Below are 72,089 nucleotides of genomic sequence, written 5' to 3' on the forward strand. Positions count from 1 at the left end.
GCTTCATGGAAGACATAGAAACCTGCATAGTGCTCATCCCCCCTCTCTGAATGGCAGTCAGGGCCTCCATGATCTGAGAATAGTTGACCTCCGGCTCAGATGGCGGGACGGTCTGAGAGGATGAAGCCATGTCCGGAAAACCAACAGGCATGGCAGCAGGTATGGGCACCTCATCATCGGAGTCATCCCTCCGCAGTTGTGCATCGGACTTCATCAAAGTTTGCTTGCTGATGGGCGGCAGAATCTTCATCTTATGTTCTCCAGTAACATTGATGCCTGACTAAAGGATGATCTAAGTGAGTAGGCAGCCAAAAGGGAGACCGGTGTTACCCTCATCACGGGCCTCTAGCATAACACCAAGAATATGCTTGTACAGGCAGAATGGCAAGCGAAGATGGATGGCATAAATGAATTGGGCCTTCTTCAGAATCAGGTCACTGCGCCTGACAGATATCTGGAGGATAGGAACTCCGATGAAGCGACTGATGATCTGGGGATCAATAGTGAAAAATGAAATTTACTTCTAAAAATAAAGTGTGTGCATAAGTGTCAACAAAAATTAAAGCACAGCGGAAAGTAAATGACACACAGATTTTTGTTGATGAAGTGGAAACTCAGTTAAGAGAAAAACCACTATGGGGCAGCCAAACCCAGGAATTTCACTATTCAGAAGACATAGCTAGATACAAGACAGTAACACTCACATGTACCGATGCAGTGGTCATACCTTGATCTCTGACGTGTAACCCAACACGAAAGCTTCCCAACCAGGTTCTCCTACCTGAAGGGGTCTTCAATGGAACTCCTTACCTTAGAGTTGACCTCTAAGATAGACTTCGGTTTATAGCACAGCACACTTGTAAAACGGCTTCAGAGGAATTGATGACTTCTCTGAGCTCTAATGGAATTCACACCGAATTCTTGCAGTTCTCAGTGCCCAGGGGCCTCTATTTATAGGCTGGGGGCTTAAATAACCGTCAGGCAAAATATACCTGGGCACCGTTCGGACGGTGGACATGGACCGTCCGGACGGACAACTGTGCGACAAGATTTTTTGAAAATTTCGCGGAGAAATCTTTCCTGGTTAAGGACATCGTCCGGACGGGATGGCACATCAGCCGGACGGTCGCACGTCCGCTGCAAGTAATTTCCTTATAAAGCTCTCTAGCGTCCGGACGGCTATTCTTCAACACGCAATTTCCATATCGGTAACGCGCACGTTCGGACCATGATAGGCAGTCGTCCGGACGGTTGAAGTCGAATCGGCGATTTCCTTCTTTGATGCACGTGCGTCCGGACCACAGCTGTCAGATGTCCGGACGGTCATATTTGAATTGCGATTCTTGCCTAAAGGAGATGCGCTTCTGGATGGGATACCACATCGTCCGAATGGTTGATTGATCTGCCTTTTCTTGGAACTTGGAAAGAAATCAGAAATTGATCGAGTACTTGGAGGCGTCCGGACATGCTGCTGAAACGTCCGGACGGATGCAAGCTGGCACAGAAACTTCTCAATACAGTATGGGATTCGGATGGAATGAACACTTCGTCCGTACAGATGATGTTGGTCTGTCTAGCGTCCGAACGGGATGACACGTCATCCGGACGGATGGAACAGTGGACAGATGGGCATCCAGACGGGATGGCTCGATCGTCCGGACGGCTGACAGGGAACTTGAATTCTTCTGACTTGTAGACTCTGAATAGTGGAATCCCCGTTTACAACATCTTTATACTTAAGTGATTTTGTCCAAACACAGAATGAGGCCAAAATACTAACAAACAGTGATGATATGGCTGTCAACGATGGACTGAAGCACCAACCCGTGGTCATCGTCCTGCACCACCTCTAGGCTGGCATAAAAGAGTTTGACTAGCCTGGTGTACACCATACAGGCGCAGGTGTGAAGATATCCCCAATGGTATGTCTGGATAATGTTGTGGATGCTATCCAGAGGTGGCACCATGATGTCAGAGTGGACCACATTCCGCTCGGCTATGACTGTACGGTCCATAGTTTTGGCTTGAAGTGCAGCCCGATCTTCCACAGTCCTCTGGCCGACCCTGCGCTGTGGACTGCCTGGAGACATGATTTTGCAAAAAGAAACTAACAAGATTTTGCCAAAAATAATCCAAAAATATTCTTGTTAGGTCACAACAAAAATTGGGCATAATAACAGTAGTAAAAAGGACTATTTTAAAAATATAGACAAAAATTATCACATTGTAGTCCCAAAAAGTATCACCACAAATAATCCCAATATGGCAAATATATGCATCTAAAAAACATTCATAAAGAAATCAACATTCTTATAGTTAAAACTAAACTGAAGAGAAAAGGGCTAAAAGGAATACCTGGAATGTGTGAAAATGCACAAAAAGACAAAAAGCAGCAAGTTAATTCCAAAAGCTTGCAGAGATTCACTCACAAGATGCCAAAAAGTGAGATTTTGGTGGGGTAGAGTGGATAGGCGGCGACCAGTGGTATATATAGCCTCTGTGGGGTCCCCGTCCTGACGGTTTATTAATGCCGTTCAGACACGCACTGCATTGGAAACAAGCGGACAGGTCGCGCGCGTCCTGACGAATATTCCTATCGTCCGGCCGTTGGTTGCCGCGCGCGTCTGGACGTAAACAAATCCCATCCAAACGACTAAGCTCCACCCGTCCGAACTCCAAAAGATATCGTTTGGACTACGAAGCTCCACCCATCCGGACGCCAAGAGAGACCGTCCGGACGCTTCACACTGAAAAACAGAATACTTAAGAAAATTTACAAAAATCAATTTTTTTCAAGTCAGTTTCAGAACACGCATGTATAATCCACTGGTAACACAATCAGAAAGCATCTCAAAACTAAACATAGATATAAAAGAGAGTCAAGATTTCAATCAGCACAAATGTTTTCTTGGACATAGAAAATTCAAATAGACAACTCAACTCATGCAGTGCGTGTGTGTGTGTGTGTGTGAAGACTTAACCCACAAGGTATGACTTTCAATGACATGACAAATAGCAACCAGATTTTCTAAACAAGAGAGAATCAGTGACAGATTAGTCAAAGGTCAAACCTTATAACTTACTAGGGCCTAGTCACCTTCATCTGATACACTCCCCCTAAGATGCAGCACCTAATTGTTTTACTTGTACCATGAAGGACAAAGTAAAATTTTTACTTGCACGTAGAGGGTAAGGCATATAACAAAATCAGCACATAAACAGTGAATATACAATTTAAAGCACATAATTCATATGATTGACTGCTTGATTCTTATGGTGCTGTAACCTAGAAAGAATGCCAGAGTTTTTAGGTTCTAGGTTCAACTAGCATGTGGTCATTTTGTCCATCTCATCAAAGACCTCTTCTCTTATCCAAAATTTCCAGAAACAAAATGTCAGAGAAGGAAAGATGTACCTTTAGGGGAGTCTTGGATAGTGCACATTTTCATCACATGAAGAAATAAGCTATCCTACTTTTGCATAAACAGGAAAAAACTTGGTAGATATAGTCATAAACTCTCAATTATATCTAAGCAGAGTAGATTAGTGCACACAGAATTGAGATATTAGGTGAAAACACATACAATATCTAATATGCCAAGAGAAAAAAATATATATATACATCCAGAAATTCTCCCCAATTTTTTTTTATATAAAAAAATGCAATATGGAAATGACATCATATGCAAGGCAAGATCAAACCTGTGAATGCTCGATGATGCCAGTACAGAAAAACAGTCGCTCGACCTTCTTTTTTTGTCTTCCCCAACAAGTACTTGCAAAATTCTCTTAAGAGAAATAGGGGGCAAAGCAAGTTAGATACGCAATCAAACCTGATGCCGTAGGATTCAAAACCAAATCCTAGGCATGAACACCTGAACCTGCTAGGTGCGTCTATTCCCCCTCAAGGGGTGATTGTCCTTATTGACCCAAGCCTGCCTTCCTGTGAGTGGTTGCTGGCAGGACCGCATCATCCATTCCATCATGCTCTACATCCAGATAGGTGGCTCACTATGGTCTTGCTCTTCTTTTACCTTCTGAGGCCGCCTAAATTGCTTGGATTTGTTCTTGGAGTTTCCACTGTGATTGGCAGGTACAAATCGTTGCTGAGGCCGCTGATGCTGAGATGCCTGGTATCGTGGTGCATGAGACCAAGGAGCTTGATATCTTGGTGCTTGATAAGGAGCCTGATACCATGGAGTCTAAAACTGGGCCAGAGGTCTAGTGCCATGATTAACCTGTCAGGGCACTTCGTTCTTGGCCTTGGCTTTCTTAGCCTTCAGGAGGGAGCACTGAGGACGAACATGCCCATTTAGACCGCAGTGATGGCATATGGGAGGTCTTCTGATGGAATGAGGCTTCTGAGTGCCTAAAACATCATCATTGACCTTGTCTTTCCCTTTATCTTTAACAGCGGAAGGAGGCTCTAGGACTGCAGGTTTCACAAATACAGTCTTTGAAGTAGAGGGAGCATCAGAAAAGGGAGCTACATACCCGAGACCGGTCTTGTCAGTTGGGCTCTTCTGGATAGACAGCAAATGAGTCAGCTTCTCATCAGTGACTCTTTCTAACTGGAGCTGCGTCTCTAGTAGCTTTTCCTCGAGCTCTTGTATTCTGAGCAGCAATGAACTCTTCTCAATTTGCAGACTGTTCAGATCATAGAGGTGCTGCTTACGACCTTCCCTCAGCTTCTCATACTCTATATAGAGTGTCTTGTAAGCCTCCTTGAGCTCTTCCCCATTATCACTATGCTTCGAATAATAAGAGTCTTCTTCCTCAACGTGTGGGGCTACAAAGGCTAGAATTTTTTCAAAGTCTGGAGCTTCTTCTTCTAACTCATCACTGAGAGTCACATTGTATGCCTTCCCCTTGCCCTTCTTAAGATTCCCGCAATCGGCTCAGATATGCCCAAAACCTAAGCATTCAAAACATTTGGGCCCTCTGGGATCCTTCTTTTCTTCTTCCTCAGGTTCAGCTTCTCTGGCAGCTTTCTTCACCTTTTCAGAAAACTTCATTTTAAAACGGTCATCCTTCATCAGTCTTCTGAAATTCTTGGCTAACATAGCCACAGCTTTTTCTTCCTCCTCATAGTCATCTTTAAATTAAGCTTCTACCTTTTTCTTGGAAGCTTTCAGGGCAATGGTCTTCAACTTCTTGACCGGGGGCAGAGATAGCTCATACATTTGAAGAGATCCCACCAACTCTTCAATCTTCATCTCTTCTAGATCTTTGCTTTCTTCAATGGTGGTTACCTTGATCCTGAAACGCTTAGGCAAAGATCTTAAAATCTTTCAGATGAGTTTTACATCCGAGATAGGTTTCCCAAGACTCACCATGGAGTTTCTCAGGTCACTCATCTTGGAGTAAAACTCTCCAAATGTCTCCTCTTCTAACATTTTAATTTCTTCAAATTTTGAAATCAACATTTGAAGTTTGGCAGATTTTACAAAATTCGTGCCTTCATATGTTGTTTCCAAAATTTGCCATGCTTCTTTGGCTGATTCACAATTTGAAATTTTTGTGAATTCTGATGGAGAAAGTGCTTGGCACAGAGCATGGAGGGCTTTATCACTTGAAAGACGAGCATTCTTTTGAGGGACTAGTTCGAGTGTTGCATCCTCTGGTTTAGTCCAACCAGTTCAACAATACTCCAATAGTCAATAGATTTCAGAAAGAACCGCATACGTGCCTTCCAATAGCCATAGTTCGTACCATCAAAGGCAAGAACAAAATTAAGAGTTTGAGACATTTTAAAAGAAAGAAGTCAAAATAATAACACTCAAGAAATAAATCTTCTCAGAGTGTACCAAGCTCTGATACCAATTGAAAAATGGAATTGACTTCTAAAATGAACAGCAAGTGTGTGCACAAAGTGTTAACAAAAATAAACAATGCGGAAAATAAACAATACAAGAATTTTTGTTAACGAAGTGGAAACTCAAGATGAGAAAAACCACTCCGGAGCAGCCAAACTCAGGATATCCACTATTCAAAATACAAGACTAGATACAAGATAGTAACACTCACATACCCCTGATGCAGTGGTCGTACCTTGCTCTCTAACGTGTAACCCAACACGAACAACTCCCAACCAGGTCTCCTACCTGAAGGGGTCTTCAATGGAATCCTTTATCTTAGGACCGACCCTTAAGATAGACTTCAGCTGTAGCGCAGCAACAGCACGCTTGCAATGGCTTGAGAGAGAACAAATCAGCTCCAATAGCTTCACAAAATAACTCTCTAAGCTCTGATGGAATTCAATACCGAATTCTTGCAGTTCTCAATGCCCAGGGGCCTCTATTTATAGGCTGAGGTTCAAATGGGCGACTGTAGTGAAATATACGGTGCCGTCCGGACGGTGGACAAGGGCCATCTGGACGGACAACTGTACGACCAGAATTTCTAAGATTTTCGCTGAAAATCTTTCCTGTTTGAGAGCCGTGTCCGGACGGTGAGGCACTGTCGTCCAGACAGTCGCACGTCCGCTGCAAGTAATTTTCATAAGACTTTGTGAGTCCGGACCAAAGGAGATGGTCGTCCAGACGGTTAATCTTCAACAAGCAATTTCCATATCAGATGAGCGCGCGTCCGGACCATGATAGGCAGGCGTCCGGATAGTTGAAGTTGTATACGCAATTTCCATATCTGTTGAATGCGCGTCTGGACCAAGCTGACTAACGTCCGGAAGGTTGTATTTGAATTACGATTCTTGCCTTATGTATGAGCACGTCCGGACGAGAATCCACGTCGTTCGAATGGTTGCATCAATCTTCCCTTATTTAAACTTGGAAAGAAAATCTGAAGCTGATCAATCACTGGACGTCATCTAGACGGGCTGCTGAGACGTCTAGACGGATGCAAGCTGGAACAGAAGCTTCTCCATATAGTGAAGGGTCCGTACGGAAATCCACGTCATCCGGACGAATGATGCTTGGTCTGTCAGGCGTCCGGACGATATTGCACGTCGTCCGGACGGCTGGAACTATGGACAGATGAGCGTCCGGACGGGATGACACGTCTTCCAGACAGCTGGCAGGGAACCGAATTTTCTAGCTTGCAGAATCTTCTGAAACTCTTCTGAATAGCGGAATCCCTGTTTAAGCAGCATCTCTACATACAAATGATTTTGTCCAATCAGAATGAGGCCAATCACAAACTAACATAGTGGATTTTTTGGGTTTGGCTGCCCCAGAGTGGTTTTTCTCTTAACTGAGTTTCCACTTTGTTAACAAAATATTTGTGTCATTTAAATTTTGCATTTACAATATTTTGTTACACATTGTGCACACACACACGGTAAATTAGAAGTCATATATATTTCAATTGGTATCAGAGCTTGGTACACTCTGGTTAGATTTATTTCTTGATTGTAATCCTTTGACTTTTATTTTTCAGATGTCTCAAAATTTTAATATTGTTCCTCCCTTTGATGGTATGAACAATAGCTATTGGAAAGCTCGCATGCGTTTCTTTTTAAAATCCATTGATTGTTGGCAAATTGTTGAATCTAGTTGGACTAAACCAGAGGATGCAACTCTTGATCTGATTCCTGCAAGAAATGCAAGACTTGCTAACGATAAAGCCCTCCATGCTCTTTGTCAACCTCTTTCACCGTCTGAATTTGCAAAACTTTCAAACTGCGAAATCACTCAAGAAGCATGGCAAATCTTAGAAATAACATATGAGGCACAAAACTTGTTAAATCTACCAAACTCCAAATGTTGATTTCTAGATTTGAAGAGACTAAGATGCTTGAAGATGAGACATTCGGAGAGTTTTACACAAAGATGAGCGACTTGAGAAACTCGATGGTGAATCTTAAGAAGACCGTCTCGCATGTAAAACTCATCTGAAAAATTCGAAGATCTTTGCCTAAGCGTTTCAAAATTAAGGTAACTACCATTGAAGAAAGCAAGGATCTAGAAGAGATGAACATTGAAGAGTTGGTGAGATCTCTTCAAACATATGAGCTTTCTTTGTCTCCAACCAAGAAGGTCAAGACTATTGCCCTCAAGGCATCCAAAAAAAAGGCTAGAGTCTCATCTGGAGAAGACTCTGATAATAAAGAAGATGTTGTAGCAATGTTGGCCAAAAATTTTGGGAGATTAACGAAGAATAATAAATTCAAGAAGAAGCTCTCCGAACGACTGAAGAAGGCTCCCAAAGAATTTGAACCTGAAGAAGCTGAGAATTAAGACCCAAGAGGCCCTAGATGTTTTGAATGCTCAGGCTTTGGGCATATACGGGCCGACTGTGGGAATCTCAAGTAGGGAAAAGGGAAGGCCTATAATGCGACTCTTAGTGATGAGTCCGAAGAAGAAGAAACTCCTGCCCCAGATCAATTTCTAGCCTTTGTGGCTCCACATGAAGACGAGGAGAATTCTTACTACTCTTATCACAGTGATGAAGACAAGGAAGAACTCAAAGAAGCTTATAAAATCCTCTATGTAGAGTTCGAGAAGTTGAGGGAGACTCGCAAGCAGCACATCTATGAGCTGAATAGTTTACAAACTGAGAAAAGTTTCTTGCTGCTCAAGATACAAGATCTAGGGGAGAAGCTACTGGAGACATAGCTACAATTGGAGAGGGTCACTGATGAGAAGCAAACCCATATGCTGTCAATCCAAAAAAGCTCAACAGACAAGACTGGACTAGGGTATTGTTTGGTAAATTTTATTAACTCACAAGCGCACAAATTGTTGGCAATATAGTGTGTGTGCATGTGCGAGGCTGAATCCAAAGGGAATTGTGTTGTAAAAATTAATCTCTATTTAAATTAATTATATTTTAACCTAGTTCCAAATTTAGCGTTTTTAAACAAAGTAAAACATAAACTTAACAAATCAAAAGATAGGGTTCTAAGGTTTTGGAATCCACACCCACGAAATCATAGCTATATATTCTTATGTTCATCAACACATATTCACATACAAATCTTATGTATGCTCTACTTTGCTTCAAAAATCGTTTAAGTCATCCAATGAATCCGTTCTTCACAAAAATCACAAAAGATACCCGGTGTTTTCCAAATCATTCATTGTACCCATTCAAAGAACAAATCACAATGGATACCCGATTTTTCACCAAATCATTAAATGTACCCGTTGAACGAAACACAATGAATACCCAATATTTTGATAAATAAAACCTAAGCAATCAATTAAATGAGACAACCTCAAAAATCACAAATATCCAGAAATCAAAAGAGATACCCAAAAATCATCTCAAAAATCAAATAGAAGTAGAATAATGAGAAATCAAAAGCCCATAAACTCAAATAGCATAAACAAGCAAGAAAACATAGTTTCTCTTCAATGGTGAGGCTTCATCCTCAACCCTAGATGAGAGTTTAGCTATACACTGAAAAATAAAATAATGACTTCTAACAACCAAGTGTATGTTTGAGTGCAACAAAATATCTTAAATGCAGAAAAATAAAAGAGACAAGATATTTATTGACGAAGTGGAAACTTTGTGAAGAGAAAAACTACTCCGGGGCAACCAAACCCAGGAACTCCACTATCCAAAAACAAAGCAAGTTACAAAGCACTCGTACTCTCAAAACCTATTGCAGTAGTCATACCTTTAACTATAACACGAAGCCCATCATGAACACTTCCCAACTAAGTCTCCTACTTGAAGGGGTCTTTGATGGATTCCTTTACCTTATGGCCAACACCTAAGATAGACTTCACACGAACTGTTGAGCACACACCAGCAACGGCTAGAGAGCTAGTGGATCTTCGATTCTCCCTAAACACCCTCTTTACGCACTGTGGAATTCGTTACGGAATTCTTACAATTTACAAGCCTAGAGCCCTCTATTTATAGGCTTACAGAAATCCTAAATCTGGACAAATTCGGGCTCTGACTATCGAGCATCCGGACGGCAGTTTAGCCTCGTCCGGACGGTCTTCTGCGACCGCCTTCTAGAATAGCGCAAATCTTTCCTTAACAGGTATATGTTCGGACGGCTTGGCCGAGCGTCCGGACGATCTTCATTATAACTCCTTTCCGTGTTCGAACTGAACACTGGAATATTCTGAAATGATGGACAACGTCCGGACATGTTGCCACGTCGTCCAGACATCTTGCAGAAACTTCCCAAACAGTGTCGACTTCTGAAATCCAACTTCGTATAGAAATTAGAAAAGCTTGACCTAGCGTCCGGACAGTGTTGCTCTGAAGTACGGACATCTTCAACTCAATCTGCTACACACTGCGAGGCGTCCGGACGCCTTCAAAGGCTCGTCTGGACAGTTGCACAAGAACCGGTTTTTCTGTCTTGGTATTTGCAAGGAATCTTCATGGACATCTTCTTAGAAACTTGTGACCATACACATGGCATGAAATGAGACACTGTCCATATTACTTAAAGACTCTAAATAGAACCGATAGTTCTATTAAAAAGCAATCATTACATAAAGTGTTTTTGTCAACTAGAATGTTGCCAATATAAAATACTAACATACATGACTAAGGAAAGCATAAATAAACAATAATAGTCCATTAAAAATCAAAGGAACTTACAAAATACGGAAGTTCTAGGTGAAAATCACCCAAGAACCCCAAAATATACTGAAAACGGCGCCTAAGGAGCTCTCCAAGCGGCCTCTTCCGAAAAAAAATGAGAAAAGAATGGTATTTATAGAGTTAGCTAGGGTTTTTACGAATTCAGGTTAGCATAAAATTGATCGATCGATTTTAGATGCGATCAATCGACATCGGGCAAAATACGCTCGATCGACGTCCCAGTAATTCCGAAATTCCCAACTTCCTATGTATTTTGACTTGAAATTTGCCATTTTTTCTCTTGATGTCCTGCAAAAATGTAAAAACACCAAACCTAGCCAAAACATCAGAAAACAACAAAGCCAAAGGTCTAACTAGTGTAAATTAAGGGGTTGAAATATACAACATTTGGCACTCATCAAATACCCCCAAACTTACATTTTGCTAGTCCCTTGGCAAAACAAAATGAAAAAAAAAGTCAAAACATGAAACATAAGTCCTCTTTCGTGGGAGAAACAACAAGCTTGTTAAACCCCTAGGACTCCCTAGTGGACGAGTGAAGTCTCGTGAGGGTTTGCCAGAAATGATACCCACAAATGTTGAAACATTATGTTGTCAATAAGAAAGAATTTTTACGCAAACCACGGTTCATATGTCATTAGCATGCTTAAAAGACAAACCCCATCATTAACATCAATAGGGGATCCAACATCAAATCACTCATAAATGGACAATTAAGATATCATATTTTCTCAAAAGTGTAGAGTAAAATTAACATCAAATCATGTGGTTTCACTTTAATCTCAAGATAAGTACCTCAAAAATCATTGGAATCCCTATCAAATCAAACAACCAAGGGAAGATATGCAAAATATTTTATTTTATTTATATATTTTCTTTTGTTGTGTGTCTAGGCTGTGTAATGCTCGGCTCCCTTAAGCTTTCTAATTGACCCATGTAACGAGTGTTGGGCCAATGACTCCCAAACCAGAAGGTCTTAGGGCACTAGATGTAGAATCATCCCTAAGAGCTTAATTACTCAAGTGAAAAAGGCTACGAAGCCAAACTAGCCATACAATCAACCAAATTGAAATTCTCACTTTTTGACGCAAACACTCAATACTTAGTCAGGCAAGAGGCTCGGTTACTCAGTGAAAAACTCAAAATGATCTTATTCTATATATATATATATATATATATATATATATATATATATATATATTTATTGCAAGCCAAGGATATTTATCAATAGGTCATCCAACAATTCTCAAAATACACAATTAAGCATAAATTCATACCCCATGGATTACATGCTAATGTGCTCGTGATAATTCAACTCAAAATAAGTGAAGTCTTACTAGCCCAAAAATAAGTCAATATATATATATATATATCTTGCAAGCCAAGGTTATTTATCAATAGGTCATCCAGCGATTCTCAAAATACACAACTAAGAACAAATTCATACCCCATGGATTACATGCTAATGTGCTTGTGATAATTCAACTCAAAATATGTGAAGTCTCACTAGTCCAAAAATAAGTCAAAAGACTCAGATTCCTAATAACATGATGTGTTCAAAACTTTCAGCAAGCCAATGAAATGCAAACCACAGCTACGACTTAACTCAAACTTGACAACAACAATATATATATATATATTCAAAAATTTCTAGACAAAAAGACAATTAAAAATAAACAAACAAACAAACAGAGTGTTTTTCCATACCCCCAAACTTGAATTATACATTGTCATCAATGTGTAGTATAGAAATACATTACCAGAAGTAAGGAAACATCAAGTTGTAAAAAAGGCTAGGGCGTCCCCCCAAACTTAAACACCAAACACCTGTCAACAAAACTAACTGCAATATTTCTCATTGAAACAAGCATCAAAAGGTTAATTGTTGTCAGAAATAGAAATAAAATGAAAAGTGAAAGAAATCAAATGTACAGAAAGTAAAAAGGAAAAAAAATTTTACAGCGCCTTCCCCGATCACGTGGATATCCAACCAATCCCTTCTACCATTTCTTCTTTAAAATTTGATATCACTCTAGTAGAATGGGTCGCCTTCTTAGGTAGCCAACTTGCTTGCTTCGAAAGATCTTCCTAGAACGATGGTTCCTAGATTTGTGACCTTGAGTGCATCGATCCTTGAGGCTTTTAGCAGAAGATGGCTTTTTGAGGCATTGAAGAACTGAAGCTTGGGGCTCAAGAAATGTAGCTTGGGGCTCAAGAAATGTCTCAAGAGGGATTGTGATAAAGGAATAAGCTTCAGTACTCACTTCCTTGTCATTGGAAATATTTGGATTTGACGGGGGCGCTGTGTGCTCAAGGTGCTCAATAGACTCCAAGTGCTCTCCTTTCTCTTCCTCCTCAGTTGCTAAAGAAGATGTGTTGGGGAATGATATCTCAGTGGTTTCCCCATTCTCAGGTCATATCTCAAGAGTGGAATCCAATAAGCCCTCATCTTGCTCAAGTATCAAGTCAAGGTAGAATTCTAATTGAGCACAGCTGTCTCCAAAAGGACCTTTCAAACTTGGCTCATTAACAATTTCCTCAAAGACTACCTCACTCCCAAGTGTAGTTGTGGCTTAGACATGCTCATGATGAAGATTGCTGAAATCATCCTCATCAATCATGTAGTGCCCTTCAGCCATCAATTGACCCTAAAGCTCTTCTTCCTCCATTCTGTTTAACTCAGCAAACAGATGATCGAACTGTCCTTTTAACCTTTCAATTGCTTAAGTGTTGGCCATAGTCACATCTTTTATCTCTTGAATGGTGGATTGGCCAGTTTTCTCCATTAATTCCTTCAGCACATCTTCCAATGATGACTCTGGTTGTAGAACTTGAAAGGTGATTTGGCCAGTTATCTCCATAAATTCCTTCAGCGTATCTTTCAATGATAATTTTTGAGGAAGGGGATCATATGATGAAGGATGGAGAACTTGGTTTTGGAACTGCGAATATTCAGGATGATGCAATTCCTGAAATTGGGGAGCACAATTTTCCATGGCTTGAGCTTGCCAAGAGAAATCAGAATGGTTACTCCAGTCCAGGTTGTAAAAATTGGAATTTGAATCAAATCCCGGGCTGGAGAAATTTGTGTTTATTTGCTAATATGAAAAATTATAGAATTGTCCCCAGGATGGACAATTACTAGCACTATGATAAGGATAGGAGCAATATGAACGTGGTTCATGTGGGTTGAAATTGAAAGGGTAGTTGGTTGGAGCAGGTGTCCTACCATTAGGTGAAGTATGTTGTGCAGAAAAATTACTATAATTATCAAAATAAAAATTCATGCTTCACTCGCACCCTATAGCATCCAAATATCCCACAAAAAAAATGAACCAAGTTTTTTTTTAAAAAAAAAAATTAAAATAAACTAAAAAGAAGAAAAACAAAAAATAAATTAAGGTAAAATAGAAACGAAATATTAACAACACAAACTTAAAACAAACTAATTGGTTTTTTTTTTTTTTTTTTTTTATAAACTTAGTTGCTTCTGGTTTGTAGCTAGTTGCAGACTTTTGCTCGATCGAATGTAGGTGCGATCGAGCAACTTTCACTCAATCGAATTTAGGTGCAATTGATCGATCTTACAGGGCTCAAAATCTGTAGCAGCTGCAGAAACCGAATCCCAAAAAAACACAAAATTTTTCTTTATTTATTTATTTTTGTTAGATCATAAAACAAAAACTAAATATCAATTATATGAAACAAAAATCTACCTAAACTAGTAGAAAAATAAAATCAATTCAAACAAAAATCAATCTTTCACAAACAAAAAAATTCCTCGGCAACTATGTCAAAAGCTTGTGCAAATTTTATTAACTCGCAAGCATACAAATCGTTTGCAATATAGTGTGTGTGTAAGTGTGAGGTCGAATCCACAGGAATTGTATTGTGAAAATTAATCTCTATTTAAACTAATTCTATTTTAACCTAGTTCCAAATTTAGCCTTTTTAAACAAAATAAAACATAAACTTAACAAACCAAAAGATAGGGTTCTAAGATTTTGGTATGCACACCCACCAAATCATAGCTTTATATTCTCATGCTCACCAACACATATTCACGTAATCTTAGGTATGCTCTACTTTGCTTCAAAAATCATTTAAGTCATCTAATGAATTCGTTTTTCACACAAATCACAAAAGATACCCGATGTTCCCCAAATTATTCATTGTACCAATTCAAAGAACAAATCACAATGGATACCCGGTTTTTCACCAAATCATCAAATGTACCTATTGAATGAAACACAATGAATACCCAATGATTTGATAAAGAAAACCCAATCAATTAAATGAGACAACCTCAAATCATCACTTGTATCCAGAACTCACAAGAGATACCCAAAAATCATCTCAAAAATCGAATAGAAGTAGAACAATGAGAACTCAATAGCCCTTAAACTCAAATAGCATAAACAAGCATGAAAACATAGTTTCTCTTCAATGGTGATGCTCCATCCTCAACCCTAGATGAGAGTTTAGCTATACATGACTAAGGAAAGCATAAATAAACAACAATAATCCATTAAAAATCAAAGGAACTTACAAAATATGGAAGTTCTAGGTGAAAATCACCCAAGAACCCTAAAATCTACTAAAAACGGAGCCTAAGGCGCTCTCCAAGCGGCCTCTCCGGAAAAAAATGACAAAAGAATGGTATTTATAGAGTTAGCTAGGGTCTCTGCAAATCCAGGTCAGTACATTGGGCAAAATGCACTAGATCAACTTGTAATGCGATCGATCAACGTCCCAACAATTCCGGATTTCCTAGATTCCTATGTATTTTCATTTGAAATTTGCCATTTTTTCTCTTAATGACCTGCAAAAACACAAAAACATCAAAACTAGCCAAAACATCAGAAAATAACAAAGCCAAAGGTCTAACTAGTGTAAATTAAGGGGTTCAAATATACAACATTTGGCACTCATCAGGTATGTAGCTCCTCCCTCTGATATCCCCTCTACTGCTAGGATTGTATTTTTCAAGCCCATAGTCCTCGAGCCTCCAACCATCGTAAGGGATAAACAAAAGGAAGTTATTGGTGGAGATATTCCAGCTACTGCAGAGGCCACTCAGAAACTCCCCACAATTAGATGCCCTCCTATATGCCACCACTGTGGGTTAAGTGAGCACATCCGACCTTAGTGCTCCCTTCTCAAAGCTCAGAGATCAAAGGTCAAGAAAGAGGTGCCAAAACAAGCTACATTTGACATTAGACCTCTGGCCCAGCATCAGGCTCCGCGGCATCAGGCTCCCTAATATCAAGCTCCATGGCATCAGGCCTCATGGCATCAGACTCACCGGCATCAAGCCCCATGGCATCAAGCTCGTCAGCATCAGAGGCATCAACAACGATTTGTTCCTGCCAATCAGAATGGCAAACCCAAGAAAAACAAATCAATGAACTGCATGAATAAGCCACAGAAGCTTGAGGATGATCAATTCCGTAGGAAGCTGTCTATATGGATGTACAATATGATATAGTGGATGGATCACTAGATGAAGTCCTGTCATCAACCACCACAGGGAAGAGAGTCATGGGTCAGAAAGGATGAATAAATTCACCCCTTGAGGGGGAATGGACTCACCTAGATGGTGAGGGTACACATGCCTAGGATTTGGTTCCTAATTCTAGAGCATCAGATTTGATTGCATTGTTTTATTTTCTCCATGACATATTTTATTTGCCTTGCAATCTAGGAACCATTTTTGTTGTATCCCCCTATTTCTCTTGTTTTTCTTGAGAAACTATTGCAGGTACTTTTTGGGGATGACAGAAAAAAACACGTCGGGTGGCTGTTTTTCTGTCTTGGTAATTCTAAACCTCTCTCCTTGAGAACATGTTTGATCTTGCCACACATGCTCAATTTAATTTCTGGTTCTTTTTCTTAGAGCATGTTTTTGTTTCTTGTTTTTCATAAAAAAAATAAATAATAATAATAATAATTAGGGAAGATGTAGAGAACTTTATTTTCTTTTGATAGTTTTTCAAATATTGCATGTATTTCTGCTTGATATCTCAGTTCATTGTGTATTAATTGAATATGCTTATATATGCTGGATAGTTACTTTTCTCATGCAATGATTTTGTGCACTATCCAAGGCTCCCCTAAGGTACATTTTTTTTTTCTCACTGACTTTTTGCTTTTAAAGATTCTTATGAAAGAGATTTTTTTGATAAAATTGTCAAATTGACCAATTCGCTAGTTGAACCTATAACCTAAAAAATCTGGCATTCTTTCAAGGTTGCAGTACAAAGTGATAAAAAGCATTCAAAAATCAATAAATATGGATAAATAAAAATGTTAGTTTGTAATTGGCTTCTTGTTGGACAAAATCACTTCTTTGTAATGATGCTTTTAAACAGGGATTCCGCTATTTAGAGTGCTTTCAAAAGATTCTGCACAATCTACAAGTCAGAAAAATTGGATCCTTTGCAGCCGTCCGAACTACGTGATATATCGTCCAGATGCCCAACTGTTCAAAGCATCATCCGTCCGGACGACGAAAACTTTCCTTCCGGACTTTCCTCTGTGTTAAGAAGCTTCAACTGTTCCCGCTTACATCCGTCTGGATGTTTCAACAGCACATCCGAATGACACTCAGTATTCGACCAGCTATGGGATTTCCTTCCAAAACACAGATATGGGAAGATTGCAACCGTCCGAACGATGTGGATTCCCATCTGGACGCGCTCATCCATAAGGCAAGTCACGCATTCAAAATTCAGTCGTTCGGACGTCAGCCTTCATGGTCCGGACGCACGAGCTATTTATATGGAAATTGCGTGCATCAAATCAACCGTCCGGACGATCGTTCCCTTGGTCCGGACTCGCGAAGCCTCAATATGGAAATTGCGTGCAGCTGAAGTGCAACCGTCCGGAAGACAGGGCAACACCGTCCGAACGCGGCTCAAATCAAGAAAGAATTTCAGCCAAAATTTGGAAAGCCGATCGCACAGTTGTCCATCCGGACGCCCTATGACTACCGACCGGACGACGCTTAGGTTTTATCAAGCCAAACGCTCAGTTGAACCTGCAGCCTATAAATAGAGGTCCCTAGGCTTGAGAACAGCAAGAATTCGGTATTGAATTCCTTAGTGCTTAAAGAGTTATATTGTAAGGTTATTATGCTGAGTTAGTCTCTCTGAAGCCATTGCTGCGTGTGCTATTACTGCGCTGATCTGAAGTCTAGCTTAGGGGTTTTGCCCTAAGGTAAAGGATTCCATTGAAGACCCCTTCAGGTAGGAGACCTGGTTAGGAGGCGTTCGTGTTGGGTTACACGTTAGAGTGCAAGGTACGACCACTGCATAAGGGGTATATGAGTGCTACTACTTTGTAACTAGTCTTGTTTTCTAAATAGTGGATATTCTGGGTTTGACTGTCCCAGAGTGGTTTTTCTCTTATTGAGTCTCCACTTCGTTAACAAAATTCTTGTGTTGTTTAAATTCAGCATTGATATTATTTTGTTAACACTCAATTCTTGAGTGTTATTTTTTTTTTTCTTCTATTTGATAAAGTGTCTCAAAGTCTTAATACAGTTCTTGCCTTTGATGGTACGAACTATGGCTATTGGAAAGCTCGTATGCGGTTCTTTTTAAAATCCATTGACTGTTGGAGTATTGTTGAGAAACTGGTTGGACTAAGCCAGCAGATGCAACGCTCGAACTAGTCACTGAGAAAAACGCGTGACTTTCCAATGATAAAGCCCTCCATGCACTTTGTCAAGCACTCTCACCATCTGAATTCCCAAGAATTTCAAATAGTGAGTCCGCTAAAGAAGCGTGGCAAATTCTGGAAACAACATATGAAAGCACTAAACTTGTTAAATTTGCCAAACTTTAAATGTTGATTTCCAAATTTGAAGAAATTAAGATGTTGGAGGATGAGACATTTGGAGAGTTTTACTCCAAGATGAGCGACCTAAGAAACCAAATGGTGAGTCTTGGGAAAACAGTCTTGGATGTAAAACTCATCCGCAAAATTCTAAGATCTTTTCCTGAGCGTTTCAGGATCAAGGTAACTTCAATTGAAGAGAGCAAAGATCTGGAAGAAATGAAGATTGAAGAGTTGGTGGGATCTCTTCAAACTTATGAGTTGTCCTTGCCCCCAGTTAAGAAGCTAAAAACCATTACTCTGAAAGCTTCCAAGAAGAAGGTAGAAGTCTCATCTGGAGATGACATTGAGGATGAAGAAAAAGCTGTGGCCATGCTGGCCAAGAACTTAGGAAAATTAATTAGAAATGAGCTGTTCAAAAAGAATTTTTTTGAAAAAATAAATAAGGTCCTCAAAGAAGCTGAACCTGAGGAAGTCGAGAAGAAAGATCCCAGGGGCCCAAGATATTTTGAATGCTCAGGGTTTGTGCATATCCGGGCTGATTGTGGGAATCTCAAGCAAAGTAAGGGGAAGGCTTATACCGCGACTCTCAGTGATGAGTCCGAAGAAGAGGAAGCTCCTGAGCCAGAGAAATTTCTAGCCTTTGTGGCTCCACATGTTGAAGAAGAAGATTCTTACTCAGAGCATAGTGATGATGGGGAAGAACTCACTGAGGCTTATAAAACTCTCTATGTGGAGTTTGAATAGCTGAGGGAAGGGTGCAAGCAGTACATTCATGATCTGAACAGTTTACAAACTGAAAAGAGTTCATTGCTACGTAAAATATAGGAGCTAGAGGGGAAGCTACTAGAGACACAGCTTTAATTAGAGAGAGTCACTGATGAGAAAGCTGACTCACATGCTATCTATCCAGAAGAGCCCAACCAACAAGACTGGTCTAGGGTATGTAGCTCCTCATTTTGATTCTTCCTCTGCTTCCAGGACTGTCTTTGTTAAGCCTGCAGTCCCAGAGCTTCCCCCCATTGTTGAAGATAAAGGGAAGGACAAAATTAATGGAGATTTTCGGGCACTCAGAAGCCTCCTTCTATTAGAAAATCTCCTATATGCCATCACTGTGGTCTAAGTGGGCATGTCCAACCCCAGTGCTCCCTTCTTAAAGCACAAAAAGCAAAGGTCAAGAAAGAAGTGCCCAGACAAGCAAATTATGGCACAAGACCTCTGGCCCAGCATCAGACTCCAAGGTATCAGGCTCCTTATCATGCTCCATGGAATCAAGCACTGAGGCATCAGGCTCCTCAATATCAAGCCCCTTGGTCTCATGCACCACGGCACAAGGCATCTCAGCATCAGCGGCCTTAGCAACGATTTGTACTTGCCAATCATAGTGACAAATTTAAGACCAAATCCAAGCACTTTAAAAGGCCACAGAAGGTGGACGATGATCAATACTGCAGGGAGCCACCTATTTGGATGCAAAGCATGATGGAGTGGATGGGTCAACAGATGATTTCCTGCCAGCAACCACCCATAGGAAGGCAGACTTGGGTCAGAAAGAAGGAAGACGTTCACCCCATAAGGGGGAATAGACTCACCTAGGTGATGAAGGTACTCATGCCTAGGATTTGGTTCCTAATCCTAAGGCATTAGGTTTGATTGCTTGATTTTTACTTGATATATTCTGTGTTTTTTGTGCAATCTGGGAACCATCTTTTTGCCCCTTATTTCTCTTGAGAGAATATTACAGGTACTATTTGGGGAAGATAGAAAAAGCAGGTCGAGCGACTGTTTTTCTGTATTGGCAACATCAAGCTTACACAGATATGATTGAGAGTTTATGACTATATCTGCCAAGATTTTCCTGTATATGCAAAAATTGGATAGCTTCTTCTCTCATGCAATGAAAATGTACACTATCCAAGACTCCCTTAAAGGTACATCTTTCTTCTCTAACCTTTTGCTTCTGGTACTCTAAACAAGAGAGATGTTTTTGACAAGATCGTCAAATTGACCAAGATGCTAGTTGAACCTAGAACCTAAAAATTCTGGCACTCTCTAGGATGCAGCATGAAAAAGAATCAAGCAGTTACTCTTATGAATTTTGTGCTATGTACATATATTCACGGCTTATGTGTTGAATTAGCAATATACCTTGTCCTTCATGGTGCAAGTAAAATTTTACCTTGTCCTTCATGGTACAAGTAAAACAATTGGGTGCTACATCTTAGGGGGAGTGTATCAGATGAGGGTGGCTAGGCCCTAGTAATTAATAAGGTTTGACTTTTGACTAATCTTTCACTGATTTTCTCTCTTGTCTAGAAAATCTGGTTGCTTTTTGTCATATCAGTGAAAGTCATACCTTTAGGGAAAAGTCTTCATACACACACGCATTGCATGAGTTGAGTAATCTATTGAAATTTTCTATCCACGGGAAAATCTTTGTGCTGATTGAACTCTGAACTCTTTATTATATCTCTGCAGAGTTTTGAGATGCTATGTGATTGCTTTATCAGTTGATTATACATGCGTGTTTTGAAGCTGATATTAGGAAAAATATTTTCTGCACATTTTTCCTCAGTTTTTGTCATTTTCAGTGTGAAGCGTCGGGATGGTACCTCTTTGGGTCCAGACAGGTGTGGCTTAGACAGTCGGACGATAATGTTACATGTACGGATGCGCGCAGCTCCGACGGCAGAACGGTAAGGTTACACGTCCGGACGCACGCGGCCTTTCGCATGTTTTCGAGGCAGCGCGAGTCCGGATGGGTTAATGAGCCGTCCGGACAAGGACCCCACAGATTATAATACGGGTTCTACCCTAGCCGCCGCCGCATATCCTTGACCCCACTTGTTTTTTCTTCTCTTTTTGGCTTTTAGTGCGTGGCTTCTCTAGATTTTTGCATTATCTAGCCCTATTTTGTCCTTTTGTGCTTACATCTCTTCATTCTAGGTATTTTTTTCAAGTTATCTTTATTCTTTTCAGTATTTTGATAACTGCTAGAATATCGATTATTTTGGGGAATATTTTGATATTATCAAGTACATATTTGTGATATCTGCTGTGTTGGGATTATCTATTTTGGTATTATTGTGGACTGTATTGTGATATTTGCTGTTTGTAATTTTTTTGATAAGTCCATCTTACTGCTGTTATAATGCCGGATTTTCTATGTGAACTAACAAGTTTTTCTAGGACTATTATTGGCAAATTTTGTTGGTTACTTTTGTAGACTCATGTCTACCGACGGTCCACAGCAAAAAGTCCGACAGAGGACAGAAGGAGATAGAGCAACCCTTAGAGCTAAAATTATGGACCGACCCGTCATTGCTGAGAGAAATGTAGTTCGGTCAGACATCATGGTGGCTCCTCTGGATAGTATCCACGACATTATCCAGACCTACCATTGGGGCTACCTACACAACTGTGCCTATGTTGTGTTCACCAGGCTTGTCAGATTATTTTATGCCAACCTTGAGGTGGTTCAGGATGATGATGTGCCCTGCCTCCCCATATTCCTATAGGAGTGCCAGATGTGGCGTCCTCGCAAACTGTTCCACCACCTCAATAGGATGCCAGTTATTCTCAAATTTTGGAGTTATTGGCAGCTATACAAGGAGGTGTGAGTTCCATGTAGCAATCCATGTCATCTATGCAGCAATCCATCTCTGCCATGCAGCATGAGGTTCACTCTATTAACCTCTGTGTGGAGCAGAATGATAAGTCTTGAATTATTCGATTCAAGACCCCTTAAATTGCATTTGTTAGACCTAGTTCGTATTGTATATATAACGTTTTCTTGTAGTTTTGTTTTATGTCTTATTTTCAGGTCTTAGTTGAAATCTAATTCAAAACACTTCAATTAGACCTGAAAATACATCAAGAGTACTTTAGTCATTTTCCTGGAAGTTGAAGAATTGGCCAAGGCAGTTCGATCGATCGAAATAAAATTGGATCGATCGAAAGTTAGATCGATCGAAATAAAAGTCGATCGATCGAATTCTCCGTCTTCCAGAAAATCAGATATTTCCAGATCTTTGCATTCTTTATGCAATTCAAATCATAAGTTGGATTTTGTGGACAGAAATGGACGCCGACCAGCTCTGTTTGTGCGGCTAGAATTAACTTTTGATGGTCTTTTGTAAATCCAATTCTCTATATATATGAGATTAGGGATTCAGGTTTAAACGTGCATCTTTTGGGGTTTGTTCAGATTTTCTCAGGTGTATCACTTTAATTTCTCATGTTTTAGTTTACTTTGATGCACGTTTTCTGGGCTTAATTCCAGAGAGCAATTTCTTCTTCTTTTTCCTCTTTGTTCTTCATGTTCTAGCTTAGGTTTTTCTCCCTTTTTGTAATCCGAATTTCCTTAGTTTAATATAGTTGTTTTTAATTCATTTCCTTCTTGTTTCTTTACTGTTTTCCTTTAAATTCATGCTTAAATTAGATTCAATTCATGTTTAGCTAATTTAGTTCTTAGGGTTTGATCAAAATCCAAACCAAAAACCTATGTAGTGTTCTTGAGGTTCTTAGGATTTTCTTTAGATGTTTGATGATTGTTAAAGGCTAGAGGATATCAAAACCCATGCTAAAAGGTTTTGGTATCAAGATTCCAATCTATTTATTCATGAAAAAAGAGTTAAACTTGTCTATGAGTTTTCTTAGACTTCTTGAGTAAAACCAACATTCTTAGAAATAAGAATGATATCTTTTGCAATGGTTCTATATGACTTGATGTATGACTAGCTATTAGAGTCACTTTATAGGGTATGCTAGGGAACACCGATCATTTCATACCTTTGGTAGTATAGAATGTCTTTCCATTATAGTTTAATCTTTACATGGAATAGATCGGTGTGAAACTAGATACCTTATCATTGTGGCCTAGTTAGGGTTTTCGTATATCTTGTATGCTTATTGGGATATGTTTTAGAGTAGTAAGCTAGGGAGCATTAGTCACTCCACACCTTTGGTAGAGTAAATGTTTTTCAATTATAGTGTAATCTTTACGTGGAGTAGATTAATGTAAAACTAGGTGCTTTATAACTACGTCTTAACGAAAGTGTTTTCACGTCGAGATCATCGTAATGGTTGACGCCCATTACGCGCTCATATCAAGCATGTTAGGAAGGTCCATATAGACTTTAAGCATTTCATTGGTGGAGGATTGGATAAGATCAACACCCTAAGTTTTCTCTTAGTTTGTTTTCAATTTCCGCTTTCATTTGCCTTACTTGTTGTAGCTTCAATTGTACAACTCTTGCTTTTATTTTTATCTTTAAGTTAAGTTAAATACGCTCTTTAATTATCCTATTACGCAAAACAACCAATAATCTCTGTGGTTCGATCACCCTTACTATAGTACAATCGATACGTACTATTGCGAGTGGTAAACTTATAAATTTAAAATCCACGTAGCCGCTTGGCGCGCTACCACAGAACCAACAAGATCTCTAGGAGTGCCTCAAGTACCATCATCCGTTCAGCAGTGATGATGAGGATGATGCGCCTATGGCAGACACTACATGACTTTTATGGTGTATTTTTTTTATGTTCGAGTCAATATTTTGAACAATTTGTTAAACATGTGTTAACTTTTGGACTTTATTACTCTGTCTACCCTGGTCCTTCTGAGACCTTCAGGGGGAGTAAATTTTGGTGTGTTTGACTCATATTACTATGTTTTACCCTTTGTCCCTTTGTGACAAAAACGGGGAGTAATTTTTTTTTTTGGACCGGGATTGTATTTTTAACCGGTCAAGTGATTTTTGTCACAGAATGGCCAAAGGGGGAGTTTGTTAGTTTGTAATTGGCTTCATTCTGTTGGACAAAATCACTTCTTTGTAATGATGCTTTTAAATAGGGATTCCGCTATTCAGAGTGCTTCCAGAAGATTCTGCACAGTCTACAAGTCAGAAAAATCGAATCCCTTGCAGCCGTCCAGATGACATGATATACCGTCCAGACGCCAAATTGTTCAAAGCATCATCCGTATTCCCGTCCGGACGCGCTCATCTATAAGGCAAGCCATGCATTCAAAATTCAGACGTCCGGACATCAGCCTTCATGGTCCGGACGCGCGAGCTATTTATATGGAAATTGTGTGCATCAAATCAACCGTCCAGATGACCATTCCCTTTGGTCCAGAAGCGCGAACCCTCAATATGAAAATTGAGTGCAGTTGAAGTGTGACTGTCCGAGCGACAGGGCAACACTGTCCAGACGAGGCTCAAATCAAGAAAGAATTTCAGCGAAATTTTGGAAAGCCGATCGTATAGTTGTCCGTCCGGACGCCCTATGACTACCGTTCGGATGGTACCTAGGTTTTATCAAGCCAGACGCTCAGTTGAACCTGCAGCCTATAAATAGACATCCCTAGGCTTGAGAACGGCAAGCATTCGGCATTGAATTCCTTAGTGCTTAGAGAGTTATATTGTAAGGTTATTGTACTGAGTTAGTCTCTTTGAAGCCATTGTTGTGTGTGCTGTTGTTGCGCTGATCTGAAGTCTATCTAAGGGGTTGGCTCTAAGGTAAAGGATTCCATTGAAAACCCCTTTAAGTAGGAGACCTGGTTGGGAGGCATTCGTGTTGGGTTACATGTTAGAGTGCAAGGTACGACCACTGTATCAGGGGTATGTGAGTGCTACTACTTTGTAACTAGTCTTGTCTTCTAAATAGTGGATATCCTGGTTTTTCTCTTATTGAGTTTCCACTTCGTTAACAAAATTCTTGTATTGTTTTAATTCCACATTGATATTATTTTGTTAACACTTTGTGCACGCACACACTTGTTTATATTAGAAGTCAATTTAATTTTTCAAAAAAGATCCACTGCTTATTGTGCTATAAATTTGTTCTTAAACTTGTCCCTAAAAAAACTGTCAGTGACCAAATCATTGTGGAAATACACAGTCACTAAATGAATAAGTAAAAGAAAAATGCTGCATCTGAGGGGAAATGTATCAGATGAGGAGGGTTAGGCCATAGTAAATAAGGTTTGACTTTTGACTGATTTATCATTGATTTTCTGTCTTGTTTAGAAAATTCAGTTGCTTTCATACCTTATTGAGAAAGTCTTCACGCATATGCACATTGCATGAGTTAAGTAATCTGTTTAAAATTTCTATCTACAGGGAAATTTGTGCTAATTGAACTCTTAACTCTCAATTATGTCATAGACACGTCACTAATTGCTTTTTTGTTTTTGTTTTTACTGTTGTTGTTGTTGTTGTTGTTGTTGTTGTTGTTGTTTTAGTGTGTTAACCATTTTTAGGCGGTTTATGAAACTACTATACTCTTTCGTTGTGGTCACTTGGTGCTCTGGATGATTGATGGTATGTAAGAGGTTGTTCTTTAATGCCCACGCTCAAGAAACAACAAAGAGCAAGTCTTATACAAGGGGTAAAATGGTCCAAAATAAAATAAAAAATAACCATTTTACCCCTCCTAAATGCACTAACGGGCTCCTTAATGCACTAACTGCCTAACAATTTGATGATGCGGATGAAAATCAGCCTTCAGATAATGCACTTGTAAAAAATAAAAAATAAAAAGAAGAAGAAGAAAAATTTAGTATTGATTTTTACTATCACATCATTCAATCTGTATTGTAGTTGTATAACAGTATACTAAATAGCAAAATAACATATACAAATGTATTCTTGTGGTGAGAAATGCTCTTTAGAGTTTGTTTGGGTTTACAATTTTTTTAAAAAAAAATGCCTTTTAAAATAGCGATTTTAAAATTGCAGTTTGGCCTTTAAAATTGTGTGTTTTCAAAAAACGCTCCATTGCTTGCCATTTGAAACGCAAATTTTTGTATTTTTAAATCGCAATGCTAAATGTACCCTTAATAGATAATTATTATATAACGGAAATGATGCAACAGTGAAAATAATAATTATAATTTAAAAATTAATTTTCACCGTCACAACTTCTATTAAATAACATTAGTAATATTGCAATGATTTTTGAAATAATGGGTTCACTAATTTGATGCTCGAACACACTGAATCAAACTGTCAAATCACGGTGAACGGAACGAACGAAATTTATAGGCCCGTGATCTTTCGTTTTGTGTTGGGTTGATTTTGGTGGGAGAATAACATGGGTTGAGGGTGGTGTCTCTCAGGAACAAACAAAATCACAAATCGAGGATCAATTCAGGGGCGGTCCTACATTGGGGCTAGGGGGGGCAAGCCCCAAAATTTTCCCCAAAATTTTTTTTTTTTTCATAAAAAAAAATATTAAAATTAAAATTTTACCCCCTAATTTTTTTAATTTTTTTAGTTTTGCCCCCTCAAAATTTTTTTTCTTTCGATTTGACCCCTCCATTTTTACCAGCCTATGTCCGCCACTGGATCAATTGGTGGGGTGGTGGGGGCATGCCACTACAGCTTGCTTCATCTCCTGCCCTCTTGAGTGAAGTTTATTGGGATTGTTGTGCAAATCTCGAATAAACTACTTAGCAGTCCCTGCTTTCTATTTTTATTTTTTGGATCTAAAGTCCGATCCAACACGTTACATTATGGTAAGTTCAAAAAACAAGGGGTTGCAGCAATTTGTAAACAAAGAAATTTAACAGAAGAGATTAAAAATAATAATAATAATAATAATAATAATTAATTTGCAAAACTAAATTTATTAAATGGCCGTTGTAACTATATCCAAGGAGCAAAAGAGAGAATAAAACGTGAAATATGTTTTAGGAACAGATTTAGATTCAAACGCGTATTATTGGGACATAGAAACTGGCTTTTAGGCTTTAGGTTTTTTATTTTGTGGAAGAAGCTTCTCCCTCAGCTCTGCAACATCGATCTGACCAAAGTGACTCTCCGGAATCCAGTTGCCACTCTTTGGATCTCTCATCCAAAAGATCTCCTCCGGCTGGTCGGTGGCCACCGTACTGCTAGACTGATCAGCTGCCTTCCTCAGCGCTGTTACTACTGGCTGCACTCTTGCATTCTCCACTGCCGATGAGTATGATCGCCTACTGCATGTATTACAAAATGAAGCAAATAAAAATAAAAAATAAAAAAAGTCATAAAAAACCTTAGATCTATACAACGTGAAGATCAAGATGATATGATTAAAAGACATAAGAGAAAGACAAGCACGAACCTGAGAAGGAGAATGGAGTTGATGGAAACCTTAGGCATGGTCAAAAGAGAAAAGATGATGTAGATGGATGGAGAAAATGGAGGTACAAAAAAGGTAGGGTTTTCTTTTGTTTTCTACTTGAAGAGTTTTTGTAGGGGAGGAGGGGTTTTATATAGGCAAACAGTTGTAACTTAAAAGTATTAGAATCTCTGCGACTCCCGGATAAGTTTATTGTTCTGGAATTTTTGAATTTCCATAACGTGCGGGAATTTTCCTCGCACTACTAATTCAACCACGTGGCTTTCTTTTAATTTCATCTAGAATAATTAGAATATCGGTTTTTTTTTTTTAATAACCAAGTTTACTTACCAAAAAATTAAACAAAGGATTATGGGATAGAGATATTATATGTTTATAACTTTTTTTAAAATTAATCATCGGATATGTATGACCTACTTATAAAAAAACATATCTAATAATTAATTTTAAAAAAAGATTATTGGAGTTGTATAAAAATTGTGTCAAAAATTATACAATAATTATTTTTCTATCGGATAATTAATGAATAAAAATATATTTTTATCGTTGAGCAAACTATACTCTTTTGTTTTGAGAGAGAGAATTTGCTACCTTTTGACCTCTCCATATCGGTCTAGCTTGCCTGCACTTTCAAATAAAGCCTGACAGGATTTATTCCCCCGGATGGTGTATGGCATGTTCATGTTGACTACGTACTCTTGCTTTTCTATTTCTATTCACTTGATTACATCACATGCATTGCATCAGCAAGCTTACGCAGAGGTGGATGTTTCCGTGTAAATTGAGACTTGGAGAATAGATAAGGAAAAAGAATGACATAAAAATTAGAAAAAAATGCGTGATCTGAAAATCTGGTTTTTAAAAATGCATTGAAGAGTTTGGTGAAATTGCAGCTTGACTTTTAAAACTGTATGTTTTCTAAAAAAATCTTCTTGCTTATGATTTAAAAACATAATTTTTTTTTTGCGTTTTTAAATCGTATTTTTTTTTAAAAAAAATGCAATTTCAAACAATTCATTTTTTACGATTTATATTAAAATCATACTTTTTATCGACAAAATCGCAATACTAAATGCACTCTTAGCAAAAATTGTCTATGATCGATCTATCGGTGAGAAGGAACCGATTGGCTGGTCTGAGTCAAGAGCAAAACCATACCAATTGGTAGACAGTCAAGCTGATTAAACTGGTTGGTGCAAGTACACTGCAGATTGCAGAGAAAAGTACTTCGATCAATCGGTGGAGCGCGAAGCCAAGTCAAATAAAATCGAAATCCTTAGTGATCGGTCAGTTTTAGCACCAAATCTATCAGCTAGTGATAGACTACATGCCTAGATAAGTCAAAAGAATTGCAGAAGCTGGAGCGGGCTTATGTAAGGCTCCTTATGGAACCTTAGTTACCATTTGGCCATCTAGAGAGAGAGAGAGAGAAAAGAGAATTATTTTCTTGGTTTCTTTGAAAGTTCAAGGCATCAAGAGGTAATCTTTCGAATCTAGCTTGTATTTTCGTTCCCAAGGCATTGTTATTTCGTTGGGTTGGATGCAAGATGCTAGTGTGTGAATGTATATCTGTTGATATGGGGGTAGAAATCAAAGAGTTTAGGTTTTTGTTTAAAAACCTTACCTTTATGGTGGGTTATGTTTTAAACGAATTAGATGAGACCAAAGTTGAGCCTTAGGCTCTATTTCTTGTAAATTTAGAGAAAAAATATATATAAACCCCTCAAATTATCACTTCATTGTTAATGTCCCCCACTCAAACTACCAATTGTGTCAATGTCCCCATAATGACAAAAATACCTTTCATAAAATTATTAAATTAAAATAAAAATAAAAAAAATTATTAAATAACGTAACAAATAAAAAATTGTACAAAAAATAAAAATAAAAATAATAAAACTGGTTTATTTTTGGTAGTTTTTTTTTTTTTTTAAAAAAAATGTTTTTATAATTTTCAGTTATTTTTTCGTTTGTTTTTTTTAGAAAAAAAAAAAAAAAAAAAAAAAAAAAGCTTTCTTTTTCGTTTGTTAATTTAATAAAAAACTAGTTTTTTTTTGGTTTTTGTTTTTTAAAAAAATAAATCGTTCTTTTTCGTTTTTTTTTTTTTTTTTAATTTTCACTTTTCATTTTTTTTCCTTTTTTTTGTTGGTAGTTTTTGTAGTTTTTTATTTTTTAGTTTTAGTTTTTTATTTTTTTCCCCGAATTTATGAGGACATTTTTGTCTTATTCAAAAAATGTTATGCTCATTTTTGTCTCTTTGTTGGTTTTAGGGGGAACATTGATACAACTGGTAATTTGGGGGACATTGACAATTAAGTGGTAGTTTGAGAGGGATATAAGTATTTTTCCCTAAATTTAGACGATTTGGAGCTTTTGGTTGATGAAAAATGGTGAGAATGTAAAGTTGAAAAATGCATATATGCTTAGGTTGTAAAAAGTGTAACGCCCCGAAATTAATTAAGTGGTAATTTACTTGGAGTGTCACCATAACATCTCTAGGCTTATTTAATAAGTAAATAACCCAAAGAGTTACATAGACCCCTCAATCGATTACAGAACAATGCAGCAAAAGATACATCGAGATAAGATAGCCAGACAATTTTTTTTTTTAATATTTTTTTTTTCAATGAGATAGCCACAAAACTATGTACACATCACATGAAATAATAACCAATGCAAGATATTAAAAACATCATAACATAACTTAACGATTAAAGGATAACATTAGTTTGTGATTGACTGGATTCTGTTTGACAAAATCACTTTCATGTAATGTTGCTACATAATCAGGGATGCCGTATATTTTAAAGTCTTCATTTCATAAATGTACTCCAAGAAGTTCAAAGAAGATTCTGTGCAGATTCCTAGTCAGAAAAGTCGAATCCCAAGCTTCCGTCCGGACAACCCATACATGCGTCCAGACCCCCATCAGTGTCTAAAAGATTCGAATTGTTCAAGCTTGCATCTATTCGGACGTCTCAGCAACGCGTCCGGATGCTCTTCAGAGTTTAGCGTTCAAGTACATCCGTCCGGACGGCGTGGCAATATCGTCTAGAGGCTAGTCAGTGTTTGACAAGTAAAAGGATTTCCTTCACAGGCACATATATGGGAAGATAGCTGCATACGTCCGGACGTCAGGTCTACACCGTCCGGACGCTATCCTTGATAAGGCAAGACATGGAGAAGAATTGCAACCATCCGGACTTTAAGGCTACACCGTCTGGACGCTAGCCCTTCTTATGAAAATTACGTGCAGCAGAAGTGCAACCGTCTGGACGTTAAGGCAACACCGTCCAGACACAGCCCTGATATGGTATTGCGTGAAGAGCATTATGAAAAGCCAGTTGCACAGTTGTCCATCCGGACGCTTTCAGCTACCGTCCAAACCCCGCCTAGAGAAATCCATTGCAGACTTGATTTAGGTTTGCTGAGCCAATAAATAGAGGCCTCTAGGCATGTATTATTTACAGAATTCGGTATTGAATTCTTCATAGCTTAGAGAGTATATTTTAAGGAGAAATTGTGAAGATCTGCTAGCTCTCAAGCCATTGCTGTTATGTGTTGTTGCTGTACTCGTTATTGAAGTCTATCTTAGGATGGAGCCCTAAGGTAAAAGAATCTATAGAAGACACCTTCAAGTAGGAGACTTGGTTGTGAGACGTTCACATTGGGTTACGTGTCAGAGTGCTATGATCGCTACATCAGGTATGTGAGTGTTACTATCTATGTACTAGCTTTTCCTTCTGATAGTGGATTTCCTGAGTTTGGTTAACTCGGAGTGGTTTTTCTCTTCATTGATTTTTCACTTTGTTAACAAAATATTCATGTTCGTTAAATTCCGCATTTACAATATTTTGTTACACATTCTGCACTCACAAAGAGCAAATTAGAAGTAATTCTATTTTTCAGTTGGTATCAGAGATTGGTACACTCTGGTTCGATTTATTTCTTGAGTGTAATCCTTTTGACTTCAACTTATTTTTTTTGCTATGTCTCAAAATCGTAATATTGTTCCTGCCTTTGATGGTACGAACTATGGCTATTGAAAACCTCACATGCGTTTCTTTTTAAAATCCATTGATTGTTGGCAAATTGTTGAATCTGGTTGGACTAAGCCAGAGGATACAACTCTTGAACTAGTTTCTACAAGAAACACACGACTTGCTAACGATAAAGCCCTCCATACTCTTTGTCAAGCACTTTCACCGTCTGAATTTGCAAAAATTTCAAACTATGAAATCGCTCAAGAAGCATGGCAAATCTTAGAAACAACATATGAAGGTACAAAACTTGTTAAATCTGCCAAACTCTAAATGTGATTTCTAGTTTTGAAGAGATTAAGATGCTTGAAGATGAGACATTCGGAGGGTTTTACACTAAGATGAGCGACCTGAGAAACCCAATGGTGAGTCTTGGGAAGACTCTCGGATGTAAAGCTCATCCGAAAAATTCTAAGATCTTTGCCTAAGCGTTTCAGAATTAAGATAATTACCATTGAAGAAAGCAAGGATTTAGAAGAGATGAAGAATGAAGAGTTGGTGCGATCTCTTCAAACATATGAGCTTTCTCTGCCTCCAATCAAGAAGGTCAAGACTATTGCCCTCAAGGCATCCAAGAAAAAGGCCAGAGTCTCATCTGGAGAAGACTTTGATAATGAAGAAGGTGTTGTGGCAATGCTAGCCAAAAATTTCTAGAGATTAATGAAAAATGATAAATTCAAGAAGAAATTCTCCAAAAGACTGAAGAAGGCCCCCAAAGATCTGAGCCTGAAGAAGCTAAGAAGAAAGATCCAAGAGGCCCTAGATGCTTTGAATGCTCAAGCTTTGGGCATATACAGGCTGACTGTGGGAATCTCAAGCAGGGTAAAGGGAAGGCCTACAATGCAACTCTCAGTGATGAGTCAGAAAAAGAAGAAACTCCTGCTTAAGATCAATTTCTAGCCTTTGTGGCTCCACATGAAGACCAAGACGATTCTCAATCCTACTACTCTGAGCACAGTGATGAAGATGGGGAAGAACTCAAAGAGGCCTGTAAAATCCTCTTTGTAGAGTTCAAGAAGTTGAGGGAGACTCGTAAGTAGCACATCCATGAGCTGAACAGTCTACAGACAAAGAATAGTTCCTTGCTGCTTAAGATTCAGGATCTAGAGGAGAAGTTACTGGAGACACAGCTATAGTTGGAGAGGGTTATTGATGAGAAACTAACCTATATGCTGTCAATCCAAAAGAGCCCAACAGACAAGACCGGACTCGGGTATGTAGTTTCTTCCTTTAATATCCCCTCTACTTCTAGGACTATTTTTGTCAAGCCCATAGTTCCCGAGCCTCCATTCGTCTACCTGGATAAAGGAAAGGAAGTTATTGATGGGGATGTTCCGGCAAGTGCTAAGGCTACTCAGAAGCCTCCTATCATAAGAAGGCCTCCTATACGCCACCACTGTGGGTTAGGTGGTCACATCCGACCCCAATGCTCCCTTCTCAAAAATCATAGATCAAAAGCCAAGAAAGAGGTGCCAAGACAAGCTACATTCGGCACTAGACCTCTGGCCCAGCATCGAGCTCCACGGCACAGACTCCCCAGTATCAGGCTCCATGGCATCAAGCTCCCCTGCATCAGGCCCCACGACATCAAGCTTCTCAGCATCAGCAGCGATTTGCTTCTACCAATCAGAATGGCAAAGCCAAGAAAAACAAATCAAGGCACTACATGAATGCTCCACAGAAGCTTGAGGATAATCAATTCTATAGAGAGCTGCCTATATGGATGCAAAGTATGATATGTTAGATGGATAATCATATGAAGGCCTGTCAACAACCACCACCAGGAAGGCAGACATGGGTCAAATATGATGAAGTCGTTCACCCCTTGAGGGGGAATGGTCACACCTAGATGGTGAGGGTACACAAGCCTAGGATTTGGTTCCTAATCCTAGAGCATCAGGTTTGATTGCATTGAATTGTTTTCTCTGACATATTTCTGCTTGCTTTGCAATCTAGGAACCATTATTATTTTCTCCCTATTTCTCTTGTTGTTCTTGAGAAAATTATGCAGGTACTATTTGGGGATGACAAAAAACGCATGTCGAGTGGCTGCTTTTCTGTATTTGTAATTTTGATCATTTCTCCTTGAGGTCAGGTTTGATCTTGCCACACATGCTAGTTTTAGTTTTATTTCCTTACTTTGAAGCATGTTTTTGTTGTTTTTCACTAAAAAAAAAAAATATTGGGGGAGAAAATGTAGAATTTTATTTTTTCTTTCAAATAGCTTTACAGATATTGTATGTATTTTTGCACGATATCTCAATTTATTATGCATTGATTGACTATACTTAGATATGATTGAGGGTTTATGCCTGATATCAGCTAAGTTTTTCTGTGCATCTTAATGCTGGATAGTTACTTTTCTCATGCGATGATTTTGTGCACTATCCAAGTCTCCCCTAAGGTACATTTTTTTATCTCTTTGACTTTTAGCTTCTGAAAATTCGGATAAGAGATTTTTTTTTTTTTTTTTTTTTTTTGCTAAGATGGTCAAATTGACCAACTCGCCACTTGAACCTAAGACCTAAAAATTATGGCATTCTCTCTAGGTTGCAGCACCAAGTGATGAAAAGCATTAAAAAATCAATAAATATAGATAAGTAAAAAGATCCACTGCTTTTTGTTTTATAAATCTGTTCTTGAACTTGTCCCTATAGAAACAATCAGTGACAAAATCATTGTGGAAATAGACGGTCACTAAAGGACTAAGTAAAAGAAAAGTTTTGCAGCTTAGAGGGAGTGTATCAGATAAGGATGGCTAGACCCTAGTAAAATAAGGTTTGACTTTTGACTGATTTATCATTGATTTTCTCTCTTGTTTAAAAAATTCAGTTGCTTTAAGTTATGTTAGTAAACTTCATACCGTATTGAGAAAGTCTTCACACACATACGCATTGCATGAGTTGAGTAATCTATTTAAAATTTCTATCTACAAGGAAATTCGTGCTTATTGAAAACTTAACTCTCAATAATATCTTTGCATATTTTTTAAATGCCATTTGACTGCTTTGTCTGTTGTTTATACATGCGTGTTCTACAAATTGCATAAAATATTTTTCTACAAATTTTCCTCCAGTTTTAGATTTTCTGTGTGAAGTGTCCAGACGATGCTCCTCTTGGGTCTGGACGCGTGCGGCTCAGTCGTCCGGATAGTTAAGTGACTCATCTGGACGCTCGCAGTTTTGCCAAGTACTGATTTGGCAATGGCTGTCCGGACAGGTAAGTTGCGTGTCCGGACGGGTACCCTACAGGTTTTAAACCCACGCCCCTTTCTCTTTTGCACCGCACATCTACTTTTCTCTTGAGCTTTTTGTGATTTTGCTTGTTTTTCTCGTGCTATCTCACAAAGTTCTCAGCCTGTTTTGTCCTTTCCTGCATTTTTGTTTTCATTCCAAGTACTTTGACATTTTTCTTATGTTCTTTTCAGTTTTATTGACTGTTAGAATATTATTTTTGTGAAATATGTTTGAGATAAATATTGCATAAATTGTTTGTTTTCTCTGCTGCTGAGATTGGGATAGTTGTTCTGTCAGTTATTGGGAATGTTTTTGGGTTATTTATTGTGTATTTAATTTTTGGGAAGTCCATTTTACTGCCATTATAATCCCAAATTTTTTTTAAACTAACAAGATTTTAACTGGTTGTGGCATTTTTTTTGGGGTATATTTTTCTTTTTATTTTTCAGGAAAAAATGTCTTCAGGCAGCTCTTAGTGCAGGGTCCGACAGATGACAAAGGAAGGCATCGCTACCACCAGGGCCAGGGTGGAAACTAGGCCTGTGATCATTGAGAGAAACGTCCTCAAAGCAGACGTTCTAGTTCCTCAGTTTGATTTTATTGATCAGTTTATCCGGGAGAACCATTGAGATTATCTATACAAGTGCTCCAGTATTGTTTATCCTAGACTTGTCCAGGACTTCTATGGATTTTTGGAGGTTATTCAAGATGAGCAGGGCAGTCTCACCATGCATACCGCAGTCCGAGGAGTGACTTTCTGAGTTGATGCTGTACTTATTAGGACTGTTATCGGGACTGATCCAAATTGAGGGTAGTCCTTTCCCAGATTCTATGGTTTCCCCTACCATGGAGGAGCTACTCATGTTTTTTTATCCTCAGCATCGAGCACAAGACAGAGTCTCTCACTCTATCAGGATTGGCATCTTTTTCTCACCGCATAGTCTTCTTGCAAAAATTGTGCTACACAATTTATGGCCCACGGCTCGAAGGAGTGAGCTAGTCTACAAAAGAGCAAGATTTCTTTATGCTTTGGTTCAGCGGGTTCCCTTCTATCTCTACAAGCATATTGTGCTGACTATGCTTGAGATGCATGATGAGCATCAGACAGGTCTTTCATTTGCATGCCTTGGCACAAGGATTTGCTTCCAAGTTGTTCCTGACATTTCTACTATGGAGCCTAAGGAGAAGACCAAGGATACTCTTGGGAAGCATAGAGTGTTGAAATCTAATGCTCAGTTGCGCTTTGAGGATTAACAAGAAGTAGCTTCTCCTCCAGCTCAGGATGATCCTGCTGCAGCTTTATCTTCCCCGACTACTCATCCAACTCCAACCACTGATGCTATGCTCTCCCACATTCTTGATACTATGCTCTCCATTCAGCGGGAGGTCACTGCTATGGGCATTCGTGTTGAGCAGAATCATATCAACATCAGACGCTGCCTCAAGAAACTAGATTCTGAGGATGATGATGAGGATGACTGAGTGATTTGATCACTTATTCTTGTTGTTGTTGTGTTGTTTCTTATTTTGAGACAATTTTTTTTTTCCTCCTGGTTATTGGATATTTGTAAACATTTATAACTCTGGGTTTTATTTATTCTGTTTACCCTTACCCTGTTGAGATTTTAAGGGGGAGTATTTGTTGTTTTTCTAATACTCTGTTTACCCTTTGTCCTTTTGAGACAAAAAGGGAGAGTATTTTTTGTTTTGGATCAAGTTTTTGTTTTGGATCGGGAATGTATATTTAAAGCGATCAAATGATTTTTGTCCCAGAATGGCAAAAGCAGGACTTTATTAGTTTGTGATTGGCTACATTCTGCTTGACAAAATCATTTTTATGTAATGTTGCTACATAATCAGGGATGCTGTATATTTCATAGTCTTCATTTCAGAAATGTGCTTCAAGAAGTTCAAAGAAGATTCTATGCAGATTCATAGTCAAAAAAGTTGGATCCCAAGCTTCCGTCCAGACGGCCCATACATGCGTCTGGACGCCCATCAGTGTCTACGAGATTTGAACTGTTCAAGCTTGCATCCGTCCGGACGTCTCAACAACGCGTCCGAACACTCTTTAGAGTTCAAGAAGAATCCAGCATTCAAGTGCATCCGTCCGAACAACATTGCAACACCGTCCGGACGCCAGTCAGTGTTCGACAAGTAAAAGGATTTCCTTCACAAGCACAGATATGGGAAGATAGCTGCAACCATTCGGACGACATGGTTATTCCGTCCGGAGGCTATCCTTGATAAAGCAAGATGTGGAGAAGAATTGCAACCGTTTGGACATCAAGGAAACACCTTCCGAACGCCAGTTCTTATTATGGAAATTGCGTGCAGTAGAAGTGCAACCGTCCGAATGCTAGGACAACATCTTCCGGACGCGGCCCTGATATGGTATTGCGTGAAACGCGTTATAGCAATCTGGTTGCACAATTGTCCGTCTGAACGTTTTCAACTACCGTCCAGACGCTGCCTAGAGAAATCCGTTCTAGACTCGATTTAGGTCTACTGAGCCTATAAATAGAGGCCCATGGCATGTATTATTTACAGAATTCGGTATTGAATTCTTCATAGCTTAGAGAGTATATTTTAGGGAGAAATTGTGAAGATCCGCTAGCTCTCAAGCCGTTATTGTTGTGTGCTGTTGTTGTGCTCGTTATTGAAGTCTATCTTAGGAAAAATCCCTAAGGTAAACGAATATGTAGAAGACACCTTCAAGTAGGAGACTTGGTTGGGAGACGTTCATGAAAAATGAAAATTGACTTCTAATATTAACGCAAGTGTGTGTGTGCTCAATGTGTGAACAAAATAATGCGGAAATAAAATAACACAAAATTTTTGTTAACGAAGTGAAAACTCGAGATGAGAAAAATCACTCCGGGGCAGCAAAACCCAGGATATCCACTATTTAGAAGACAAGACTAGATACAAAGTAGTAACACTCACATACCCCTGATATAGTGGTCGTACCTTGCTCTCTAATGTGTAACCTAACACGAACGCCTCCCAACCAAGTCTCCTACCTGAAGGGGTCTTCAATGGAATCCTTTACCTTAGGGCCAACCCCTTAGATAGACTTTAGTTTAAGCGCAGCAACATCACACACAGCACCGGCTTCAGAGAGATCAACTAGCTACATAGACTCACAAGATAGCTCTCTAAGAACTAGTGGAATTCAATACCGAATTCTTGCTGTTCTCAAGCCTAGCGGCCTCTATTTATAGGCTGACATTTCAAATGAGCGTCTGGCTTGATAAAACTGGGTGCCTTCCGAACGGTGGTCATAGATCGTCCGGACGGACAACTGTGCGACAGAAATTCTAAAAATTTCTCTAAAAATCTTTCCTTTTTGAGAGCTGCGTCCGGACAGTGTTGCCCTGTTGTCCAGACGATCGCACGTTCGCTGAAAGTAATTTCCATATAGAGGCTTCACGTGTCCGGACCAGGAAGATGGTCGTCCGGACGGTTGATCTGATGCACGCAATTTCCATATTTGATACACACGCGTCCGGACCATGATGATTGGCGTCCGGACTTCTGGACTTATATTGCGATACTTGCCTTATGTATGAGCGCGTCTGGACGGGAATCCATGTCTTCTGGACGGTTGCAGCAATCTTCCCATATCTGTGTTTTGGAAAGAAATCCTAAAGCTTGATCGAATACTGAGAGTCGTCCGGACTTGCTGCTGAAACGTCCGGACAGATTCAAGTTGGAGCAATTTGAAGCTTCTCGACACAGAGGAAGGTCCGGACGGGAATCCACGTCGTCCGGACGAATGATGCTTCAGTCTGATGGGTGTCCGGACGATATGACACGTCGTCCGGACGGCTGGTGCTTTGGACAGCTGGGCGTCCAGACGACTAGCAGGGAATCGAATTTTCTGACTTGCAAACTGTGCAGAATCTTCTGGAAACACTTTTGAATAGCGGAATCCTTGTTAGAAAGCATCATTAAAATGAAGTGATTTTGTCTAATAGAATGTGGCCAATTACAAACTAGCAAACTCCCCCTTTGGCCATTCTGGGACAAAAATCACTTGACTTGTTAGAAATACAATCCCGGTCCAAATAAAAATTACTCCTCATTTTTGTCACAAAGGGACAAAGGGTAAAACAGAGTAATAAAAAATCAACCACAACAAAAATTACTCCCCCTAAAGGTCTCAGAAGGACCAGGGTAAACAGAGTAATATAATCCAGGAGTTAAAACAAGAGTAGCAAAATATAAAACAACTGTCTAAAAAAAACAGATAAGACAATGACAAAACAAAAAGAAACTCAAGCATCCTCAGCCATCGGCGCATCATCCTCATCGTCATTACTGGGAGGATGGTGGAACTTGAGGCACTCCCGAAGGTCCAGCTGGTTCTGCTCTACCCGGAGGTTAATAAAGTGAACCTCCTGCTGCATGGTAGAGATGGGCTGCTGCATGGATGAGATAGATTGCTGCATGGAACTCATGCCCCCCTGATAGCTGCCAGAGCCTCCATAATCTGAGAATAGCTGACATCCGACTGAGGTGGCGGTGCAGTCTGGGAAGAGGAAGCCACACTCAGTATGCCTATAGGAATATAAGGAGGCGGGGGCACATCATCGTCATCCGGATCATCTCTCCACAGCTGGGCATTTGACTTCATCAGTGTCTGCTTACTGAGTGGATCCTGGGTCTTCATATTTGGCTTGCCAGCAATACTTATGCCTGACTGTAATATAATCTGTGTGAGTATGCAGCAGAATGGAAGACCGGTATTGCTCTCATCACGGTCTTCCAGAATGATGCCCAAAATATGCTTGCACAGGTAGAAGGGCATGCGAAGATGAATGGCATAGACGAACTGAGCCCTCTTCAAAATCAGGTCACTGCGCCTGACAACTGGCCATAGGTTGTGCTGAACAATCTTGGCCAACATGCGGTGAGGGGCGGATAAGGCACCAATCCTGATGGTGGTGGCGCACTCCTCTCCTTGTGGAACCGCGTGGAAAACTCTCGGAGATCATCCATAGACGGAGGCAGTACCACCTCATTATAAAGGCTCGCAGACAACTAGAGAACAAGAACTCCAATGAACTGACTGATGATCTGGGGATCAACAGTGATAATATGTCCTCCAACAGTGGACTAAAGCACCAACCCACGGTCATCATCCTAAATTACCTCGAGGTTGGCATAGAACAGTCGAACCAGCCTGGTGTAAACAACACAGGCGCAGCTGTGAAGATATCCCCAATGATAAGTCTAAATAGTGTCATGGATGCTATCCAGAGGAGCCACCATAATGTCGAAACGGATCACATTCCGCTCAGCAATAACAGGTCGGTCCATGATCTTAGCTTTGAGGGCTGCTCTATCTCCCTCTGTCCTCTAGCAAACTCTGGACTGTGGACTGCCTGCAGACATGATTCTACAAAAGAGACCAACAAGATTTGCCAAAAAAAAATAATCCAAAAGAAATGATCTTGTTAGTGTACAAAGAAAATCCGGCAATATAACGGCAGTAAGAAGGACTTGTAAAACAATAGAAAGTATAGTCCACAAAAATACCAAACCAAGAATCCCAACACAATATATGTCACAACTATGCATGTTATAATCTCAACAACATTCCTAAAATAATCAAAATTCTAACAGTTTAAAAAATAAACTGAAAAGAAATTGGCTAGAAAAATACCTGGAATGAAAGATTAATGCACAAAAAGACAAGAAAGGGTGAGATAATGCCAAAAACTCACGAGAAATCACTCACTAGAAGCCAAAAGAGAGATTTTTGGTGGGGTAAGGTGAAAATGCGGTGGCCAGGGGATTTATAGAGTCTCTAGGGTCCCCGTCCGGACTACTCATTGATCCCATCCAGACGTGCGCTGCCTTGGAAACATGCGGACAGGTTGCGCGCGTCCGGACGAGTAACCTTACCGTCCGGCCGTTGAAGCCGCGTGCGTCCAAACGTATAGGAGTACCGTCCGGCCGTCTAAGCTACACCCATCCGGACGTAGAGAGAGGCCGTCAGGACGCTTCACACTGAAAATGCAGAAAACTGAGGAAAAAATTGCATAAATTAATTTTCCTAAAGTTAGCTGCAGAACACACATGTATAATCAACTGATAACACAATCAAACAGCATCTCAAAACTAAGCAGAGATATAAGAGAGAATTCAGATTTCAATCAGCACAAAGATTTTCCCATAGATAGAAAATTTAAATATGCAAGTCAACTCATGCAATATGTGTGTGTGTGTGAAGACTTTTCCCATAAGACTATCACTGATATGACAAAGAGCAACCAGATTTTCTAAACAAGAGAGACAATCAGTGAAAGATTAGTCAAAAGTCAAACCTTATAAATTACTAGGGCCTAGCCACCCTCATCTGATACACTCCCCCTAAGATGTAGCATCCAATTGTTTTACTTGTACCATTAAGGACAAGGTAAAATTTTACTTGCACCATGAGGGACAAGGCTTATTTCAGCACAGAAGCAGTGAGTGTAAGCATATAGCACAGAAAACTGAAGAATTACTGCTTGATTCTTTTAATGCTGCAACCTAGAGAGAGTGCCAGAATTTTTAGGTTCTAGGTTCAACTAGCATTTGGTCAATTTGGCCATCTTATCAAAAACATCTTCTCTTGTTCAGAATTTCTAGAAACAAAAAGTCAGAGAGGGAAAGATGTTCCTTTAGGGGAGTCTTGGATAGTGTACATTTTCATCGCATGAGGAAAGAAGCTATCCAACTATTGCATATACAGGAAAATCACTTGGCAGATATAGTCATAAACTCTCAATCATATCTAAGCAAAGTAGATTAATGCAAAATAAATTGAGCTATCAGGTGAAAACACATGCAATATCTGATATGCCAAGAAAAGGAAAAGTTTCCTTCAATTTCTCCCCATTTTTTTATTTTTTATTTTTTATTTTTTATTATGCAATATGGAAATAACATCATATGCAAGGCAAGATCAAACCTGTGCAAGCTCAATGATGTCAATACAAAAAAGCAATCACTCAACCTGCTTTCTCTGTCTTCCCCAATAAGTACCTGCAATGCTCTCTCAAGAGAAATAGGGGGCAGAACAAAACTGGTTCCTAGATTACATAAAGTATAACAAGTAAATGTCAAGCAATCAAACCTGATGCCTTAGGATTAGGAACCAAACCCTAGGCATGAACACCTTCTTCTGCTAGGTGCGTCCATTCCTCCTCATAGGGTTATTCGTCTTCTTGACCCAAGCCTGCCTTCCAGTGGGTGGTTGCTGGCAGGACTTCATCTACTGACCCATCCACTCCATCATGCTCTGCATCCAAATAGGTGGTTCACTATAGTATTGATCCTCTTCCACCTTTTGCGACCTTTTAGAGTGCTTGAATTTGATCTTGGATTTGCCACTGTGATTGGCAGGTACAAATCGCTGCTGAGGTCGCTGATGCTGAGATGCCTAGTGCCAAGGTGCATGAGACCAAGGGGCTTGATATTGAGAAGCTTGATGCGTTGGTGCTTGCCTCCATGGAGCTTGGTAAGGTGCCTGATACCATGGAGTCGGATGCTGGGTTAGAGGTCTAGTGCCATGATTAGCTTGTCTAGGCACTTCTTTCTTGGCCTTCACCTTTTGTGCTTTAAGGAGGGAGCACTAAGGTCGGACATGCCCACTTAGACCGCAGTGATGGCATATAGGAGATCTTCTAATGGAATGAGGCTTCTGAGTGCCTGGAACATCACCATTAATCTTGTCCTTCCCTTTATCTTCAGCAATGGGGGGAGGCTCTGGGACTGCAGGTTTGACAAAAACAGTCTTGGAAGTAGAGGGAGTGTTAGTGGGAGGAGCTACATGCCCGAAACCAGTCTTGTCGGTTGGGTTCTTTTGAATGGACAGCATGCGAGTCAGCTTTTCATCAGTGACTCTTTCTAATTGGAGCTGCGTCTCTAGTAGCTTTTCCTCGAGCTCTTGAATTCTGAGCAGCAATGAACTCTTCTCAGTCTGTAAACTCTTTAGATCATGAAGGTGTTGCTTACGTCCTTCCCTCAGCTTTTCGTACTCTACATAGAGAGTTTTGTACGCCTCCTTGAGTTTATCCCCATTATCACTATGCTCCGAGTAATAAGAGTCCTCGTCTTCAACAAGTGGAGCCACAAAGGCTAGAAATTTTTCAGACTTAAGAGCTTCTTCTTCTGACTTATCACTTAGAGTCACATTGTAAGCCTTCCCCATGCCCTTGTTAAGGTTCCCACAATCAGCCCGTTTGTGCCCAAATCCTAAGCATTCAAAACATCTTGGGCCTCTGGGATCCTTCTTTTCTTCTTACTCAGGTTCAGCTTCTATGGGAGCTTTCTTCATCTTTTCAGAAAACTTCTTCTTGAATCGGTCATCTCTCATTAGTCTTCTGAAATTTTTGGCCAGCATAGCCACAACTTTTTCTTCCTCCTCAAAGTCATCTCCAGATGAGGCTTCTACCCTTTTCTTGGAAGACTTTAGGGCAATGGTCTTCAGCTTCTTGACCGGGGGCAAGGACAGCTCATAAGTTTGAAGAGATCCCACCAACTCTTCAATCTTCATTTCTTCAAGATCTTTGCTCTCTTCAATAGTAGTCACCTTGCTCTCTTCAATAGTAGTCACCTTGATCCTAAAACGCTTAGGCAAAGATCTTTAAATCTTTCAGATGAGTTTTACATCCGAGATAGGCTTCCCAAGACTCACCATGGAGTTTCTTAGGTCACTCATCTTGGAGTAAAACTCTCCAAATGTCTATTCTTCCAACATCTTAATTTCTTCAGATCTGGAAATCAACATTTGAAGTTTGGCAGATTTTACAAGTTTAGTGCCTTCGTATGTTGTTTCCAAGATTTGCCACGCATCTTCAGCAGGTTCACAGTTTGAAATTTTTGCAAATTCTGATGGTGAAAGTACTTGACATAGAGCATGGAGGGCTTTATCATTTGAAAGTCGTGTGTTCTTCTGAAGGACTAGTTCGAGTGCTATATCCGCTGGTTTAGTCCAACCAGTTTCAACAATACTCCAACAGTCAATAGATTTTAAAAAGAACCGCATACATGCCTTCCAATAGCCACAGTTCGTACCGTCAAAAGCAGGAATAGTATTAAGAGTTTGAGACATGTTAACAGATAGAAGTCAAAAATAACACTCAAGAATTGAATCTCAACAGAGTGTACCAAGCTCTGATACCAATTGAAAAATGAAAATTGACTTCTAATATTCACGCAAGTGTCTGTGTGCTCAATGTGTTAACAAAATTATGTGGAAATAAAATAACACAAGATTTTTGTTAACGAAGTGGAAACTCGAGATGAGAAAAACCACTTCGGGGCAGCCAAACCCAGGATATCCACTATTCAGAAAACAAGACTAGATACAAAGTAGTAACACTCACATACCCCTGATGCAGTGGTTGTACCTTGCTCTCTAATGTGTAACCCAACACGAACGCCTCCCAACCAGTTCTCCTACCTGAAGGGGTCTTCAATGGAATCCATTACCTTAGGGCCAACCCCTAAGATAGACTTCAGTTTAAGCGTAGCAACAGCACACACAGCACCGGCTTCAGGGAGATCAACTCAGCTCAATAGACACACAAGATAGCTCTCTAAGCACTAGTGGAATTCAATACCGAATTCTTGCTGTTCTCAAGCCTAGGGGCCTCTATTTATAGGCTGACAATTCAAATGAGCGTCTGGCTTGATAAAACTGGGCACCTTTCGGACGGTGATAGGCCGTCTGGACGGACAACTGTGCGATCAAAATTTTGAAAATATCATTGAAAATCTTTCCTTTTTGAGAGCCACGTTCGAACGGTTGCACGTTTTCTGCAAGTAATTTCCATATACAGGCTTCGCGCGTCCAGACCAAGAGGATGGTCGTTCGGACGGTTGATCTGATGCACACAATTTCCATATTTGATACACGCGCGTCCGGACCATGATGACTAGTGCCAGGATGTCTGGATTTGAATTGCGATACTTGCCTTATGGATGAGCACGTCCAGACGGTTGCAACAATCTTCCCATATCTGTGTTTTGGAAAGAAATCCTGAAGCTTGATCGAACACTAAGAGTCATCCGGACGTGCTGCTGAAACGTCCGGACGGATTCAAGCTGGAGCAGTTCGAAGCTTCTTGACACAGAGGAAGGTCCGGACGGGACTCCACGTCGTCCGGACGGATGATGCTTTAGTCTGATGGGCGTCTGGACTGTATGACACGTCATCCAGATAGCTGGTTCTTTAGACAGCTGGGTGTCTGGACGGTATGACACATCGTCCGAACGGCTGGCAGGGAACCGAATTTTCTGACTTGCAAATTGTGCATAATCTTCTGAAAACACTTCTGAATAGTGGAATCCCTGTTAGAAAGCATCATTACAATGAAATGATTTTGTCCAACAAAATGTGGCCAATTACAAACTAAAAGTTCACGTTAGGTTACGTATTAGAGTGTTAGATACGATCGCTACATCGGGTATGTGAGTGTTACTGTCTCTGTACTAGCTTTATCTTTTGATAGTGGATTTCCTGGGTTTGGCTGCCCCGATGTGGTTTTTCTCTTTATTAAGTTTCCACTTCGTTAACAAAATATTTGTGTTTTTTAAATTCCGTATTTACAATATTTTGTTACACATTATGCACACACACAGAGCAAATTAGAAGTCATTCTATTTTTTATATATGATAAATTCAACAACACACAAACTAAATCATTAAGTTAAGCATGCACAATCGTCTTTGAAGCTGCTTGAGGGCTAGGCATCCGATCCCTTTTTGTGTGGGTTGCCACAAAAACTTTAGCTCGGGTGGGTGGCGTCCGCTTTAATATCTCCTATGAAAACAAACAATATAAATTAACAAAAGCTAGTCATGAATGTGACAATGTGAATTCAACAAGAAATTCTATATAGTCTTACTTTTTACACTGACACACAATAAGTCTGTAAAACAAACAATAAGACCTTATTACAATATATCTCCACAAACACTACACAAGAAAATGAAACGCTGGAGCACCAAAAACATCAGTAATCCAGGCTCAAGGAAAAGCACAGAAATAATAACGCAACCTTAGTGAAAAATGAGAATCATTAGTAAACAATTAGACCCTATAACAGTTGGACCCGAGCACACAATCCACTAATGACCTCTTAACATGCAACAACATCCAACATACCATCTCAAGAGTCCCAACACAAGAACATGCTTTACAAGAACATGCTTTACCATACCATCGTGACTCTAGCGTAGCTCTACGAGCCAGCTGTGTGAATTATCTTATTGCTTTTGAAGCATTGTTTATTCGTTTCAGCCCTTGCCTACACAATTTTTATTATAAAAAAATACGATATCATGCATTGTTGAAAGTTTAAAGACATGCGATATTAATAATTAGTGATATTTGTTGATATAATTACCTTACGATATTAATAATTAAAGACATGTGTCAATGGTTATCTCGATGTCCTCAGCATCGAACTCTATGATGTTGGTCGTCGTGTCAATACTTGACCCGCGGGTATCATTTTCATGTATATTAAGACCGTTCTTCACCCTATACTTGTAATTTTTTCACTTATGTCCGAGGTCAATCATTGCGATCTGTTTTGATCGCAACCATCAGTGCATCAGGCATAATGTAAACTTTTTTCTACAAATTAGTAAAAAAACAATTATGTACTATGTACATGTCGTAATATATGTTCAATGTAATAAATCTGTAACTAACTTGTTTTACAAACAATTAGGGTGGTCCACAGGTCCTCCTTAAGTTGAGGATCTATCTTCCTCTAATTTGGGGTGCTTAGCCCCACAAACTTCCCAGTCTGGACATATCTCGCACCTAGACGGTGAAATTTCATCTCACTCGTGCCAACTGGCTGCCAAGTTGCATTAAAATCGACTACCACCTTCTCGCCCGTGGGTATTGTCCAAAGGGTGTTTGGAGAGCCAACATCTCTGATGTAAAAATTTCCATCCGTATCTGTATTTAAATTAAACAGATGCAAAAAATTAGAGACAATATTACATGTGTATATAAGTTGAATGGAATGTAAACATTCTTACAGCATAATCACGTAAAAACGTTGGAGCCTAGATTACAAAAATATCTAGTGTAATAACATACGTACCTATCGTACAGACTTGTCGACTGTCCAATAATACTCCAATATTGGGAGCTTGTGCCCTTTCATCCTCATGTGCCAAACTTGTAGTATCAAGATCATCAAGCAACTCAGCAAACCCACTAGCCGTATCCGATAGCATACGTATGCTATCAAGTAAGGGCACCTAATCAATGAATGCACTCTAAGAAGGTGGGCGTGAGTCCTGTGCATCTCATCTACAATCTAAGGTGGTTATGCCTCAGGTGTGAACTCTGTAAGGCTTCATCTTGGGATTCGTGCAAAAAGTCTCTTCTTCGAAGGTGACAAGGCCATATCGTTCTACAAAATACACAAATAGATAAAAAGTTTTAGATCACATGGAAATATAGAAATCACTCAACATCTTTAATGTAATGTGATATCAGTTTAAGGTTATTGAAAAAGTAAATAGTCAAACATGCATGCTACTTTTATTGTGGTTGTTCTACTTTGAATGCAGGTATGTCACTACGGGCACAATGAACATCTAGATCATAGTCAACATCATTTGGATTCTGATTAATGTTCAAGTTCAAAGACTCACTCTCATGATAGTTGAGACTTTCATCATTGTTCCCTTCCCCTGACTAACGTCATACACGTTTCTTAGTTTTATCCTTACAACACAACACCAGTCTGGGTTCCTATCATCATGGACCTATTATACTTGTGATACTTGTGAAGATAATACGTATGGATCATCTGAAATCTTCTCTCTCGTACATATAGGATTTTCAAATTCACAAGTGTTATACCATACTCATCCTCCGACCATCCCCTATCCTTTCTAATGTCCGCCCAATCACACTTAAATAGCTCATACCTAGTCTTGTCATAGTACTCTACCTCGATTATTCGAGTTAGCTTCCCATTATTCCATCAACTGTTGGCACACACACGCCACTGTTTTTGGTTATTTTTCCTTCATCTTGGGCCATAGTGCGAAACAGCTTGTCATTAACCACAAATCAGTTATATTTGAGGGTGGTTTCGACTAGCCTTTTAGAATGCCATACAAGCTTACCCCCCCAGTTCAGTTTTGCGTGTCTGATCTGCCATTTGAGATAACATCACTTATAGTTGGTGGGATGCATAAAATTACATATACATTGAAACGATCATCATGATTTTATAAACCATAAGAATTCTTACATAGTCAAGGTACCAATCACAAAATGTATCCCTATGTTGTCGGTACAATTCTATGTTGTTAATTTTTGTGTTGGCTGCATTCTGTTTGATAAAATTACTATTATGTAATGTTGTTGTTTTCAAAGGGATGCCGTATATTTCAAAATCTTCACAGTAATTAGAGTTTATGTTTCTAATATGGGAAGAGCCTCATTATGACAAACTGCAAGTGTCACAAGCTTAAGTGTTCAAGGAAGATTCCGTGCAGATTCTAACTCAGAAAAATCGGATCCCATGTTTCCGTTCGGACGACCCAGTAAAGCGTCCTGACGCTCATCCGTTAGCAACATCTGTCCAGACGACGTGGCAATACTGTCCGGACTCACATCAATTTCTAGAAGATTCGAACTGTTCAAGTTTGCAACACGTCCGGACGCTCTTCAAAGTTCCAGAAGAATCCAACGTTCAAGTTCATTTGTCCGGACAACGTGGCTATACCGTCCAGATGCCAGTCAGTGTTCGACAAGTAAAAGGATTTCCTTCGCAAGCACAGATATGGGAAGACAGCTGCAATCATCCGGACAATGTGGTTATTACGTCCGAATTCTATCCTTTATAAGGCAACTAGTGTAGAAGACGTTCAACCGTCCGGAAGTCAGTCTCCACTATCTGGGCACTCAAACCTTATTATGGAAATTGCGTGCAGCAAAAGTACAACCATTCGGACGCTAGGGCAACACCGCCTGGGCGCGGCCTTATACAGGGAAGAAAATCAGTGCTTTATGGAAAGTCGGTTGCACAGTCACCATTTAGGTCTTCTGTAGCCTATAAATAGAGGCCTCTAGGCATGTATTATTTACAGAATTTGGTATTAAATTCTCTATAGCTTAGAGAGAGTGTTTAGGGAGTTTTGAAGATCTGCTAGCTCTCTAGCTATTGCCAATGTGTGATTTGATCAGCTGTGAAGTCTATCTTAAGGAGGAGCCCTAAGGTAAAGGATTCCATTGAAGACCCCTTCAGGTAAGAGAATTAGTTGGGAGATGTTCATGTTGGGTTACACGTCAGAGTTTAAGGTATGACCATTGCATCAGGAGTATGTGAGTGCTACTGCTTTGTAACTAGCTTTGTCTTCTAAATAGTGGATATCCTGGGTTTGGTTGCCTCGAAGTAGTTTTTCTCTTAATTGAATTTTCACTTCGTTAACAAAATTTTTGTGTCATTTAAATTCCACATTTAATATTTTGTTGCACACTGTTCATTCACAGTTAATTAGAAGTCATCTTTATTTTTTCAATTGGTATCAAAGCGGATACACTCCGTTTAAAGGAATTATTTCCTGAGTGTGATCCTTATCTTCTTGTGACTTCTATTTTTCTGTTAACACCTTTTATCATAAATTTTTCTCAGTTATCCGAAGAGAATTCTGATATTGAGCTCTCTAAGGTTTTTGATAAATTGTGTAAAACTTCTAAAAACTCCAATAAATAGCTCAAAAAGGTGAAGCAAGAAAAAGAGTCTTTGATTGCTCAATTATCTGAATCACATGTTTTGATTGACTTTTTGAAATCTTAAAATACCATGTTGCTTAATACTATTGACTCACTTGAGAATAAATTGGAAAAAATCTCTAGTGATAATTTGAAAAGCATGCTTTGTATTCATTCAGATATTTCTAACAAGCCTGCTTTAATTGTTGATGATTTGAGTACTTTTACTTCACATGCTTCTAATTCTGATTTAGATTCTGTTGATATTAAGCCTGTGATGGTAGATACAACTTGTTTAGATAATTTTTACTTAAATAATCATGCGATGCCAAAATCTAAGGAATTAGGAACACAAGGTAAGTTTGTTCCTACTTGTCATAATTGTGGGAAGATTGGTCATATTAGACCAAATTGTTATTTGTTAAAATCTCATAGGTCTTGGATTAAGCAGGATGCTCTGAGGAAAGGTAAAATTGAAGAATCTTCCTCATCTAAATATGTCTCTCCACATAGGAGACATATAAAAGGTAAGGACAGTGTTATTTGTAAGAATGCTAACCTAAAATCTGCAGAGACTGTCAAGAAGCATTCAAACAAAAGAAGGCTGCCCACCTATCATCACTGCGGCATCACCGCAGCATCAGCGGTTACATCCGACCCAAGTGTCCACAGCTCCAGGCTCACAAGACGAAGGTTCAGATGAAGCTACAAACAAAAGCTACATAAGGCACTCTACCTTCGACGACACATCAGGCTCCACGACATCAGCAGAAGTTTGTTCCTGCCAATCAAAGTGGCAAACCAAAGAATAACAAATCAAGGCGCTACAAGAGAAAGCCATAGAAGCCCAATAGCAACCATGGCTATAAAGGGTTGCTGAGCCTGATGCAAGGTATGCTAAAAAGAATGGACAACCTAGACAAGACTTGCAAACCACTACCACAGGTCAAGCAGGTATGGGTCAGGAATGATGAGACCATTCACCCCTTGAGGGGGAGTGGACTCAACTAGCAGAGGTATAGTCTCACCATGCCAAGGATTTTGGTTCCTAAATCCTAGTGCATGTTAGGTATGTTTGCATTGCATTGTTTATCATGTCATATCTTATTCATGTCTTGCATTCTATTTGAGGAACCAATTATTCTATCCCCATATTTTCTCTAGTTATCTTGAAAAACTTCTACAGATATTTTTTTAGGGATGACAGTGAAAAGTACATCGAGCGGCTGCTTTTCTGTCTTGGTATTTCTAAACCCCTCTCCCTGAGGACAGGTTTGATTTTACCTTACATGTTGGGTCTAGATGTTATTTCCTTTTCCATAAGCATGTCCTTGTTGTTTTTCAGTCTTATTTTTCAACATAAATAAATAAAATAAAATAAAAAAACTTGGTGGAGAAGATGCCGATTTTTTTTTTTTGATAGCTTTTCAGATATTGCATGTGTTTTTGCCTAATATCTCAATTCATTGTGCATTGATTAAATATGCTTATATATGATTGAGAGTTTATGATTGATATATGCTAAGTTTTCATGTTGCATCTTAATGATAGATAGTTATTTTTCTCATGCGATGAAAAATTGTGCACTATCCAAGGCTCCCCTAAGGTATATTTTTTTCTCTCTGACCTTTAATTCTGGAAATTCTGATAAGAGAAATTTTTTTGCTAAGATGTCAAATTGACCAACTCGCTAGTTGAACCTAGAGCCTAAAAATTCTAACATTCTCTTTAGGTTGCAGCACCAAGTGATAAAAAGCATTTAAAATTCAGAAAATATGGATAAATAAAAAAGATCCACTGTTTTTATGCTATAAATCTGTTCTTGAACTTGTCCCTAAAGAAACAGTCAGTGACCAAATCATTACAAAAATAGACGGTCACTAAAGGACTAAGTAAAAAAAAAAAGTATTGCACCTTAGGGGGAGTGCATTAGATGAGGGTGGCTAGGCCCTAGTAAAATAAGGTTTGACTTTTGACTGATCTATCATTAATTTTCTCTCTTGTTTAGAAAATCCGGTTGCTTTAAGTTATATCAATGAACTTCATACTTTATTGAGAAAGCTTTCACACACACACATTGCATGAGTTGAGTAATCTAAATTTCTATCTGCAGGGAAATTTGTGCTTATTGAATACTTAACTCTCATTTATATCTTTGCATATTTTTGCAATGTTATTTGACTGCTTTATCAATTGATTTTACATGCATGTTCAGAAGCTAACTTTAGGAAAAATATTTTTTTCTACAAATTTTCCTCCAGTTTCAGTTTTTCAGTGTGAAGCGTCCGGACGGACCTATTCTTGTGTCCGGATGAGTACGGTCTTGCCGTACACTGACCTAGTAGTAGCCGTCCGGACGGTTAAGTGACACATCCGGACGGGATCTCTATAGGTTTAAGACTTGCATCTCTTTCTTTGCCATCCGCACACCTCTGCATTTTTTCTCGCGGATTTTTCTTGAGATTTTGGCATTCTTTGCACATCTCTTCTCATTCCAGGGTATTTGTTGTATCTTCTTTTGTTCTTTTAAGTTTTTGTGCTTTTTAGAATATTGGAATATTTGGTGATTGGAATATTTTCTTGAGATATTGTGCATGAAAATCCTATTCTGTCTGTGTGCTGGGTTGATCTTGATATAATTATGCCTTATGAATTGTTGCATTGCTTATATTTTTCTTTGGCATCCAATTGACTGCTGTCATAAATCCCACATTATTTTTGGAACTAACAAGATCTAATTTTTCTTGATAATGGTATTTTTGGAGATATTTCTGTTTAACTTTGTTTCAAGAATATGTCATACAGCGGCTCCCAGCAAAGTGTACGACAAATGGATCCTTTGGAAAATTAATTTTGTTTGAGGTCATATGTTCAATATTTCTAAAGGTCTCAGGATTTAAGATGAGTTTTTTCCCCCAACTCATGCATAGCCTTCTGTAGCATCTTCCTCAAATCTATATCAGTTAGAGGTTCAGTGGTGAATCGTCTCATTTATCTTGCAGACTAGTTGCTTAGAGGATGTCAATCTATGGATAATCAGTTTCAGGCTTTGCAAAATCAAATGACTGAAGGTTTTTTAGTCCATGGTTCCCGACTTCAAGAGCTAGTAGCTAAAGTAGCACAAATCCAACTTACTGTACGGATCTCTCTCTGTCACTTGCTTTCAATGGATCAACAGGATTTGGTACTTGGAAGATTTTTGTTCCTTCCTCTATCAGTTTTTCTTCAAACTTCTGATTAATTAGGCTATTTGCAGTCCCTTCTCTTTATCCCTTTTATTTTTGGATTATTAGAACTTTCTATGTGGGATTTTATATACTTTGTTTGCCCTTGCCCTTTTGAGCATCAAGGGGGAGTATTTTATAGTTGTGGTTTTCATACTCTATTTTACCATTTGTCCTTTTGAGACAAAAAGGAGGAGTATGTTTGATTTTAGACCGAGATTGTATTTTTAAACCGGTCAAGTGATTTTTGGCCCAGAATGGCCAAATGAGGAGTTTGTTAGTTTTTGTATTGGCTGCATTCTGTTTGACAAAATCACTATTTTTTTTTTTTTTGAACGGGGACTAGAACTTTCATTAATAAAAGCCCAAAGGCAAATACAACAATACAACAGCCCGAAGGCAAAACACCCAGCCCCAAAGCTAGAAACACAAGCCCGTAGGCTCAAGGTAGTGGCCAAAGATAAAGAATCCCTAACCACTAAGCTAGGAAAAACCTAGCTTGAAGCAGCTACCTAAGCAACAAAACTAAAATTACATGAACATACAAATGAGTCCTCTTTTAACACTCAAGCACAACTCAACTAAAATAAGAGAACCTGGTCTAGCATACATGCCACCTAAAATGTCCAAGTAATTTAAAGTTTATTACAAAGGTAAGCTGTGAAAGATAAGAATATACAGAAAAAAACAACAAAACTGCCAGAAAACCACAAAAACAGCAGGTCAAAAAATGACATCTTCGGAGCCGGCGCGTGCAAAGCACGCGCCATCATCAGACACCCTCCAGCAGCGGACAACAACCATAACCACCGGTCGACACCAGCCACCACCGCACACGACAGGCATGGCCCTCACGCGCAAGAAACAGAAGAAAAGCACCCAAGCGCGTGCTGACCACGCGCCGAGCAGGGGGCACCACCACGGCCGTGGCTGAACACTACCCGACCAGAAAAAGCCGACGACCACCACGGAAGAGCGCGTGATGAGAGAAATCTAGCCGAAAGCCACAGATCTAGCTCTAAAGAAAATCGCAAATATTACACAGCCAGCCATAACCTTCGCTAGAAAAAACTCACCAGATGACACTTCCTTCTACCCACAGCAGATGTAGTTTCTGCCAGAAACCAAGAAAAACAACAGAAGGAAAAAACAGGAAAAAGCTCCATAGCTCAAAAGCTAGGAGAAACCACAGCCACCACCGGCCAAAGCCAGGGGGAACAAAATCCACAGCCCAAAAGGCTGGGAAGCAACTAGCCTCCACTGGTTCACACCAGGGAGGGCAAAAACCACCCTTGCCTAAAGCAAGGGGGGACAGATCCGGGAGGAGGGAGACGAAAAGCCTCCCTCCCTCGGCACAAAGACACCAAATCTAGCTTTCTCTCTCTAGAAAAGTAAGCGAGACCCTCAAGAGAAGAGAGAGAGAGGATGTGTGAAGTTGACAAAATCACTATTATGTAATGTTGGTGTTTTTACAAGCAGGGGCGGACGCAAGTGTAAGAGTGGGGGGACATTTTTGAAATTTCTCTTAAAATTTGTAGATTTTTAATTTTGTCCCCCCTAAAAAAATATCTTTACATTTTAACCCCATATTTTGTCCCCCCACGTCCCGCCCACTTCCTGCTTTACATGTATGTTACCTTTTCAGTTTTTTTTGTTTGCCTTTTTTACCCTTTTTACCTCCGAAAAACAATTTCACCCATCTCCTTTTTCAGCTTTCCTCCTTTCCCCCACGCAAGATCAGGATCCATGGCAATTTCCAAGAAATTGCTGGATCCCAATTTTAACAATCGGTGGCGTTCATTACATCGAACTGCCTAGAAAATGACACATGTTAAACATTTTGCTTTTTAAAATTTTGAACTTTGTACCCTTGGACAAAAACCATTCGCTTGCTCAATTTATCTTCCATCTCTCTCTCTCATTCTCCTGCTCCCTCTCTTCATTTTTTCCATTGCAAACAACTCACGCCACAATCAATCCACAGAGATGAGCTTTTCTCTCTTTATTTCTTTTTTTTGTTTTCCTCTTTTGTTTCCTTTTGATCTGATTTTTTCTTTTTTGGTTTATGGGTTTTTAACTTTTTCTTAGATTCTCTCTCATTCTCTGAAAATTTTAAGGCCTTCCTTTAGATATGATTTTTTCAACAAACCTTATTTTTTGAAACAACTGATTTTCTTGAGAGATGGAGGGCTAATTTGAGGCACTGTAAAATTGTCGTCACTTCATTTCCGGCTGCTCATTTTCTCATTAGTTGCTAATTCATTAAATCCAATCAGAAAATCAGTCTAGGAAAAAGACATAGAGGAAATGGGGGGTTGAGGTGAAACTTGAGTACCGAGGGTGCCAAATCTACGCTCAAAGCTACCCTATTTCTTGAACCCTATAAATTGTTAGTTTATTTTACTAGTAATTTATACTATTGTGTTTGTGATATCATAAACATTTGAAATTATAATTTTGAATCGAATGATGAATGGGTACTTTGATGTTAAAAAATTATACAAGTTCGTCCCCCCTTACCAAAAATCCTGGTTCCGCCCCTGTTTACAAGGATGCTGTATATTTCAGAATCTTCACAGTAATTAGACTTTATGTCTCTAATACGGAAAGAGCCTCATTATAACAAGTTGCAAGTGTTCAAGGAAGATTTTGTGTAGATTCCGACTCAGAGAAGTCAAATCCCATGTTTTCGTCCGGACGCTCATCAGTTAGCAACATCCGTCCGGACGACGTGGCAATACCGTCTGAAGTCCCATCAGTTTCTAGAAGATTTGAACTGTTCAAGTTTACATCCGTCCGGACACTCTTCAGAGTTCCATAAGAATCTAGCGTTCAAGTGCATCCATCCGGACAACATGGCTATACCGTCCGAACGCCAGTCAATGTAAGACAAGTAAAATGATTTCCTTCGTAGACACAGTTATGGGGAGACAACTACAGCCGTTCGGACGATGTGGTTATTCCGTCCGGACGCTATCCCTGATAAGGCAAGCCTTGCAGAAGACATTCAACCGTCTGGACATCAGTCTCCACTATCCGGATGCTCAGACCTTATTATAGAAATTGCGTGCAGCAGAAGTACAACCATTCGGACTCTAGGGCAACACCATCCTGACGCAGCCTTATTCAGGAAAGAAAATCAGCGCTTTATGGAAAGCCGGTTGCACAGTTCACTGTCCAGATGGCCTTATCTTACGTCTGAACGCCGCTTAGAGAAAACCGAATCAGAATCGTTTAGGTCTTCTATAGCCTATAAATAGAGGCCTCTAGGCATGTATTATTTACAAAATTCAGTATTGAATTATCTACAGCTTAGATAGGGTGTTTAGGGAGATTTGAAGATCTACTAGCTCTCTAGCTGTTACCAGTGTATGATTTGATCAGTTGTGAAGTCTATCTTAGGGAGGAACCCTAAGGTAAAGGATTCCATTGAAGACCCCGTTAGGTAGGAGACCTGGTTGGGTGGCATTCGTGTTGGGTTACACGTTAGAGTTCAAGGTACGACCATTACATTAGGGGTATGTGAGTGCTACTGCTTTGTAACTAGCTTTGTCTTCTGAATAGTGGATATCCTGGGTTTGGCTACCCCGGATTGGTTTTTCTCTTAATTGAGTCTCCACTTCGTCAACAAAATTTTTGTCTCCTTTAAATTCCGCATTTAATATTTTGTTGCACACTGCTCACACACACAGTTAATTAGAAGTCATCTTTATTTTTTCATATGTCCAATAGTCAGCCCCTATTGGAGGCGTGCCTCAGCTCATCAAGGTGCATCCTATATGTTTGCAGTCCACATTTAGAATTCACAAGTGTATGTTTAAGCCGAAGTAAGATGTCTTAAAAAAATATAACTAATGTGTGCAATTGAAGGAACTCGTCCGAGTTAAAAATAATATATCGATGAACCTGCGTCAATGTGCGTTGGTCGAGGTTTACTAGTATTATCACCCTCTAGCCTCATCTGGGTTTCTTTGAGGCCTATTATGGACTGTGGGTTCATTCTCTAAGTACCTGGAACAAAATGTCAGCATTTCATTTGCTAAGTAACATTCCACTATAGAACCCGCAGGTGCAGCTCTATTGCGCACTAAGGATTTGTACAGTCCAAAGGACCTACACGACTCCAACTGGAGCCGTTTCAAAAACGAATCCAACTGGAGCCTTTTTTTCCCTAAAACGGCTCCAACTCTTTTTAATTTTTACTCCATTTTTTAATAAAACTTAAACTAGCTAGGAAGGGTTTTTCTTTGATGCTATATATATATATATATTACAACTCATATTTTGGTTTAGGACCCTATATAGTATATATATAGGGTTAGTTAGTCCGGCCGGATCGCTTGTCCGGATCGTTAATCTGACTCGTTAGCTCGTTCATATCTCTTATATATATAGAAATATATATTAATTAATATATTACTAAAAGTGAGTTATATAAATTTAAGCATGTATATTAATAATTAAGTAATATATGTTACATATGTTACTTAATATTTATGTGTATGTATTAGTTAACATATATACTAATTAGTTAGCTCATAAACTAACATATTATCTAGTTATTAACATATACTAAGTAAATATAATTAACTATATGTTACTTGATATTTCTATGTATATTTTATATATATATCTACTAAATAAGCATATAGTATATTAGCTAAGTAAATATAATATTACATATTAATTATAATACGTTTATAATAGTATTATGTATGTTAAACTAGCTAGCTAATATATTAATTAGTTATCAATACTTAGTATATAGCATATATTGTATAGTTAGTATATAATTAGTATATATATAAACACACATATATCACATCACACATGGTTAATTAACAATAGTTGTATATTATACTTATATTATAGTTACTTAGTTATATAGAATATATTAGACTTGCCATTTGCTCACATTATACATATACCATTCGTTTATGAACTTGAATGGCATTCTCAACGAGCTTGACCTTGAGTTCAACGAGTTTTAAACAATCGAGCCGAGCTTAAACGCACATCTGATAGATCGGCTCTAGTTTGAGATTGACAATTTAAGCTCAACTCATAAACGAGCCAATCTCGACTCGTCTCGATTACAACCTTAAATACAACTTATATAGTGATATATATATAGTATACTCTATAGATATAGGGTTTTTACATATAATATAATATATATACTAAATATAATTATAACGTATATATATATCTTGATTTGTATATATATATTAATTAATGTTATATATTGTAATGTCTGGGACATTACTTGTGTGTTTAAAAGGTAAATTAAGTTAAGAAATTGATTAGAGTTAGTAAAGTGCCTAGAAAACACTTAGAAATCCAAAAAAAAATTGGAGTTTCTGGAGTAGGCGTCCAGATGGGCAGAATAGCTGTTCGGACGGCCTTAGCAGAAAGTCTGCATCTGCAGAGCTGTCCAAATGCCTCTACGAATGCTAAACTCCTAGACCTCCCGTCCGCAGTCCCTTCGGACACTCTTGGGGATGCTCAAGTTAGTAAGTTCACATTCGCAACACTGTCTGGACGCTCTTGAGGATGTGTGCGATTTCAAATGTGCGTGTCCGGACCTTCACTTAACCTGTCTAGACGGCACCAAAGATAAATGCGAGAAAGAGCCCTTTTGGCTCATTTTCTTTGGATTTCATTCCCCTTATACACGATTTTCTTAGGGTTTTTCATGGAAAACCCTTGATCCACGAAAATCCAAGCCCCCAACGTCAAATCTAAGCCTGGAAACGTGATCTATGCTAGGAAATCTATGTTTCTACCAATTGGTATGAGGTAATTTCGTAAACTCTTATCTTTTGAGATTTTGGGTTAAATCTTGAGAAATTTGAGTTTAACCTTTGTTATTCTTTAGATTTTGTGTATTTTAGAGCTTTTGAAACGTTCACCAAGTGTTGGGTTGCATTAGGGATGATTTTGGTAAGTTTTCCAAAACCCTAGCTTTTGGGTAAATTGTGTAGATTGTGTTTTTATGAACCTAACCCTAAGATTTTCTTATGGGTTAGTATTTTATGCTAATGGTATTTGATTGGAGCCTTAGAAATTCTATGGGTATTCCAACGGTATGGCTCTTGAGCAATTCAAGTGCTATTTTAAGTATATAGAGTTCAAAGTGCTAAGTTGTAGTGCAATGAGTTATGTTTCAATGATACATTGCGAGTCGTGCCTAGAAATTCACAGTGAGCCTATCATCCACATGGCCATTGTGAGTATTCTACTCACTGAGAAAATGTTACTATGCTTTAAGTATTTTATAGAAATGAAATGTTATATTGTTTTTCATATCGAACCGACAGTTTGTTGAATATGTATTTTGGGTGTTTTGATTAATTTCAAGTATGTTGAATTATGTCAATGATGTTTATGTGTTTTGAGATTATGAATATGAAATTGTGTTTTGGGATATGATATGATGAGTTTTGATGCCTGCTGCGGTTAGGATTTAAATTTTTTATATATTTAATGCCTGCTGCAGTTGGATTTAAGTTATGCAAATTGTTTGAGAAAATGATATGTTGAATTATTTATGTTTTATAAGAAAGTATGTGTTTAAAGGCATGATCATGAAATGCGAATATATATAATGTTTGAGCATGAAGCAAAAGCATGGATGTGAGATAAATGCATAAGATATGATAAGAATCGAGGCAAGCCTCCAGCATTATACAAACGGACAAGTCCGTGAAGGCAAGCCCTCAATGCTACTAAGAGAATCTTAATGATATTGTGAAGGACAAGTCCTTAAGAGGAGTGAGTTGCAAGCTCTCATTACCTCGGGGCATGCCCCATAGTATTGAATAAGTGTATATGAAGGGATATCCTTAAAGCCGTCAAGACAAGTCCCAAGAGTGAAAGAAAGATATTCATGAGCATGCATAGCAATGTTTTACGTGATGTTTAAGATGTTTTCATGACTATATATAGTATTTTTTATGCTAGACGTATCTATATGCTTATGAGGTTGAATGAATCAGCACACATGTATATGTTTATAACTAGTTTGCATAAATGAATTAAAGGCATTGAGCTTCAAAATCATTTATGCAAACTAGTCGTAAACATATACATGTGTGCTGATAATGTACTTAGATATTTACGCTACCAAACTTGGAAATGCATGTGTGTTTGTATAGATAAGCGAGATGCCATTTGTTTTCCAACCTAGACGTACTTGCATGAGAGAGTTCCGCTCGTGTGTATGTATGACTGAGCCGGTGCATCAAAGGCACTAAGCTTTAATGTACTTAGATACGGCGTTGCCCATACTTGGAAACGCTGGTGTCTCTGTATGGTAGGCATGATACTATTAGTTTTCCTACTTATACGTACTTGTATGCTTAAACCCTAAACAGGAGTACTTATGTGCATGTATGCCTGAGCTACCGATTATAAAAGTAAAAGTATTATATTGTACATGGGTCTATATGTAGATGCTTCCAATGTGGGATGACTAGAACTTCTAAATATGTTCACAGCTACATAGTATGCTTTCATGTATTCTGATAGACTCATGTATGGCTCTTTTGTTATAAAACAGTTATGTATATATAAATGTGTTTCCGCTATTGATATGTAATCCGCTGCATATTGATTATGTTGTATATGTTCCGCTGCATAGATGTTGACTCTGTATATCAGGTACATATTATGGGATGTGTACCATATGTTGGCAAAGCGACAAATAGTTGTGCCACTGTAATGACTCATTTATGTTTGTATTAAAAAAAAAATAAGATGGGTCGTCACATATATAGTATATAAGGTTAGGGTTTATATATATATTATACTTATATTATAGTTACTTAGTTATATAGAATATATTAGACTTAATACTTGCTCACATTATATATATAGTTTATGAACTCTATTTATATATAATAACATATTATTAATTTGTTATTTATAGACTATAGTTATGTTACATATTATATATTTATGTTATTAATAAATGTATAGAGATTGTTTACAAAATTGGGCTTGAACTCCGTGATCACACATTGAAAAATTTAATAACCTAGTTCAGGCTCTAGTTGCGCCAAACTTGTCGAGTAACCTGGATCGACTCGAATGGCATTCTCAACGAACTCACCCGAGTTTTAAACGAGCCGAACTTAAACACACATTTCATAGATTGACTATAGTTCGAGATCAACTATGTAATTAAGTTCAACTCATATATAGTATATATAGGACATAAGGTTAGGGTTTATACATATTTTGGTTAATTTAGTGCTATATATAGTATATAGGGTTAGAGTTATTATAAATAGAGTCGTTTTTATTTTTAAAAATGACTCCACTTTGGATCGTATTTGCTAAAATAGCACAACTTGGTTATTATAAATGGAGTCATATTTTTTTTTAAAAATGACTCAACTTTGAGTCGATTTTGCTAAAAATAGGTCCAATTGAAACCATTTTTGTTAAACCGGCTCCAATTTGAGTCGTTTTAAAAATGACTCCACTTGGAGCCATTTTTTTAAAACGACTTCAGTTACAGCCTTTTTGTTAAAATGTTTCCAGTTGGAGCCTTTTTGTTAAACGAGCTCCACTAGGAACCTTTTTTTAAAAAAACAGGTTGAAGCGGAGCCATTTTTGTTAAAACGACTCAAGTTAGAGTCGTTCTAGGAAAAAGGGCTCCAATTTGAGCCGTTTTGTTAAAACGGCTCAAAAAGGCTGATTTTTTGTAGTGATAATTTGGTGATCCGCATGATGGTGGATACATCAAGTAGAATGGTGGGGTCTGCAACGTTTTAGTAGCAACAGATTTTTTTTTTTTTTATTCGTCTTTTGGTTTCTTTTTAAGGTAGAGAAGCATTATGTTCTACTCACAAACAAAAATAATAATTAAGTTAAAAAATTAAGTTCATTTTTCAAACTTCATGCATCTGCAACGTTTTTTTATCTTCTTGATTCCCTAGATTGCAAATAAGTGAGTTTGCAATAAATAGCATTATCTTCTTGATGTTTAATTTGGTCAAAAGCTTTAGTCATCGAAAGTGGACCCATGACTGTCCATCAACTATCGTTCAGACTTGGAGTGTACAAGTGATTACGGTTAGTAGTTATTAGTTAAAATTGTTAACCGCAACCGTTTAAGGCGGTTATTGAATTTTAACAACTGCTTCCACCTAAAAATAACTGCCGATTAGCGATTATTACGTTTATAACCAGCAATTTGAAAACCGCTTTTTAATTTGAGCTTTGGTCCGATTTTTTGGCAGGTTTTAATTTTTTTTTTTAAAAAAAAAATTAGGAAATTTTGGACCTTTTGGTATAAAATTAACAAATCTAAATACAAATCCGAAATATCTATTAAAAAAAAATACAAATCCAAATAATTTAATACAAACAATCCAAAACCAAAACATTACGAATTCAAATAACCAAATACAAATCCAAAACCAAAACATTACAAATTCAAATAACCCAATACAAACAAATTTTTAATATATATATATATATATAAGGGTAGGCAGTTACGGTTACTAACCGTATCCGCCTACACCTAAAACCGTTAACCGCTTTCACCTATGCAGTTATGCGGTTAGCAGTTGTGGAGCGATTATAACCGTCTCATTTGTACAAGCCTAGTCCGGACCATAGTGACCGAGTTTTAGCAACGTGTCAAGTCTGATTTTAGTGACGTGTCTCCAACGTCACAAACGGGGATATAGTGACATGTTAATGTTTGACATGTCACTAAATTTAGTGACATGTCAATAATAATAATAATAATTAAAAATAAAATAAAAAAACCCCAAAAAAAGTTGACCGCTCCTACAAAAGAACCGGTTAAAACACAAAAATTAATTGAGACATTTTAACAAATCGAAACCAATCTCAATTAACTCTCCTCAAATGAGCCAACTTTCTATTTTGTTGATAGCTTTAACTACGAGTTAAAAGCATGAAGTAACTTCGCTATTCAGTATCTTCTTTCACTTACCCATATTGCCATATTGGCTTGACGAACAGTAATTGCCCAAGTACTAATGTCTCTTACATTTCACTATATGGTTGTAAACACTAATTCTAATTCAAGAGCTGGTGGGACCTTAAGAAATATAAACACAAGCTTCCCTACCATACCCGTTGAATCTTTGGAATAAGTTGCTGCATTACACCAGATTTCAAACGTCTCAATATAAATGGTCCCAAAATAGACTTCATACGACCGATCAAATCCAAATAATCAGCATTTAACAGCTTTTTCAAGTCGACGTCCTCGGTAGCAAAAAGATCAGGCATCATAAACTCCAACAACGACCACAGCTCCTGCAACAAAAGCATATCATAGTCAACCGTTGATGTTTCCTATGAATCTGATCTCCAACAGTTGATGTTACAACAATAATTACTAAAATGCAATCCATAGAGCAAACCAAATTTCTGAGAACAACCATCATTAAAGATCAATACCCCTCCCCAAAACCTCAGCCCCACACCAACCACCACTAGGGAATTCAAAAAAAAAAAAACACAAAAAGAAAGATATCATGTTTGCTATACCAATTATATTCATAACAGAAGTCATGGAAAATGTTTCAACTTATTGGACGCTGCAACAAATGATGAGTGCTCAAATCCTATTTTCTTGGAAGGTTCTGATGGCCAAAGGTTAGCAGAGATGAGAGGGATTTGAAGTAGAGGTTTAAAAGATTGATTCAGGCTGAATCTTGATGGTTTATGTTGCTGGAAATCAAATTCAAGTTTGCATCATTCCTCTGGCAGCAGCATATCAGAGGTATTAGAGAAAAAGGTTTTACGTGGGAAAGAGATGGGGAAATATTTTGATTTGACAGTGGTGTGAAAACCAACTAATATAAAGTGGGTTGTGCTATGGTTTTTATCCTAGGGACTTTTGGGTGAGAAATTTAAGGTCCGATTGCAAGGTTTGAAGGATTGGATTAAGTTGCAGAAAATTAAAATGAAGAGAAACAAGAAGATTTGTCTAGGTTTCACGCAAGGTATTGCTTAGGTATCACTTAACTGCATCACACAATCCTTGAAGAAAAATTTAATAGCTGCAAAATCTCTCGTAAAACGTTCTCCATCAAATAAAAAGAAGAAAGTTCGTGCAATTACTCTTCAAGAAGTGACGAATCATGAAGATTCCGTAAACTTAAACATTTGGTCTCTTGTAGCGCTTACCATATCTAATTTAGGAAATCCATATATCACACTGTAAACTAAGAAACCACGACAAATGAATTACAAATACCTTATCTTAATAAACAAAATGTAGCTAAAAAGACAGGAGTGAGACTAACTGAGGATTATATGATCCTTATCAACAGATTATACAGTAGGGAACATCCATTATTGCTCTCTCACAACGATTATCATCTTAAGGAATAATCAACTTCATTGGAAATTTCATCCTCTTCTAGTAAAGAAAAGATCAATAATAAGCATAAGAAACAGAGAGGCACAACTAATATATACTAATTCCGAAAGAAAACCTAAATTTTTTTTTTTTTTCATGACTAATTCCCACACGTGCTCTTACCCTTTTTGTTCTTTGCTCTAGTAAATTCCTTAGCCTTTTCAACCTCTGCCACTGCCTTCTTCGAAAGGACATTCTCCTTTTTCTTCAAAGAAAAAATCCTTAAGAAATTCAATACCCATTCGGTTAGGGCCAACCCAAACACCACAAAACGAACCAAAAAAAAATTTACAAAATCCATTCAGATTCTCTACCGAAAATCTTCACAAAACAAACCGATACCAGCTCAAACAAAAACGCGAAGCCTGAGATGTGGGAGAAGACGGAGGCGAGCTGGAGGGGGCACCGGCCAGAGTCGTGGCGCTGGTCGACACAGGAGCCGATGATGGTGGAGACACGGTGGGGGAAAGCATCGGGGACGAGGTGTGAGCCGGAGGAGGAGCAGCAGTCAAAGTAGCCGTCAGAGTTGAAGTCGACAGAGACTTTTTCGGTGAAGCGGCCGGCGCGGACAGAGGGAGAGAGAGAAAAGAGAAGGTCTGAAATTTCAAGCTTGAAACGTGTTAGAGGGGAAATGAATTTCCCTCCAACGCGTTTCAAACAAGGAAAAGAAAAATTTTAAAAAATAAAATAAAATAAATAATAATAATTTGTGACATGCCAAAGTTGGCATGTCACTAAATTTGTGATGCATTTGCCACGTCAGTAATTATTGATGTGTTAAATTTCAAACTCCACACGTCACTAAATGCAAATTTTTTTGTAGGATCATGAGCAAGTCCAGGCCATCACTATACTGAGGATCGGAAAAACAGTGGACAATAGGATTGAGGAAAAGAAGGATGAACAAGCTGGACTCCTAAAGAAGCCTACGCTGGCCAAGGGCAAAGGAGTGATACAAGATGTTCCTTTTCAGCCACTCCCACTCTCCAGGTATCATATGAACCTAAGGCTCTATTCCCTAAACGCATCAAAGAATCAACTTAATTTGAAAAACAATGAGAGAAAATCCAAGATATGCTAGAAATCTTCAAGCAAGTAAAAATCAATATCCCTCTCCTTGACGATATTAAGCATATTCCATCATAATAGTTCCTCAAAGACTTGTATACTCAAAAGCGCGAAACAAGGAATCACACTCCGAAGAAAGTCTTACTCACAAAACAAGTTAGTTCTTTCCTTCAGCACATTATTCAACCAAAGTTCAAAGACCCTAGTGCTCCTATAATTTCTTGCATTATTGGAAACCACGAGATTGGAAAGGCCCTCCTCGATTTGGGCACTGGTGTGAATCTGCTGCCCTACTCAGTATACCTGCAGCTCAACTTAGGGGAATTAAAGCCCACAAAGGTTATTTTGCAACTGGCTGACCGATCTGTCAAGCAACCACGAGGAACCATTGAAGATGTCATCATTCAAGTGGACAAGTTTTACTTCCCAATGGATTTTATTGCTCTCGATACAAAACTTGTTCCCAACCCTGACAAGATGATCCTAGTTATCCTCGGTCGATCTTTCTTAGCCACAGGTAATGCATGCATAAACTGTAGAATGGGGATTATGGAGATAACTTTTGACTCGTAATGATCATACTTATCATAGATAATTTCATAAATTATATGATATGATATGATTCATAATTCATAATTTATAATTCATAAATATTATAAAAATATACAGATTAAGCACAAGGATAAATTATAGCCACATAATGTCACTAAGTATATAAATTCATACTAATAAAGACACTTAAATGGAGACAAAAAAAAAAAAAAAAAAAAATTGATAGTTCCCATAAATCAATAGTTAATGTAGGTTTTTTTTTTCTTTTAAAAAAAAATAGTTAATACTAAAAACTCTAGTTTGGTCTTCTTCTTCTATTATTATTGTTTTTGTTGTTGTTGTTGTTGTTATTATTATTTTTGTAGGTGCTAATTTGGTCTTGAATTTGGCTAATTACCATTTATTTATTAATTATATATTTATGAATTAAAGATTATTCATTTTATTAATTTTTTGTAGACGCGTTTTTTATAATTATAGACTGTCGATTATGTTTGATTAAATCATAGTCGTTCATTTGGTTCGCAATTCTTAGACTCGCAGTTATATACTGATTTGCACGCAAGCTTATTTACCTTATTTAACGACTGTGATTGAATCATCAAATGGCCAATTTAATTTATGGTTAGAATCATTTTATGGGTAATGTGGAGACAATCTTTACCAATGTGCGCTTGGAGGGGATAAGTTGTCAAAAACTTATTAACTGTAGCAGTGGACCGCACATGGACCAAGGCTGCTGACAGCCCATGCTTACTAAGGCTTAATCCTTATCGTCTGATCATTTTTTTTCTTCAATCCTTGTCGTTAACTTTTGGAATACGAGTTATAGCTGTAACATACGGATCCCATTGGATATTATATGGTGTTTCAAATTTCCATGAGCACACTCTTTTAGATTTTATCTAATGACTTAAATTGAATCATCAAATTAGTGCTTATTATAAATGGCCAGATAATAAGTGGAGTTGATTTCAGCTGCATACGTGCAGAGGAGAAAAAAAAAATTAAATCCCTTATCATCTACTCATCCCTTCTGTGCCCAATTTTCAACCCTCTGATTCAACCCTTCAAATCTCAGCCATCAAACCACAACTCTCTGCATTCACTTCCCCTCATTTACGCAACCACCCATTAGTCATGTGCCCCAAACAGTCACAACCTATCAATCCACTCCAGAACCACAATTTCACAATTTTCCATATCTCATTCTTATCTTCTCTCTCCCCTTATCTCGCTTCTAAATCTAATATTCCCTGACCCTTGCGAAGCTATTAAGATCTCCATTGCGGAAGACCCCCATGGATTTCGTTACAGAAGTGGGTATCGGTGACGAAGCTAGGGCGTCTCGTCAAAGCCATTAAGATAAAGTCATTAGAAGCTTGGAGCAGATCTAACTCTTCACTGCCCATCAAGGATTGTCACATCGTGCACCATATCGTGATTTAATTAGGCAAATTTATGTTATATGTTATTTGTAGAAATTAACTAATAAAATTTTTTAATTTTTATTTTATTATATATTTTAAAACTTAAAATGCTCATACTCGAGCTAAGCTCGAGCCGAGTACTCGAGCTTGAGATCGGCCAGTATGATCGAGCTCAAGCTCAAGTTCATACAAACACAAAAATAAGACTTGTGTAAGCTCAATAAAAAATTAGACGAGCCAAGCTTGTGCAAGCACTACCCACTCAAGCTCGGCTCGTTTACACCCCTGATTCATCAAATAGCCAATTTTAATTTATGGTCAGAATCATTAAGTTATTTATGATTGAGAGTTAAGTTATTAATATTGATTGTGGTTATAATAGAATAACGATTCACGTGGTTCGTTCAGTGCATCGTCACCAAATCAACATATCAATCAGAAGTCTCCACTTCTATGATCAAGATAGATCATCATGATTGATATGTTAGAATCTTATCAAATGGAATAGTAAACTCCACTACTAACTATAAACTATTGATTCTAAGTTACAAGGTTTATGACTTAGATCTTCTATGTGATAATCTCATTAATACGCTTCAAACCATATTCAATATAATTTAAGGATATACATATATACAAAATAATATGCACATGTAATACAATTTGTCCAATGTTCTTAATAAAATTAAGAAAATAAACAACTTTGTTAAATAAATCGAAAAATGCCATACAATAAGAATTGACTTTTATGGCATAAACCCTAATAACCAAGTCTACACAGATGTGGGGGAGGGCCTATAAATGCCCTAAACCAAATCCTAGATACCCACATCAAAACACATAGTTAAGTCAATAAGTCATAGACAAAATTCTCAGCAACCCATAATGAAGTATCAAAACCACCAATACAAGAATCCCAGCTAGCTAGGGTAGCTCAAACTTTTCGTAATGCTTCCGTAAGTAGGCAACTCCCCCAACCAAACCAAACAAGAAACAAACATAGTTATGCATATCCAGTCACATAAAGTTTAAACCTTTCTCTTGATTTCTATAACCCCAACTACCCATTTTCTCATATACATACACAATAATACTTTTACACAAAAGGTTTGGGGGTGGTTTCGGCCACCTTAATTGCCTAAACCACTCTCATGGGCCCTGGGTGTAGCTCGCCACCCCTATTCCGGTTATATAGGGGTGGTTCTTGGCCGCCAAAGTGTCGACCACCCCCATTTGGCCTCTTGAGGGCGGTTCAACTGTAGGGATGACTCACCACCCTCATTTTAGCCCGATGGGGTGACTACGACCACCCCTTTGTTTTTATTTTATTTTTTCTTACTTTTCTTTTCTTTTCTTTTTGTTCTTCTTTTTTCAAGAAAGTGGGGTCATTTGCCATTTAGAACTTTTCGATAAGTTCCGTTAGAAATGATAGAAATAATTAACGGAGTGGTTATATTAAAAATTTCAAAAACTTGATTATGATACATTACCGATTTTTAAACATTAGAGGCAAAATAGAAAATAAAAAACTTGTTTTAACGCTTTGGGTTATTTAATGTAAAATAATATGAGAGCGTTACATGGACAATACCTAATTACGTTGGGGTTAGGTGATCATATTTAGCATTGTAGGAATACTAGTCTACAAGATGGAATTCATGGGGTTTTTTTTTTCTTTTTAATGAAATAGGAAATATCCTCTTGTGATAGATTTAATAAAAAATTTATTATTCTGAGTCTCGAGCCTCGTCATTTAGTAAGGAGAAACTAATATGAATATACTCAATAACTTGATTTTAAGAGTGGTAAGAATAATCACGAGATCAAATCAAACTCAATGAATAAAGAGATTGTGAAAATAAAATAACAGTAAATTTAATTTGACTTAATTATTTTATGAAGATGTCAATGCAAGTATAAGAAGTTAATGGAGCTATTGTATAATTACATAAACATTAGAGTATAATTACAACTTTTTAGTAGAATAAGTTGTAATTAATGATAACCTATGACAAGTGATGTGATGACATGTGTCCTAGGCCCATTAAAATTAGTTAGTTTTCTTCTTCTTCTTCTTCTTCTTTTTTCTCCGTAGGTCCCACCTCAAGCTATTATTTCCTTTTGAGATATGCCAAATTGTACTAGTATTGTGTACGTGGGGCACATGAACTCTAAGACTTGGTCTTCAAGTTTTGGACTCTAGGGATAAGCACATCTATAAAGTATTATTCTGTGATTAGAGCCCACACTTTTGGCAAAACGATAGTCATGAAGGAACAGACTTGTGGTGTTTCAAAAGCAACAAAATCAGTTTTTTGAATTTGCTTACAACAACGTATGCGATTTATTACTTGTTCTTCAAGTTATGTTAATTATTTTTGAAAATTTTAATTCATGTTTAACTGGAAGTTGCGTTCTTAGTTTCTTTAGGTACATCATACATGTGTTGTGCATGAATTTCGTAGCGGTTTCCAACAGTACGTGCCATGCCTGTGAGACATTTACGGTTCAATTTAATGCCTGAAATTAATCTAGGAAATCGACACTCGCACTTAAAATTAGAGAGTAAAGTTTAATGGAAGGATTGTAAATAATGAGTAGTCATATGAGGTGATAAAATATAATTTGACCTAATTGTTTCATCTATGGAAAAATAGGCTTAATGATTACCATAAATGTATCAACACAAGCTTTAAGACTAATATGCCCGAAAGATTTAATTAATTCATTATGACATTACATTTTTTGGTTATTCAAATATTCAATTTTTTTTTTTTTAGGATCGATCATACCTGAACTTGGAATTGAACTTTATTCATGGTGCGCGTGTGTAGATGATAAATGGCATTCTCTAATGTGTAATGGAATTTTATTTGCAAAGATGCTTTGCTTGAACTTCAAGATCAGATGGATTATTAATTAGGATTATTAATTAGGAGTAATATATGCTTCATGTTACTCCATGTCTTAATTCTTTGTGTCCCTTCAAAATTAATGTGGCTCTTAAAATCATCATTGAATCAAAATCTAATAGTGATCTATTATAAATTCAATTGTGATTTTAAGAGTCGCGTCACATCAATTTTGGGGGATACAAGAGAGACATGGGGTGACTTGTAGCATTAGTCATTGATCAGTGAATGACGCGGGCAGACAACAACACTTTGTTTATGCTTAGAATTTAGAAAGAAAAAATAATAATAATAATAATAATTAATAATAATAGCTGCTTAATATCTAACAAGAGAAGATATCAGATACGTATGTGATATTCATTTCCGCAGTCAATTATTTTGCTGGCTTTTCCATTTCAGAATCAGTGGCTAGCTTTTGCAATTTGCACGAGGAATAATTAGGCAAGCAAAGATCAAATATATATTCCTCGCTTTCAAGAATTTGTGATCCTTTCTTGCCAAACCATCAAAGTTGAGTGATTATAGAGATCACGAATCAATTGTGCCTTTGGAATTCATGATGTCTATTATCAAGCAAATAGATATATATAGTGGAAAATTATACTTAATTTCCTGAACTGAGACATCATTTACAGATAGCTACAATTTGTAACTCTTGATCTCCTAAAACTTCTATTTCCTTTCAATTGTTACCTTCGGTTAGTGTTTGGTGTTAAAATGGACAGAAACTTGTGCACGTGGCTTAAACATGCAAATTTTCACTTAAAATATTCAAATAACCTATATATATATATATATAAAAAAATCCTGGCCTCCTACACAGTGAGGTAGCCGAAAGCTAAGGTAACTAATTAAAGAGCAGCATCTTTGATTCTGAAAAGAGAAGCGTCTTCATCTTCTACCCAAATAGATAAACAAGCTTACTGGCTAAAAGAAAGCTAAAACTTCGTAGAGTATGTGAGAGAGAAGTCTCTAATTTGATAATAATTCAATTGATTGAGTTTTATATAATAAGCAAGTCCATTTATAGAAGAGAAATACTTATAGAGAAAGTAAAATTATTCCTAGTAACAATAGTAAACATATTCTTAGTAACAATAGTAAACCTAATCCTAGTAGCAACAGTAAACCTAATTCAAAAAAAAAGATGGGGAAAAGATTATAAAATAAATAAATAAAAACTATTTATTTTTTTATTTTAGGGACCGCATGTCCTGCATCAGTCTCCTAACGACATATGCATTATTGTTAATCTTTTTAAGTATTTTCCATGGACCGTACTTCTTATTCTTCAGCTTTCCAGAAACACCACTCGGTAGTTGGCCCTTGCATAGATACACCATCACAAGATCTCCTTCTCGAAAAATCTTCGATGGCCACCCTTGTCTGTTGCCGTCTTGTACTTAGCATAGGATTTTTCTAGATGCTGACGAACTCCCTCTTGGGTAGCTTTCACCCGTTCTGCTAAATGCTTTACTACCACACTTGCTCTCGGTAATTTAGGTAAAGCTACAAGATCCACTACAAGTCTCGGACTTCTCCCGTAGATGACTTCGAACGGTGCCTTCCCAGTAGATCGATTCACCATGTTGTTGTAGGCAAACTCAGCCTAAGTTAAAGCCAGGTCCCACTGCTTCAGTTTGTTTCCTGCAATACAACGAAGTAAATTACCTAGAGTTCAATTAACAGCTTCTGTCTGCCTGTCCATCTGCGAATGGCTTGTTGTAATACCCGAAAAATATCATGCTTAGGTTAATAATGCGCATATAATAATATTTATATGTGTGTGTGCATAGGTATAGGACTAAATTATTTATAGAGTAAATAGAATTGTAAAATCGGATAAGTAAAAGATATTATTAACCAAAGTCGATCGAGCGACTTTGGAAGCGAAGTTGATCGATCGAATAATAAATCGATCGAGCGACTTAATATTTGCAGGTAAATGGAA

At 38.2% G+C, this 72,089-nt stretch overlaps 1 protein-coding gene across 2 annotated transcripts; it reads right to left on the bottom strand.

Moving 5' to 3' along the window:
* Window positions 1-26,987: 26,987 nt before the first annotated feature.
* LOC133862598 (uncharacterized) lies at window positions 26,988-27,586 on the bottom strand. Of its 2 annotated transcripts, none has more exons than XM_062298438.1 (2): window positions 27,487-27,586; window positions 26,988-27,358 (listed from the first exon to the last, which is right to left on the bottom strand). In XM_062298438.1, the coding sequence occupies exons 1-2, from the start codon at window positions 27,522-27,524 to the stop codon at window positions 27,124-27,126; spliced, it is 273 nt and encodes a 90-aa protein (XP_062154422.1). In that variant the 5' UTR covers window positions 27,525-27,586; the 3' UTR covers window positions 26,988-27,123. The 2 variants fall into 2 exon arrangements, with proteins under 2 accessions (XP_062154422.1, XP_062154423.1); XM_062298439.1 differs by having other exon boundaries at window positions 26,988-27,355; window positions 27,487-27,584.
* Window positions 27,587-72,089: the final 44,503 nt, after the last annotated feature.

Source organism: Alnus glutinosa, chromosome 3 (genome assembly GCF_958979055.1).
Source record: "Alnus glutinosa chromosome 3, dhAlnGlut1.1, whole genome shotgun sequence".
Classification (NCBI taxonomy): domain Eukaryota; kingdom Viridiplantae; phylum Streptophyta; class Magnoliopsida; order Fagales; family Betulaceae; genus Alnus; species Alnus glutinosa.

Excerpts from the sequence above, each read along its gene's own strand:
- LOC133862598 (XM_062298438.1), bottom strand. The coding sequence starts at position 27,524 with ATGCCTAAGGTTTCCATCAACTCCATTCTCCTTCTCAG. Across the intron at positions 27,359-27,486 it reads AACTCCATTCTCCTTCTCAG|TAGGCGATCATACTCATCGG; the intron begins GTTCGTGCTTGT and ends TAATACATGCAG.